The following is a 70,776-nucleotide window of genomic DNA, read 5'->3' on the forward strand; positions in this document are numbered from 1 at the left end:
ATATGATGAAAATCAGGCTATCTCTGTATGAAAACACTGACATGTAAGACACCAAGAAGCTATTAATTAGCTCATTACTTAGTAAGTTCAAAAAATACAAATTTTGTATCACACTATATGCAGAACCTTGAGTAACAAGAAAATGAGCTGTTTATTAACAGAGTTCAATAACACTGTTAGTTGTTAAACAGAGCTAATAACAGAGACGTTAAGATATTTTGTATAAGATCTTTAGCTGTAGTATATAAGCAATTGTACAGCCTAACATTCAGATTAATGAGAAAGTTATTCTTTTGAGTAAACTCTAATATGGTATCAGAGCATTAAATTTCTCTCTCATTCAAAAGTTTGTTACAAGCACAACTTTTCCCGGAAAACGAAATTTTCCGGGAAAATTTTTCTGGATTCTCTTGAAGATTTCACTTCGGCTTGTCGTGTCCATCTTTCTCATCGTCGATCATCGTATCAATGGCGAAGAAAGGGACCAAGCAGCTCAGGAATCGTTCGGTTAGTCAGGATTCAGATGTCGATACTCCGATCGTTCAACGATCAGCTCCAGCTCACACCTCCGTGACTCGTTTTCCATCAGATTCTGATTCGATCGATAGCCATCACAATCCGTTCTACTTACACTCCAGTGATCATCGTGGTATGTCGATTGTAACCGAGAAACTTACTGGTGAGAATTACAACTCGTGGATCATTACTATGAAAACTAGTCTAGAAGCTAAGAACAAGATCAGTTTCGTCGATGGATCTCTTCCACGACCTCTTGAATCTGATCCGATTTACAAGATCTGGATTCGTTGCAATAGTATGGTGAAGGCTTGGATTTTAAATGTTGTTTCAAAACAGATCTATGATAGCATTCTTTATTTTCATGATGCTGCTGGAATTTGGGATGATTTACACAGGCGATTTCATAAAAGTAATCTTCCTCAGATCTATAATCTAGAACAAGAGATCAATTCATTGCGTCAAGGCGATTTAACTCTCTCTGAATACTATACTAAGAAGATTACTCTCTGGGAACGTCTAGCATGTACTAAGAATCTTATGGAAAATGGTGGATGTCGTTGTTCTCAGGTCTTAAAACTCTTGGATGATCATGAGACTACACGGATTACTCAGTTTCTCATGGGATTGAATGATGATTTTGCTAATATCAGAGGACAGATTCTCAACATCAAACCTCGACCTAGTCTCTCTGATATGTATAACATGCTGGAATCTGATGAATCTCAGAGAAAAAGAAATGTCAGTGGTTCTAATCCTTCTGCGTTCCAAGTGAAAGCTCAGGTGAATGTTTTTCAGCCTAAAGGATCTTTGAAATCTGGAGTTCGCTGTTCACATTGTGGTTTGAATTGTCACTTTGTGGATGTTTGCTATAAGATTCACGGTTATCCTCTTGGATGGAAACCTAAGAATCAACGTCAAAACCCCACTCAGAAGTTCTATACTCCTAATGCTTCAGCAAATCTTGCTCTCACTAAATCAGTGTCAGAAATTGAACAGACTCTCAGTCCAGGACAGCTTCAGCACTTGGTATCTTATCTCAATTCAAAGTTGCAGCCTCAGAACACCAGTAACATGGCTAGTAGTTCTACCGCAACACTTACTGAGATACCTTCTACTCCAACTGTCTCAGGAATCAACCCTATGGCATGTCAAATCACTGGTACTATTTTCCCTTCCATTTATTATTCTTTGTCACCAGAGAATCAATCATACTTTTACTCTGTGTCTGACAAGATAGTGAATATGAATACTTGGGTTATAGATACTGGTGCGACACACCATGTGACTTATGATAAAAATTTGTTTGATATTATGACTCCTATTCAAGAAACTACAGTGAAGCTTGCTAATGGTGTTGGTGTAAGAATTCAGGGATTGGGGACTATTAAACTTAATGACAAGCTCATCTTGAATGATGTCTTGTTTATTCCTCAGTTTAAATTTCATTTGTTAAGTTTGAGTTCTCTGACTGCTGTTATCAAATGTGGTTTGTGGTTTGATTCTGCTGGTTGTGAAATTCAGGATCTTACAAAGGGATTGATGATTGGAAGAGGTAATCTCCATAACAAGCTCTACTTCTTGGATTTACAGTTTCAGCCTACAGAACAACCTACTCCAACAGTTTGTGTTACAGTCAAGAATGAATCTCATATCTGGCATCAAAGATTAGGTCATCCTTCTTCTCAGAAACTTAAATCTCTCTCAAGTTCATTATCTGTTATGTTCCCTAAAGATATTTCAGACCAGATTCATTGCAAAGTTTGTCATTTATCTAAGCAGAAGCATTTACCGTTTGTAGCTCGGAATAATAAGATGAATAAAGCTTTTGATTTGATTCATATTGACACATGGGGTCCTTTTGCAGTCACTTCACATGATGGTTTTAAGTATTTTTTGACTATTGTGGATGATCATTCTAGGGCTACATGGGTTTATTTGCTCAGAAATAAGTTAGAGGCAACCTCAGTGTTCCCTGTTTTTGTTGCAATGATTGAAACTCAGTTTGATACAAAGATCAAGGCAGTGCGTTCAGATAATGCTCATGAATTCAACTTCACAAAGTTTTTTTAAAGAGAAGGGAATCATGTCATACCATTCTTGTCTATAGACTCCTCAGCAAAACTCTGTTGTGGAGAGAAAGCACCAGCATCTCCTTAATGTTGCCAGAGCTCTTATGTTTCAGTCTCATATTCCCATTGAGTACTGGAGTGAATGCATCATGACTGCAGTGTTTCTGATAAATAGACTACCTACAGAAACTCTGGCTAATAAGTCTCCTTTTGAAATCTTAATGCAGAAACCACCAGAATATGATGGATTGAAGACTTTTGGATGCTTGGCTTATGCTTCTACTTCAACACAACAGAGAAATAAGTTTGCTCCCAGAGCAAGAGCCTGCATCTTTTTGGGATATCCCACAGGTGTTAAAGGATATAAATTGCTAGATATTGAGACACATGATGTTCTTATATCTAGACATGTTATTTTCATGAGGACTTGTTTCCTCTAGCGATTGGAGATATGAAACAACAAATTCAGGATTTTTTTCCTACTGTGTCTGATATTGATGATGTTTTAGCAGTGGATAAAGATTCTGCTAGCACTTCACAGACACAGGAAGATTCAGTGCCAGATGGTTTTCTCTGTGATGATTCTGCAGTAGGAGATTCTGCGTCCATTACAGAGACATTTGTGCCAAATCCAGAGAATGCAGTAGCTGTAGATGGAGATTCAGCTGCTGTCAATGTTGATATATCTCGGGGTAAAATTGATGTCTCACATTCAGTACTTGATACTACTCGGAAATCAAAGACTCCTGCTTATCTTCAGGATTACCACTGTTACTACCTAAGTAGTGAAATTAAGTATCCTTTGTGCAACTACCTCTCATATGACAAGTTATCAGGTCCTTATCATTTATTTCTGACTGCTATTACAAGAGAGTTTGAACCTTCTACTTACTCTGAAGCCAAGAAGCACCTTGTTTGGACAAATGCAATGGGTGAAGAGATAACAGCATTGGAAGACACTAATACATGGTCTATTTGCTCTCTTCCTGCAGATAAACATATCATTGGTTGCAAGTGGGTTTATAAAGTTAAATACAACTCTGATGGCTCTCTGGAGAGATATAAGGCTCGTTTGGTGGCAAAAGGGTACACACAAAAGTCGGGTTTAGATTATGTTGACACCTACTCACCCGTGGCTAAGTTGACTTCAGTGAAAACATTATTGGCTCTTGCTGCAAAACTCGGTTGGTCTTTGTCTCAGTTAGATGTTTCTAACGCATTTCTCAATGGAGATCTTGCAGAGGAGATTTATATGCAGTTGCCTCCTGGATACACTTCAAAGAATGGAGCATTGCCTGCTAATGCAGTTTGCAAACTCAACAAATCCTTGTATGGGTTGAAACAGGCGTCACGCCAGTGGTATCTCAAGTTTACAGAGACGTTAAAGGGTCTTGGTTTCCAGACGAATCACTCAGACTACACACTGTTTACTAAGTTCAGAGAATCAGTTTTACTGTTTGTTCTGGTATATGTAGACAATATCATTATCTCTAGTAACAGTGATGAAGCTGCAGAGGAACTTAAATCACAATTGAAGGGTCATTTCAAAATGAGGGACTTAGGTCCAGTCAAATACTTCCTTGGCTTGGAAATTGCTAGGTCTGCTGAAGGTATTAATATTTGTCAGAGGAAATATGCTCTTGACTTGCTTGATTCAGCAGGTCTACTTGGTTGCAAACCCTCTTCTATACCTATGGAACCTAATCAAAAACTTTCTGAAGCTGATGGAGAATTGTTAGAAAGTCCAGAAGGATACAGAAGTCTTATTGGGAAACTGATCTACTTGACAATTACGAGACCAGACATTTGTTTTGCAGTTCATAAGTTGGCACAATATACTAATGCTCCTCGTGAAGATCACTACAAAGCAGTTGTCAAATTACTACATTACATCAAAGGTACCGTTGGTCAAGGTCTTTTCTACAGTTCTGATCCTGATATGGAATTACAAGTTTTTGTTGATGCGGATCTTAGTGGATATCCTGATTCAAGAAGGTCTGTCTCCGGATATTGTGTGTTTCTTGGTAAAAGTCTCATCTCATGGAAGTCAAGCAAACAAGACATTGTATATCGCTCTTCTGCAGAATCTGAGTACAGAGCTATGGCTTTAGCTGTTTGTGAGATTGTTTGGGTAAGAAGCTTACTGGAGGACCTACACATTACACCAAAGACACCCACAGTTTTATATTGTGACAATCAGGCAGCCATTCATATTGGGAACAATCCGGTTTTTCATGAAAGAACCAAACATATTGAAAGAGATATGCATACGGTAAGAGACAGAGTTACAGAAGGAACTGTTAAGCTTATTCATGTGAGATCCGAATGCCAAGTTGCAGATATACTGACTAAGGCGTTATATCCTGGCATGTTCAGAGCTAATTTGAGTAAGCTGGGCATTTCAAATATTTTCGTGCCAGCTTAAGGGGGGATATCACACTATATGCAGAACCTTGAGTAACAAGAAAATGAGCTGTTTATTAACAGAGTTCAATAACACTGTTAGTTGTTAAACAAAGCTAATAACAGAGACGTTAAGATATTTTGTATAAGATCTTTAGCTGTAGTATATAAGCAATTGTACAGCCTAACATTCAGATTAATGAGAAAGTTATTCTTTTGAGCAAACTCTAATATTAAACACTTAAACTAAGAGCAAACCACTCCTCAAAAGATATTAAGATCTAAGCAGGAAACACAAAAGATCACAAAGATGAGATTTGACTATTTGAGTCACTACAGGAAATGTGGGTATTAATAGCGTAAGAGCATAGCGTTTTGAATGTTTATGCTATAATAGAGTTTTGAAAAATTTTAGATAGCGTTTGGAGAAAGGCAAACGCTATGGTAGGTTGAGCGCGAAAAATATTTCAGAGTGGCGCTTAGTATTTGGTCTATGATAGCATAGATGTAAATTAAAACGTTATTATAGGTATAACCGGGAAACTAAAATTTTATTGGCTCCAAAAATTTTACTAAGTAACAAAATAATTAAAAAAAACAAAGAAACAATAAGTTAAAAAAAAAAAAAAAATTAGGGCTATCGATCCTTCTCACATCTTTCTTCTTTCTTTCCTCTTCTCACATCTTTCTTCTCTGTCTCGAGACTGATCCGTTCTTTCTCCCTGAAAGACCAAATATGAACACCAAATGAAACCCAATTAGTTTCTCTTCCACTATCGATCCCTAATTTTGTCTAATCCCTCTCAGATCTAAATCCCTCTCAGTCGAAATCTCTCTAGATCTCGATCGTATGTTTCTTAATCGTCACAGACATCAATCGAAATCAAATTGGTTAGTATATGTATGGGTGTTCGATATTCTCAATGATTTAGTTTTTATTCATGTTAGGGTTTCATCTGTTTTTGTTGTTTTTGAAGTAATTGGGTTTTGGATTGTTGTTTGTGTGATTTGAATCGTGTTTCTTTCTTCTTATGTGAGTTTGGGTGTTCGACTTTCAATTTGTGTTTTCGATTGATTTATGTCTGAGTTTAGATTCATTACAAGATAGTCTATTTACTAGATTCTTTACTAGATAATGCATGTATCGATTGATTTCTGTCCTGAGTTTGGATAGTGTAGAAAAGTTTCTTGCTCTCATATAAAGATGCTAATTTGGTTTCCTAGCTCTTGTCTCTAGTTCTTACCGGTCGCTGCCACTGCTCTCATGATTATTGATGTCTCATGTATCTTTTTCTGATGTGTAATTGGATTTGCGGATCTGTATGGATTTGAAGTACAAGAGGAATCCATATGCTTCAGACATTGAGTAACTTTAAGGACGGTGAAGTCGTGCTTCTCCAGGATATCTGCAGTAAGGCAAGTGATTGAAGAATAATACGAACAAAGCCTTGAGAGAATGTCATGATTATTTATTCTTTGTTTGGTTGTTCTGTTTCAGGTTGCGATTCATCTTATGGTTAACCAACTTCTTGGATCTTTTTATTTGTTGTTCAGGCACGAAAGGAAATCATAAGCAAGATAAACAAGACGATAGAGAAGCGGTTGCAGAACAAAGCATAAACAAGACGATAGAGAAGCGGTTGCAGAACAAAGCAGCATCAGATACTGCTGGCGCTGGGAATGGTGTACTTGGAAGATTGCTTGAAGAAGAAAGCTTACCTCAGATGAAACCACCGCGAAAACATCGTGCAAATGAGCAGGAAGAACATGATAGGCTCGCAGGTGGAATGCTAACATGGCAAGATTACAAGACAATGGACTTCACTCAATGCGTAAGTAAATCAAGATGCCCAAGAATGTTCTCTGCTTCTTATCACAGATGGTAAAAACCTTCACTAAACACTTTTCTTGATTTCTCAACAGGTAATAGATGAGACACTCAGGCTTGGGGGAATTGCAATCTGGCTAATGAGAGAGGCGAAAGAAGATGTCTCATACCAAGGTTCGTGATAGCGTCTTTGACTTTTGACATAAGAATCTGTTCTGTCCATGCGTCGATTGTTGGAATTTTTGCCATCAGCTGATAGATACTGTATTTGAGCCTCTTGTGATTAGAGGTATGGATTTGAAGTACAAGAGGAATCCATGTTAGTTTAAGCATGGGGACAGGAGGGATAGTACATCTGCAGATGTTCCAAATTCAGAGGAAGAGGCTTATTACTTGATGAGGACAGCTTTTTTTGAATCTGAAGTTGGTGATGAACTTCCATCTGAGTGTACTGCAGAAGAATCAGATTTTAGAGAAAAGTTAGAGGATGCTGAAACTGCACTATGTATACTCAACGTGTCACAAGTACAACAAGGTCTCTGAAATTTATGTCGCACCATTTGTTTTAAGTGTCGAAGACTGGTGTTCAAAAAAAAAAAAAAGAGAGAAAGTGTCGAAAACTTTGTTTTATTTTGGTATGCACTTCTCTAGACTTTGTTTTATTTTTATGTCGAACAATATATGTATGCACTTCTCTAGACTTTGTTTTCTCATGTTAATAAATTTTAATTCATAATTATTCGTATACGTTTGATAGTTTGTTAATAATATACTATCAAATAATTTTAAACTACAAACAAAATCATGGAACAGAAATTTTCTTCTAAAAAAATATATATATATATACAATCAACAATGGAATATAAAATTAACTAATGTATCATATAATAATAATAAAATTATACTAATGAAAAAAATTCTTGTAAAAGAAATAAAAAAATTTAAATAAATTTTAATTGAAAAGTTTTTAATGATTTTTTTTGTTTTATTTTGTTAATTGAAAAATAGTGAAAAATGTTTAAAGATGGAACCCTATACCCTAAACCCTAAACCCTAAACCATTTAGGGTATAGGGTTTAGGGTTGAAAGTTCAATCTTGAAACATGATTCACTTTTTATAAATTAACAAAATAAAATTATTTTAAAATAATTATTTTAAATTTTAAAGTTAAAATCTTATATTAAATCTCTAAACCCTAAACCCTAAACCCTAAACCCTAAATTAAAGTTAAAATCCTAATTAAATTAAATCTTTAAACTCTAAATTAAAGTTAAAATCCTAAATTGAAATTCGAAATCATAAACTATAAAACATAAATACTTGAGTAAAAAAATCTAAATCCCAAAGTTTAAACCCTAAACCCTAAACTATGCCTTAGTGTATATGAACATATAAGTTAGATAGTTGGAATACTAACCTATATTAATTGTTCTTAATTTTAAAATTTTATACTTACAAGAAAAAATATTCTAAAAATTGAAATACGTATATTGAATTTTTAAAGAAATAATTTATTTTTTTTTCATTAATAAACAATTTTATATGATAATTTTCTGATTTTTTCATTATTAGCCAATGAGAACTCACCTCCCACATGGTGGGACGAATCCTACACCGTTAGATCGCGCCGACTTTGATCTGAGCCGTCCTTTCTTATTGTTGACGTGATTAATATACACCGTTGATCTGTATCGCTGATTTGATCTGAGCCGTTCATGTTCTTAGCCAATAAGGAGTAACTACTGAGATTGCACTCTGGGCTTATTCTCCACCGTTGATGAATTTAATCCGACGGCTAAACGTTTCTCCCTCTTTTCTTTTTTTTTGGGTTAAAACTTCTTTTCCTTTTGGCTTTCTCTTCCTTAGTACGATCTGTTCTTAGATCTTACATCTTATGGGATAGGTTAAAACTTTCAGTCTTCTTCTTCTTCGTTGAGATAGGTGAGCTCATCGACCAACAATGGATTCCTCTGCAACAGCCCCAAATTCTCTATCTTTCTTCTCCTCTTCTCTCTTTTTATCTTCCTCTCACCAAATCCCTAAAACCTACATTTCCGTTTCAAAATTCGGCTCCGGCAAAGCATCGAAACCGCTCTCTGTTGCATCTCAGCTAGCGACTCTTCCAATCATCTCATTCGAGGGAGAGAAGGTCGGGGAGACTTATCTGGACCTCAAAACGGCGCCGGAAGATACCACGCGTGCCGTTGTTCAAGGCAGATTTCAATCGTGTATTTGGGTTTACGGGTCCAGTCATCTCTGTGACGGATATCACAAGGAGGAGATTAGATAAAAAGTCAGATTTATGTATCTGAATTTGTAGACGAAGGCGAAGAAGATCTTGGCAATTTTAAGGAACCTACGACTGATTTTAATGACAAAGTAGGGAAGAAGAGACAGAGGAAGAAAGATGAGTCTGGTCTTGAGAAGACGAAGAGGAAGAAGAAGAGAAGAAGCAAGATTCTGTTGAAAATTCCAGCAGAGGTTCAGGAGAAGTGGGATTCAATTACAAACAACGAGAACTCCAAGGTTTGTTTCTTTGTTTGTTGTCTGAATCTCTGGTTCCTTGTTCTGTTGTCATGATATCATAAGTTTGATTTCTCTCTTTATTGTTAACAAGATAGTTTTTTTGGACGACGCTTACATGATGAGCAGAGAGCTATCGGAAGAGACTGGAAAGGAGTCAAGTGGACTTCCTTCACAACGTTGATCGCATCTTGGTACAGTTCGTTGGAACAAAAAGCTAAAACTTGTTGAGTTTTTATAGGAATTTGCTAATGAGTAAATCTGTTTTACAGGTTATGCGAGATGGAATGATTGTGCAGTCAGGAAGATACGACGAATTAGTGAGCTCCGGGTTAGATTTTGGAGAACTGGTAGCAGCGCACGAGACATCAATGGAGCAAGTTGAAGCTGGGTCGGCATCAGCCACTGCAGCAAATGTGCCAATGGCATCACCAAGAACACAGAGAACTATTTCAATAGAGTCTCCGCGTCTACCACCAACACCAAAATCTCCCAAAATACATAGAACTACTTCAATGGAGTCTCCAAGAATACTTAGAACTACTTCAATGGATTCTCCTCGTTTAGGTGAGCTAAATGATGAAAGCATCAAATCGTTTCTCGGCTCCAACATCCCAGAAGATGGATCAAGACTGATCAAAGAAGTCGATGATTTGGATGATGAAGCTTTTGATGATGATATTGTTTATGTTAGGGATGATTGTGAAGGTTTGTTAGTGGTAGATTGATAGGTATGTTTGTGGTTTTTGTAAACAATGAAATTTGAAATGGGTTACTAAACATTTTAATATTTATATATTTTGTATTAATTTTAATGGTATTTTTTTTTACAAATATTCGAAATTAATTTTTTTTTACAAATATTATATTTAAATTAAAAAATAATTCGTAATTATTTATTATTTTGAATAATTTAAAAACAAACTAATAACACAAAACATTTGCTATCTTTGCTATAGGTAAAATCTAATTAACGAGTTTTAATAACATCTTTATCACGCTATTATAAACATTAACAATTGCACAGAAGACAACGCTATCGTTGTATACTTAACTATTGCACAACGCAAAACCGCTATCAAAAGTGTCCGACTTTCTATAACGGGCGATGTCAGAGCGCTTAAGGAAACGCTATGGTAGATGAATAATTGCGTTTTTCGGCCGCTATTAATACCCACATTTCCTGTAGTGAGTTATCACTTCTTTATCAGTCCAAAACAACATAACTCAAAGGAGGTGCTGCTATTTTTCTCTGTTTCATGGCTCTCCTTTCGTTCAACCATTCCACAGTTCTTTCTGCCTTGATAATACGTTCCTCTAATGACAATGCCAGCACCTACAGCTTTTGAAATCTCTTTTCAGTGGTGTCATTATCACCCTCACCCAAATCATTGTTTCTCTTTTCAAAAACCTTTAACTGCTCATTGGATTTCATAGTTTCTTCACTTCCGATGCCATCTCCATGACGCAAACAAGCCTGTCCCTGATCACCATCAGATGGCTTTAGAACCTTACGCTGATATGCTTTGCTTGTTTTATCTCCATTAGCGCATCCAGAAGCAAGCTTTTGATGAGGTTTGGATATTTTGTTGTCTGCCTTTAATGCTAGCACCTTCTCATTGATCCTTCCATCAGCATCTTCCTTCTCAGCTTCACTGCAACACTTCTTATCTGATCTCACCATTTCTCTAGTTATGGTACCATCTTCATGGGGCAAACACTTTGGTTCCTCGTTGTCATCATCGATCATAGTCTTCTTCTCTGCATTGCTTCCATATACATTAAGCTCAACATCACAGAGACTTGTCTCTGGTGCTGATACAACATTCTTCCTTAACATGCTTCCAGTTTCATCAGTCTCTTTATTCCTTTGTTCTATTTCTGGTGATTGTACAGTTTCATCTCTTATCAAATCAAGCTTTTGACAAGGCCCCGAATCAATACTATCCGCCTCAAGTCTACTTCTTTTACCAATCCGTTCAGAAGTATCTCCTCCAATATTCTTTACAGCACTACTTCTTCTTAAGTCTCAACAGTTGGGTAATGGTGAGGATGTCATCTTCTTCATCATCGTCTGACAGAACCTGTGTCTGAAAACGACGCATAGTACTCTCATCGTTCCCACGAGCTCCCTTGCTTGAGTCCTCAGCTATCTTCATTCCACCCTTGCTTGTTCTGTTCACCTTAGAGCCTGAAAGAACAAAACTAGTATCATCACCTATGATGTTTCTTGATTTAAAAATTTCAGCCGATTCATTGTTACCGTTTTCTCCTTCTTCCTTGTCCTCGTCCTCTTCCTCTTCTATTATCTCCCTTGTACGTTTCTTCTTCTTACTAGGGGTAACACTATCTATATGTGTGTCCTCCTCCACAACCTGATTTAAAATAAACATGTCAGAGTTTGTCTAATAAGATGATCCTTATCTTTTGTATGACAATGCTATTTATAAAACCTTATTTAATCGTTTGAAATTTTTTACTTACCTCTTTTTCTTGTGTCTGTTTTCCTTGTTCTCCATTCTCTTTAACTCCCAAAACTATCTCTAAGCTTTTTATCTTTTTGTCCTGAAGGGTGACAAGTCTGGTCAACTTGTCCAACTTCTCATTACACTCATCAAGAGAACAAAGCCTGGTCAAATTGTCTTCTGTCTGTTTTCCTTGTTCTCCATTCTCTTTGATTCCCAAAACTATCTCTCTTGAAGAAACAAGATCAACATATCCATTTATCCAATCACTTGCCTTTATCCTATATCCTTTCTCAACCAGATCAATCACTTTTCCAAATTCCACGTCAACAACTTTCTTCACCAAGTTGTTGTACAGTTTGTGATCTCCAATGATGCATTTTACCTCAACCTAATATTTTAAAATTGCATCACAGATTTAAAACCATTTAAAACAAACTTACATAGATATTAAAAGAACCGTATGTAGGTAGAAACCAAGCTTTTTTACCTTATCAAGTTCTGCGATTCTTGCGACTTCTCTTAACTGTGGTGTCGAAGTGTGTGTCCACTCTAGGCATAATGGACCATTTGTTGTTGAAACCACTCTTTTCGCAAATCTTGTCCCTAGTTGATGCACCGAAGACAATGCCCAAAATTGCATAGCTAAAGGAAATCCATGAAACCAATATTGTTTCCTTGACAAATGATTACTAGTGAGCTTCACAACACTTTTCACCAATGTGTCATATGCACATTTCCCCCAAGGGTAACTGCAATATTCCTCAAAATCCTTAGCTCGCAGCAAACGAACTACCGGAATTTTCAGATCTGCATGTTGAGCTAGCAGTATACCCTCAACAAGTATTAGAGCACCAATGCGAACTTTCTCATCGGGTTTCATAGTGCCTTTACGGTTGGTCAGAATACGAATCAGCTCTTTCAGTTTTATTCCATCTTTCATCCATGAATATGTTTTCTTCTTCCTATCTCCCTTCTTGTTACTTGTCCCTCCTACAACACTACATGGTAATCCGGTTGTAAGGAAAAATTCCCTTAGCGAAAACCGCATTGGTTGTTCACCAAATGTAAACCACAACTCTTCTTCTTTTGTGATTATCCTTCTTTGAAGTAGGTAATGAACCAATTTTCCGGAGAATGTAACAGTTTTGTCTTGTCCCAGCTTTATTATAGTACTCAAAAAGGACTTTTCTAACTTTTCGAAATCACTACCCAATAGATCCTTCACCAAGCCCACCAACTTTAAACTTGAACACATGTTGATCCTTTCTAATCCCACTGGTTCAGTGCCGTGCTTGAAAATTCTGTTGGGCAAAGCAAGTTTCACAGTAGACTCTCTAGTATTCATCTCTCTACACCTGCAAAAAATAAAACAGAGCAACTCAACCTTCACTGGACGTTACCAAATCTAGCAGTTCAAAAATAAAACTCAAAATGTTTCAGAGGTTAAGTTAGCTCTGTGTTGTGTGTGAAACAACATTATTCAAGACGTTGTAAATCTCGTTTATTCACCCAAACAACAACAGTTGGAACTACTGTAAACAAAAACTAATCTTTGTAGAGACAAATGATGACACTTTGAGACCTAACGCTGTCCAAATGAAACTTTCCAGTCTACACACAAAACAACCGAAGAAATAACTCCTAAATCAAGATATAGTGAGAGAGAAGAATGCGTTAAAGAAGAGAGAAGAAGCGACTCAATACCAGAAGGAAGAGGAGAGAGGGGGTGGCTGATCAGAGGCGGAGCTAGTTTTGCTGGAGGCCGAAGTCGGTGAAACACAAACCCTAATCTTTAAACCAGTGACAGAAACACTGAAAGACAGAGCCTTTAATGGAGGTGGAGAAACAGAGTTTTGAAAATGGGTTCTTTTTGGTGCTAGGTCGACTGTTTTCAGAGAGAAGCATTTGCTGGAGAAGAAGAAGATGAAGTTGAAAGAGAAAGTATCACTCGTTTTCTCATTTTTGATGTTATGCTTTGAAATTTGAATCGTTTGTAAGAAAAATCAAGGCAAAAGATTACGTTGCAGAGGTGATGGAACTGGAATGTGACATTTGCTTTTTAAACTCATCAATCAACATTAAATAATTTAACTCTTTTTTTAATCAACAATAGTAGCATTTACAATTTCTTGTGGTGAATTACCATAAAATAAAGCTTTGGCCTTTGTGTTTTGTAAGTTCTATAGGTATGCAAAAGAGATCGCATCAATAGATTGAAGATATGTGAGACAATAACATTGTAAAAGTTTCAGATTGAATGGTTTAGACACAACTAGCTAAGCAGAAACTCCATTTTTGGTCTTCTTCTCAACGATTTTAGTTCCTAATGTAACCATTAATCTCTTTAATACATTTCTCTGTGTGCATTGCAGTGCTCTCATGACCTGTTTCTACGTGTACAAAATCGTGACTGGCGGCAACCACATACCACTGAAAATCTGAATGATGGTTATGTACTCTGGTTTTTAATGGAGCATATGATCTCCTCCATTGTTGAATAATGTTGAATGGTGGCAACCAATACACATATGAATTTGTCCATATAGTAATCTGTTTTGAGTAGAAATCTATTTTTTTTTTTTTGTTTATACATGATTTATATTATATGATGGAATCAGGCTATCCTCTGTAAGAAAACTCTGATATGCAACACACCAAGAAGCTATTAAGTTGCTCATAACTGAGTAGGTTCAAAAGATACAAATGAAACACTTGAACCAAACCAGTCTTTAAAAGATAATTGGAAGAAAAATCAAAAGACACTAAACCAAAAAGATCATAAAGATATGAGACTGAACTTTGATATATTACTTGCATTTGACTTCTCCTTTCTTTATCTGTCCAAAACAAGACCTAACTCAAACCAGCTGCTGCTATTTTTCTCTGTTTTATGGCTCTCTTTACGTTCAACAATGCCACAGCTCTTTCTGCCTTAATAATACGTTCCTCTATCGACAATGCCAGCACCTTCAGCTTTTGAAATCTCTTTTCAGTGGTGTCATTATCAACATCACCCTCACCCAAATCATTGTTTCTCTTTTCGAAAACCTTTAACGGCTCATTGGATTTCATAGTTTCTTCTTCACTTCCGATGCCATCACCATGCAGCAAGCAATCCTGTCCCTCATTTCCATGCCCTACAGCGATGTGAATGTTTGACTCATCAGATGGCTTCAGAACCTTAGGCTTATACACTTTGCTTGTTTCATCTCCATTAGTGCATCCAGAATCAAGCTCTTGATGAGGGCTTGATATGTTGTTGTCTGCCTTTAATGCTAGCACCTTCTCATTGATCCTTCCATCAGCATCTTCCTTCTCAGCTTCACTGCAACACTTCTTATCTGATCTCACCATTTCTCTAGTTATGGTACCATCTTCATGGAGTAAGCACTTTGGTTCCTCGCTGTCATCATCGATCATAGTCTTCTTCTCTGCATTGCTTCCATATACATCAAGCTCATCATCACAGAATTGACTTGTCTCTGGTGCAGATACAACAATGTCAATTGCTCGACCAAAATCAACAGGAGGTTTTGAAGAGTTTTTTTCATCGAATGGGCTCAGAATCATACGCAGCCCTGCTTTGCTTCCTGTTTCATGAGGTTCTTCATTCTTTTGCTCTATTTCCGGTGGTGGTACAGTTTCATCTCCATCATCTCTTATTGAAGAAAGCTTTTGGCAAGGCCCTAAATCATTGTTATCCGCCTCAAGTTTTATTTTCTTACCAAGCGGCTCAGAAGCATTTCCTCCACTGTTCTCACTACACTTCTTCTTATAAAGTGTCGTTATTTGAGCAACGGTGAGGCTATCATCGTCATCATCACTGTCTGATGGAACCTGTTTCTGACAACGACCCATTGTACTCCCATCGTTCTTACGAGCTCCCTTCATGTACTTAAGTTTCTTTTTTGTTGAATCCTCAGCTATCTTCCTTCCATCCTCGCTTCTTCTGTTCATCTTAGAGCCTGAAAGAACACAACTTGAGTCATCACCTATGCTGGTTCTCAATGTTTTAGCTGATCCAACAACCCCCTTTCTCCACTGGTCACAGAACATTCGCGTATCAGAAGATATTGCAGAACGGGAAGGAATGTAAAATGCCAAATCATCAATAGGCTTATAGTAATCATTCCAAGCTGCCTCTCGTGAGTGGTTGTTCCTGTTAACAGGACAATGCGCATCCTGAAGCATCCCAAACTGTGAAGCCACCCGATTAGGAAAGTAATGCTCCACATTTTGAATTCCAACAAGCTCAGACACCTTAATGCATCGAGCAAAGGAGATGAATTCATCATCAAGGTTGTGAACAAGAGTCACCCACATCGCTTTCTCAGGATAAAACTGAGGAAAATCCCAGTTTCTCACATTTTTTGTGTAGGGACGCCACTCAAAACTGTTCGAGTTTCCCAGAGTCCACCTTGCATTGCTGGTTTTCTGTTTCAGGTCATGCCAACGAACCAATCTTGGCTCACCTTTTACCAACAGATTGGGTTTTGGTTGCAGTGCCCTGAATCTCTCCCATATCCAAACATTGACCAGCTTAAACAAGGAACTCAGATCAATTTCGACCTTAATAGGCGATTCACTGAAAGCTGTAATGTGGTTTTTCAAGAGAGTCAGGTCAGCATATAAGTGTGCAAGAACAGCAGGTGCAAGAGCCATCTTAGTACCACTTGAAAGATGAATAGCAATTGGCAAAATAGCTTCATAGATATGATAATAGCGTGTTGGGAAAACAAAGTAGCTAAGCCACAAGACGAGGAAAGCCACATGCTCAAGCTCATCACCACTGTCCATGAATCTCTCCATCCATGCTACTTGGGTTACAAAACTGACTTTATCTTTCTTAATCTTCAGCCATTCTTTCTCCAGCTTCTCCTTGATAATCTCTCCTGAGCTATCCAGAGTAGCAAAAACCGGTGAACCCAAAACAGAGAAACCTAAAAGCACCATAACGTCTTCAAGTGTTATGGTTGCTTCACCCCAAGAGAAAACGAAAGTGTTGGTGTCAGGACACCATTTCTCAGCAATACCCAGAACAAGATCTGTGTTCTTAAGGATTTTGTAAGTGGATGATAAAATTGCTTCAAAAATCCCAGCTTTTCTCCAAATGGGTTTGTGTAAAGCAGCCATTTTGCTAGCCCAAGAGTTGAACTTTTTGTGTGGATACCTCCAACCCCAGAAGTTAACACTCGTAGAAAGAGCTTCCAAGTCAGGAGAAGGAGCTGAGCGTTTATGACAAAGATGAGCTTGAGATCCATTAATGGAGGTGAGACAAGGTTTCAAAAGATGGGTTTTTTTGCTATTAGGTCGATTGCTGTTCTCGGTGGGAGACGCCATGAGCTCTTCTCTCTCTTTGTAATGAAGATCTTCAATTGAAGAAGAAGAAGAAGAAGACGACGAAAGCAATAAAAATTAAACGCCTTTTTTTTTTTTTTCTTGCAGCTTGTTAATGTTTGAAAGTCAAGGCACGCAGAAACTATGTTGCAGAGGTGAGTGATAAAATGAAACAATTCATAAAAAAAGATCTCACTAATATTATTATTTATCTTGTCAAAATCCTTTTTAAAAAATATATTTATAATAGATAATTAGAGACAAAAACAAAATTCAGAAATTAATTTATTTTTTCTACTTTCAGAAATTAATTTGCATTTTGGAAAAGATGCAAAAACTGGTAGGTCATTGCATTTACAATTTTTTTTTTTTTCTAGTATTTTATAGCATGATTAATAGACATTTACCATAATGGAATTAAGTGACCAAACATAAACTAATTGGTTTTATATAAACCGAGCGGTCTATATCAAATTCAAGACTTAACCGAAACTTACTCAAATCAAACCAAACGAAATAACTATCAAAGACAAAAGTTTCTTTGCGCCTAATTCAAACGCATACTTCTTCTTCCATTTGATATGTCTTTCTGATTTACTAACTAACACCATAACTATGAGTGCCTGGTAAGTTCTCTAATTATGCAAAAAAAAAAAAAAAAGAGACTCACACCAAAGATTGACATGTGTGACATTGTTGTTTTGTTTCCATGAGATCATCCTAAACAGAAGAAACTCCATTTCCAGTCATGTTTCCTCTGGTTTTCCATTTTCTAATCATGGCCAAAGTCTTCTCCATCTCAATAATACGTGCCTCGAGCTTCAATTCCATCTCCTTTATTGCAAGCTTTCTCTGTTTCAATCTTTCATCAATTTCTTCTTCTTTCTTAACTTCACTGCACAATTTTTCATTGCATTTATGCTTTTCTCCATCCTCATGGACCAAACATTCTGCTTTCTTGGCCCCATTGCTTCCAATGCTTTGCATAATCGATCCGTTGCGTGGCTTATCATCCATCATACTCTTCTTCTCTGCAGTATTTCCATTTACATCAACCTCAAAATCATCACAACCTTGTCTTCTGTTCTTTGCTTGCAGTTTCATCATCCTCTTCACTCATTTGCTCTATTTTTATCGAAGCATGCTTTTGACAAGGCTCTAAATCGTCATCACTATCCACCGCCATATATCTTCTAGCTCTTTTTCCCTGTCTTTCAGAAGTATCTCCTCCAGTTCTCTCTGCATCACTGCTATACTTCTTCCAAGATCTGATTCTTTGAGCAAAAGTCAATTTATCAACTTCTTTATCCATATAACTCTCATCATCATCCTCATGAGCTCGCTTCAACTGCACTGGCTTGTAAATGCTTCTCTTTTTTTTAAAAATCCTTACTTGCCTTGTTCATCTTCCAACCTGAAGATACACTACTGTTCACCAACCCACCAATCTTATCTTGCTTTACTGATCTATGCATCACAGATCTTCTGTGTTTTGCAGAAAAGCCTTCTTTCAATCTCTGAACCACATGACTCAAAGGCAGTACCTTGGGAGATGTATCAATATCATCAACATCTTCGTCATAATGTTCAACTTTCTTCCTTGCATTAAAAGTTTCAGTTGATTCTTTATGCATCTCTGCAGAACCAAGAAACTTTGAAACTGATTTCCGCCACCAGACTCGGTATCTCGAAGTGACAGAACCTCGATCAAGGCGAGAAGGCATGTAGAGCTTTAAACCATCAAAAGACTTACTGTACTCGCCCCAAGCCTCCTTTTCTGTGAAGATTCTATGACGAGTAACCAAACCAGGAAGATCTTGAGCCAAACCAAACTGCATCGCCACTCTATTCGGGAAGTAATCCTTTACAAAACCATTTCCAGCAAGCTGAGAAACTCTCACACATCTTGCAAAATAAGCAAACTCATCATCAATACTCTCATCAACAGTCACCCACATAGCTTCTTCAACATAAAACCGAAGAGGTTTCCAATTCTTCAAATCTTTAGTGTAAGGACGCCACTCAAAATCATCAAAACTCAATCTCACATTCTGATTTCTTTATTGCAGAGAGTCCCACTGAGCTATCCTAGGTTCACCTTTGGGTATCTCTCTAGCTTTTGGTCTTATGTTTCTGAATCTCTCCCATGTCCAAACTTGTACTAACTTCAACAAAGACTTCAAATTAACTTTGTCTGCACATTTCTCTCTACCAAAATCACAGATTCGACCCAAATCTCTGTACAGGATTGAGAGAACAACAGGAGCAAGAGCACGACGAGATGTAGCAGGAAAAACAAAAAGCGAAAGCCACAATACCAGAAACGCTTCGTGCTCCATCTGACCACCTCTACCCAAAAAGCTCGAGATCCATGGTGTTTCCTTCAAAGTACCGTCGCTGCATCTATTCTCAAATCTTTCTTTCTCCAATTTCTCCACGGCATCTCTCATCTCTGAGCTTTTTAAAGGGGTAAAAACAGGAGAACCCAAAACAGAAAACCCAAGAAGAACCATTACATCCTCAAGCGTTATGGTGCTTCACCCCAAGGAAAGACAAAAGATTTTGTTTCAGGACACCATTTCTCAGTAACAGAGAGAATCAAAGACACGTTTTTAGAGATATTGTAAGTAGAAGCCTTGATTGCATCAAAAATCCCAGCTTTTTTCCAAGTGGGTGCGTGTAAAGCTTCCATTTTTACAACCCAAGACAAAAAACGACGCTCTGCAAACCAAAACCCAGAGAAAGAAACCTGTGAAGAGAAGCGCTTTAGTTCCAAAGAGAAATCAGAGGGACGTTATGATAGTCACGACGAGGAAGCTCAGATACAGAGCCACCATTGATGGAGGTAGCAAAAGGTTTTAGAAAATGGGTTTTCTTCAAGCAACGACCTTTTTTAGAAACCATGACTTCTTCTCTCTCTTCAATGAGAAGATTCTCAGAGGAAGATGCGTTATTCATCTCTCTAGATGGTGAAGAAGAAGAAGCAAAAGGTAGGGATTTTGAAAGTAGAAAAAAAAACAGAGACTTTAGGAATCAGTAGTTTGTTATGAATGGAAAAAGAAAGATAGCATTTTTTCGTTGAAGCAGTCTGTGCAGAGTAAAAATGTTAGACACTGAACCCAACAGTTTGCTTTTATGGCAAACAAAAAGCAAAAGTCTCTTTCTTTGATTCGTACTCGTAAAATTAAATTTAAAATACTAACTGTACAATGTTAATATCCTAAAGTATTATCACTTTAGGCAATTATGCAAATTCTCTATACATTACTAAAATGTTTATTATGAATGTTTTGAACCAAAGAAAGCAACCATAAGCCACCGTAAGCCCTCCTTAACACGATAAAACCACCGATTCAAAATGCCTACGTAACGAGAAATGAATGATGATATTGTTTGGCCATCAAAAACCGTTTATTGGGCTTAGGACCATGTTTAATCATAATCTTGTAATATGGTCTTGTCTACCAAAATCTCAAATTTAATGGCGAATTTTAGTATGTTACAAATCATTTACGTGTTGTGCTGTATTGAACTATTTTAATAGTGAGAATAATTGCCAAAAAATGATCTAGCTTTGTGAACAAGTTCAAAATTAGATATTCAAAACTAAAATTTAAACCGGTTCAAAACTAAAATTTATAAATATAATTTTGAGACACATGATTTAGTTAATATTTATTTGAGAAACCCGTTTTGTTTAATCAAGGGAAACCAGACTATCAAAGACTTTAATTTGATTTGTGTGTGTGACGACCTCTCATATTTTCTCACTTTCTCTGCACCTAATTCAAAAGCATACGTACTGATTCATCCATTTAATGTATTTCTAATACTAACACTATAAATATTTGTCTCTGGTGAGTTCTCTACATATACAAAAGAGTAAAGAGTAAAAGAGAATCTCATCAATATTGATATTTGTGACACTGTTGTTTTATTTCCATGAGATCCTAAGCAGAAACTCCACTTTTAATCTGGTTTCCTCTGATTTTCCACATTCTAATCATGGCCAAAGTCTTCTCCATCTCAATTATACGTGTCTCGAGCTTCACTTCCATCTCCTTTATTGCAAGCTTTCTCTCTTTCAGTCTTTCATCAATTTCTTCTTGCTTTTTAACTTCACTACACAACTTCTCATTGTATTTCTGCTTTTCGCCATCTTCGTGGCGCAAACGCTCTGCTTTATTGGTCCCATTGCATTGCCTGTTACGTTGCTCATCATCGATAATACTCTTCTTTCCTACAGTATTTCCAATCACGTCAACCTCAAAATCATTAAAAGTCTCCCTTGTCTTCTGTGCTTTGCTTGCAGTTTCCTCATCCACTTCACTCCTTTGCTCTATTTTTATCGAAGCAAGCTTTTGACAAGGCTCTGATTCGTCATCGCTATCCACCGTCATATATCTTCTAGTCCTTTTTCCAAGTGTTTCAGAAGCATCTCCTACAGTATTCTCTACATTACTACTATACTTCTTCTTAGATCTGATCCTTTGAGCAATACTCTTGTTATCATCTTCTTCACCCATAGAACTTTCATCATCATCCTCATGAGCTCGCTTCAGCTGCACTGGCTTGTAAATGCTTCTCTTGTTTGAAAGATCCTCACTTGTCTTGTTCATCTTCGAACCTGAAGATACACAACTGTTCACCCACCCACCTATCTTATCTTGCTTTACTGATCTATGCATCACAGATCTTCTGCGTTTTGCAGAAAAGTCTTCTTCCAATTTCTGAACCACCTGACTCAAAGGCAATACCTTGGGAGATGCATCAATATCATCATCATCATCTTCGTCATAATGATCAAATGTCTTCCTTGCATTAAAAGTTTCAGTTGATTCTTCCTTCATCTCTTCAAGACTCAGAAACTTTGAAACTGATTTCAGCCACCAGACTCGGTATCTTGCAGTGACAGAACCATGATCGAGGCGAGAAGGCATGTAGAGCTTTAAACCATCAAGGGACTTACTGTAATCATTCCAAGCCTCCTTTTCTGTGGTGTTTCTATGACAAGTAGCCAAACCAGGAAGATCTTGAGCCAAACCGAACTGTCTGGCCACTCTATTTGGGAAGTAATCCTCTACAAAACCATCTCCAACAATCTGAGAAACTGTCACACACCGAGCAAAAGAAGCAAACTCATCATCAATACTCTCATCAACAGTCACCCAAATAGCTTCCTCAAGGTAAAACCGAAGTGGGTTCCAGTTCTTTAGTGGTTTAGAGTAAGGACGCCAGTCAAAATCATCAAAACAGAATCGCACATCCTTAGATCTTTGATGCAAACCATCCCACTGAGCTATTCTAGGTTCACCTTTGGGAATGTCTCTGGCTTTTGGTCTTATGTTCCTGAATCTTTCCCATGTCCAAACTTGGACTAACTTAAACAAAGATTTCAGATTGAGTTTACCACCACAATCTTCTCTAGCTACCTCATGGATTCGATCCAAATCTCTGTATATGTTTGCGAGAACAGCAGGGGCAAGAGCAATCTTTTCCCCTCTAGCTAAACGAACAGCTATTGGGAAAACATGCTTCAAAATACCACGACGACATCTAACTGGAAAAACGAAAAACGAAAGCCACAATACCAGAAAAGCTTCATGCTCCATCTCACTACCACTACCCAAGAAGATCGATATCCATGATGCTTGGCCCATGCTAGAATCTCCACCGCTATGCATATGCTGGATTCTTACTTTATCCAGTTTCTTTACCGAATCTCTCATCTCCGAGCTTTCTAAAGGGGCAAAGACGGGAGAGCCCAAAACGGAAAACCCTAGAAGCACCATTACATCCTCTAAAGTTATAGTTGCTTCACCCCAAGGGAAGACAAATGATTTGGTTTGAGGACACCATTTCTCAGAAACAGAGTGAATCAGAGACGGGTTTTTAGTGATACTGTAAGTAGATGCCTTGATTGCTTCAAAAATCCCAGCTTTTCTCCATGTTTGTGCGTGTAAAGCTTCCATTTTTGCAAGCCAAGATACGAAATGAGCCTCTGCAGCCCAAAACCCAGAGAAAGTATTCCGCAAAGAGAAGAGCTTTAGTAACTGCGAAGAAGAAACATAGAGAGGTTCTTCACGGCGAGGAAGCTCAGCCACAGAGCCTCCATTGATGGAGGTAACAAAGGGTTTTAAGAAATGGGTTTTTCTCAAGCAACGGCCTTTCTCACACACCATTACTTCTTCTCTCTCTTCAATGAGAAGATTCGACGATGGCGATGCGTCCTCCATCTCTCAAGATGATGAAGAAGCAAGGGATTCAGGAAAAACTAGGGATTTTGAAAGTCAAAATCAGAGACTTGACGAAGAATCAGTTTTTGCTAAGAAAGGTGCAATTTTTGTTGAAGATGGGCAGAGCAAAATGTACCGAACCTTTTGCTTTTTATGGTAAACAAAACAAAGTTCCAAATGCTGACTGTACAATAATGCTAAAGTTTGGATCAACTAACTATGTACACAATTGACGAAAAATCATTTACATAATTTGAATTTTTAGGGAAAAATCAATTCGGTAGCTCTGGTTTTAGATTCAGCTAGGTCTAGTTAGAAACTTATGTATCATTCATATATATAAGCAGGTTGGTCAAAGTAGAAATTAGCGTCAAATTAATTTAGCTCAAGTCGAATACATATTGATAAATTAACCTATACATGCAGTTAACAGACAAATTTTTTTTTTTCTAAATCAATTATTGACGCTATGTTTAGAAATGATATACTCTGCTTCAATACTCTGGTCTTTAATGGAAAAGCATATATTTTAGGGATACTTATTACTTGGCTTGCCTTGTACGAGTAATAAAAATTAGTACTTGTGCTTGGCTTGTTGAAAACGAGTACTTGTAATTTCGAGTACTTGCTAAAAAAATGAGTGACTTGCGAGTTACTTGCCTTGCCTTATTATTTGCTATTTGCGAGTTACTTGCAAGTATTTACGAATTACTTGCAAGTAACACTTTCAAAATTTTTACATATTTAAATTTTACTTTACTTTTGATGTAACTTTTAAATATGTTCTTAAAACTAATATTATATGAAATATATGTATATAAAATGGTAAAATAATAACGAGTAACGGGTCAAACAAGCCGAATATTAATTTTTTTTCCACTACTTGTTGTTTGGCTTGTACTTACAAGTATCTAAATTATACTACTTGATACTTGCCTTGACAACAACGGGTACTTGTTTTTTCAAGGCGAGTACGAGGCAAATAACGGGTACGGGACGAGTAACGAGTACTTGTGCCCAGCCCTGGCTCCACTGTTGGGCTAAGGTGTTGAATTTGTCCATTTAGAAATCGCTCTAAAAGGGTTTAGTTAATCTTGGTCCCCTAAGCGAACATGGTTTCTGTGTCTCTGTGATTTTAGTTCCTGTTGTGACCACGAATCTCTTCAATACATCCAATTTTCTTGGTTTGTGTATGATTTATTTCACATGTTAGACAATACACAGGTTAGATTGATCTTAGATTATTCTACTTGCGTTTGACTACCCAAAACAACATCTAACATGCCTAGAGGTCAGATCCAACGAGCTGCTGCTGCTAAATTTCCCTGTTTTATGGCTCTGCTTTCTTTCAACCATGCCACAGTTTTCTGTGCCTCGATAATACGCTGCTTGAGCAATAATGCCTGAACCTTGAGCTCTTGAAATTTCTTTGTATAGGAGTCATTACCAGCATCACCTTCACCAACTGAAGAGTCGTTTTCATCAACTGTGTGTAGAACCGTATTCTTCCCTGATTTGCTTCCAGCTTCTTCTTCACCATTCTCTTCACTCCTTTGCTCTGTTTCTTGTGGTGCTACAGGTTGATAATCTCCAGAAGCAAGCTTTTGACAAATCCTTGAATCATTGTTATCCTCCTCAAGTCTAATTCTTTTTCCAAGTGGTTCAGCAGAACTTCTTTCAATTTTCTCTCTAGATTTGATCCTCTGAGCAACGGTAATGTCATCATCACAATTCTCATCATCCTCAGGAGCTAGCTTGATTCTCAGATTCTCACTTGTCTCATTCACTAATTCCTTCTGAAACAAACGACTACGTGGCAGTTCTGTTGAAGTTGATCCATCACCATCACCATTCTTGTCTTTCTCCATCTCACACCTCAGATTTCTACCTATTCTAAGTGACCTACATCTTTTGAGATTTTCAGGAAACCCCCGTCCTAATCTCCGAAGAACTTGACTCAAGGGAAGTACCTTAGGAGATACAGTATCATCATCATCAACAGTATTACTTAAATTAAAAGTTTCAGTTGACTTCGAGGAATCCAGAAACTCTGAAACTGATTTCAGCCACCAGTCTTGGTATCTTGCAGTAACAGAAGTTGCAGCGAGACGAGAAGGAATGTACAGCTTCAAACCATCAAGAGACTTGTTGTAATCATCCCAAGCTTCTTTTTCTGTGAAGTTTCTGTGATTAGTAACAAAACCAGGAAGATCTTGAGCAAGCCCGAATTGCATTGCAACACGATTAGGATAGTAATCTTCTACAAAACCAATACCAACAAGTTTAGAACTCCTCACACACCGAGCAAACGAAACAAACTCATCTTCAAGTTTGTCATCAACATTCACCCACATAGCTTCTTCAACATAAAACTTAAGAGGGTTCCAGTTCTTCAAAGCTTTAGTGTATGGACGCCACTCGAAATCATCGAAAATCAATCTCACATTCGCAGTTTTCTGTTGCAGACCGTCCCACCGAGAAATTCTAGGCTCACCATTAGGTATCTCTTTAGCTTCTGGTCTCAAGTTCTCAAATCTCTCCCATATCCAAAGTTGAACTAACTTGAACAGAGACTGTAGATTAAGATATTTAGTAGTGGACTTACCTCTCGAAATTTCACCCAAATCTTTGTATATGTTTGCGAGAACAGGAGTGGCAAGAGCAATCCTTTCTCCTCTAGCTAAACGAACAGCAATTGGGAGATTCTTCATAGTTATAGAACGATGATTCTTATTAGGGAAAACAAAATGTGAAAGCCACAAAGCAAGAAAGGCTTCATGCTCTAACGAATCATCTCTGTTTCTGAAACTCAAAATCCACTGTAATTCAGTCACGCGCCCGTCCTTGCACCTGTTCTCTAGTCTAGCTTTTTGCAGTTTCTTCACGGAATCTCTTATCTCCGAGCTTTCTAAAGAGGAAAAGACCGGAGAACCCAAAACGGAAAACCCTAGAAGCACCATTACATCCTCTAAGGTTACCGTTGCTTCACCCCAAGGAAAGACGAAAGATTTGGTTTCATGACACCATTTCTCAGCAATGGAGAGAATCAAAGGCTGGTTTTTAGTGATACTGTAAGTAGATACCTTGATTGCTTCAAAGATCCCAGATTTTTTCCAAGTGTGTGCGTGTAAAGCTTCCATTTTTCTAAGCCATGATAAGAAAAGACACTCTGCAACCCAAAACCCAGAGAAGGAAATCCGAGAAGATAAGCGTTCTAGTTCCAGAGAAGAAGCAAGGAGACGTTGACCATGACGAGGAAGCTCAGCTACAGAGTCATCAATGGAGGTAACAAAGGGTTTTAAGAAATGGGTTTTGCTCAAGGTGTGACCTTTCTCAGTGACCATGACTTCTTCTCTCTCTTCAATGAGAAGATTCTCAGTGAGTGATGAAGAAGATGCTTTCTCCATCTCTGAAGACGACGGAGAAGAAGCAAAATTAGGGATTTTGACGACGGATCAGTTGCTTTGAATGGAAAAGAAAGATGCAATTTTTTTAAGAATAGACAGAGCAACAAGATGGTGGAGACTGGAGGGTGGAGACTATACCAAAAACAAGCAAGTTATTTCTCATGTCCTGCTTCACTCTAAAATGCTGACTTTGCATTAATGTTATTTAACTGAAATGTGTAAAACTTAAAATAAAAATATTTACTTAGGCTTTATATATGCTGATCAAAATAAAATTAAATAAATATATATACATTTTTGAAACACTTTTAGCAAATAAATCATGGGGTTCGGCAGTATTTACAAAGAATGCCATTGGCATTTATTATTACTTTTACAAAATTTAAATAAAAGATATTAACCAAACAATATCTCGCCTAATTTGTTTCTAAAAATCTCTACACAATCTTTCCATATATCTTCAAAAATTTTTATAGCAAATATTTATATTAAATACATCAAATAATATTATTAATGTGTCACAAAGAGTGTCATTTTAGAGTTTTGCACACAAATTAAGAAAACATTAAATTTTTTGTTTTTTCTAAACAAAAACATCATTAACTATATACCTAAACATAATCTGCCCAATAGTAAAACAATCTGCAGAATACTAATAGTCATAAAACATAAAAAATCATTAAATTTTGCATTGAAAACCTAAAACGACACTCTTTGTGAAACAAAAATAAAACCTTAAAACGACACTTTTTATGAAACGGAGGGAGTATGATATTATGCATGTAAGTTTTTAAACCATCATTAACCAAAAAAAAAAATTAAGAACATTATTTGATCAAAAGAGATTGGTATTTTGATTTTGATGATAGATACTTTACATGCTCATCTACTTTGACAATTATAATTTTTATCACATTATTTTTGTTTATTGAGTGAGTAATAATAATATTTTTTGTAAAACATACATATTAATCTTCTATTACATAGTTAGCTAATAAATGATGCAATGATGATACTTTTGAGAGGTGGCTAACTCGCTATCAATCATCATGTCAATATAAAGTAACAAGACATAAAATAATGAAAATGTGTGCAAATAATATAGTTTATTGGATCAAGTAGAATAAGATGTTAAAAAAATAAAAAAAAAATTAAAGTAAAGTAATTAATTTTTAATTTTTAATAGACGAAAAAAAAGCTCTAATTTTTTAATAGAAATGGGCAAAAAGAAAGGGCTGTATTTGATAGTCCTTAATAATTCGAAACTTCTTTTATCATCTTAGGTTAATACATTATACAATATCTATACTAGTATTTTTGCAATACTTTGGTGACGGGTGGATAAAAATGTTTTCGGATATATCGGATACCCGATCCATTTTTAAAATCCTTCACAAAAAATTTGTTGGGTCGGGTTATATTTAACCCAACTCATACACCGGATATTTCATATTTAATAATTTAGATATTTAGAGATTGATTAAGATTTATAATTATGATTCTCCTATCATCTTTGTTTGATTTGTTTTTAACTGTTTTGAATCATCATATAATACATAAAGTAAAAAAAAAAATTTTGAAAACGGACATATATTATCCAATTGACGAAAATGTGTGTTCAACGTTCTACATCGATTAAAATATTTAGACAATGATTCAGAATCATATCATAAATAAGAACATTAATAAAATAAATGAGTTTTTTTGCCGGACGGGTTTGGCGGGACGGGTTTTTGAATCAACAATAATAAAAAGATTAAAATATCATTAATCCGTCGCTTCAATACGGATTAAATCTTTTTTTTTAATACCACTAATTTTAGACATATTAAATCAGTCTCATTTAGAAAATATTGTATAAAACCAAAAATTGTCATGTGGTATAATGTCCCGTGGTCTTAGAGGATGATATGATTTGTAAATTTTTATATATAATAAATAATCATTAAATTTTAAAATAAAAATAAATTACGGGACGGATTAAGAAATTACTGAACAGGTTATATTTCGGAAAAGATTTATATGGCGGACGAATTTGAATGATCAATATTTATATACCGCTTTAATACGGGTTAAATCCTCCGTTTATTAATAATTGTCTCGTGGACTCGTGGTATACCATTACTTAATAACAATTATAAACTACAATATAAATAAATATGTTATAAGGAGATACAATTTACAAAATATTTTTATACTAACTTTAAAATTAAATCATCATGCGGTGTACCGCGGGTTAAAATCTAGTTTATACTAGTATTTTTGCAGTCACTTTTGAGTTGGATGGATAAAATTGTTTTCGGATACTTTAGATATCCGATCCGTTTACAAATTTTGGTCATAAAAAATTTGCTGGATGGGATTATATTTAACCCAACTCATACACCAGATATTTTATATTTAATAATTTAGATATTTAGAAGATTTGATTAAGATTTAGAATTATGATTCTTCTATCATCTTTGTTTGATTTATTTTTAACTGTTTTGAATCATCATATAATACATAAAATAGAAAAAAATCAATTTTTTCTGCATATATTGTGATTCGAAATTTTAAAAACGGACATATATTATCCAATTGAAGAAAATGTGTGTTCAACGTTCTACATGGATTAAAATATTTAGACAATGATTCAGAATCATATCATAAATAAGATCAACATTAATAAAATAAATGAGTTTTTTGGCCAGACGAGTTTGACGAGACGGGTTTTTGAATTAACAATAATAAAAAGATTAAAATATCATTAATCCGCCGCTTCAATACGGATTAAATTCTTATTTTTTTAATACCACCAATATTAGACATATTAAATGAATCTCATTTAGAAAAGATCGTATAAAACCAAAAATTGTCTCGTGGTATAATGTTACTTAATAACAATTGTAAACTATAAAATATAAATATCTTAGAAAATTATACAATTTGCAAAATTTTATATATAATAAATAATCGTTAAATTTTAAAAATCAGTACTTTTAGAAAACAAATCACGGGAGGGTTTAAGAAGTTACAAGACATGTTATATTTCGGAACGTATATGGTGAAAGAGTTTGAATCAAAATTTATTAAATTTTAAAATATCATTAACATGCCGCTTTAATACTGATTAAATCTTCAGTTTATTAAAATATAAATGATTTAGAGAATGATATGATTTGTAAACTTTTATATATAATAAATAATTATTAAATTTTATAATAAAAACAAATCACGGAACGGGTTAAAAAATTACGGAACGGGTTATATTTTGGAATTGGTTTATATGACGGACGAATTTGAATCAAGATTTATAAGGGAAATTATAAGGGAAATACCCCTTTTGGTGTGCCGCGTTTCAAAAATGTCCCTTTTAGATGTCTATTTTCGAAAATGCCCCTTTTTAAATCTGAAATTTTTATAAAGTTTTATTAGGTTTATAAGGTACTTATGGATTGTAACTACTACTTGAAGACTCGATCCAAGTATTTATAAGGTTTTATAAGGTGTTTTTAAAGGTTTTACAAGTTATTTTAAAGGATTTTTAAGGTTTTTCAAAGGTTTTACAAGATATTTTAAAGGTTTTTAAAGGTATTTAAAATGTATTTATAAAGTATTTATAAAGTATTTATAAGATTTTAGATACATAAAAATGTAGTTTGTGTATGTTTTAATAATATTACATACATATTTGGGTAAATCTTATAATTTTAAGAGCATTTTTTGTAAAGTTTTTTAAAAAGGGTATTTTTGAAAAGTGGCATTGAAAAAGTGGCATTTTTGCAAAAGCCCCTATTTATAAATATCATTAACATGCAACTTTAGTACGGATTAAATCTTCAGTTTATTAACAATTGTCTTGTGATATACCGTTACTTAATAATAATTGTAAACTATAATATAAAGAAATATTTTATAAGGAGATACAATTTACAAAAGGGAAAATTCCCAAAAAAAACCCCAAGTAATTTTTATTTGGAAGTTTAATGCCCAATTCTTTTGCGTTGGTCTAAAAATACCTTAGTTAATTAATTGTTGTCAATTAAATCGTAAACTTATTACTGATGGTCGTTTAAGTTATTCGACTTAACAGACGTTTAATCGGCTGACGGAATCCCTAAACCGGGTTTACTGGTTAAGAAAACGTGGTTTATTGGCGTAATTAAAAGACTACAGTGCCCTCGTTACTTTCCCCCAAATCGAAATCGATGAACCCTAAAAATCAGAAACCCTAATTCTCTAACTCTCTCGATTCTCTCCTTCGTTTCATCTCCTAAGAAATTCAGTGAGGCGATGATTGGAAGCGTTTGATCGGTTGCATATGTGTTGAGTCAGTGGATTGTATATCGAAGAGATGAGGTATGTCGATTCGCGTTTTTTCTCTGTCGATTAGAATTTCTAGGGTTATCCGATTTCAAAAACTTTCTGGGTTTGGGTTGGATCGATATTGTTTTACTTTGTTTACAACGATTAACAACTGAATTTCTTATTTTGTAGTGATTTCGAGTGTTTGAAACTCAACATTCACTACCGAGGAGATGTATCAATCAAGGAGCAGTCGTTCGATTACATTGGAGGGTTCGAGGATAAAGACATGTTGATGGATCCTGATCTGATGACATGGTCAATCTTCGAGGATTTTTTTAAAGAAAAGGGAGTGAGTGGTGAAGTCGAAGCGATTTGGTACAAGCTTCCGCATGAGGACATAAGTTCAGCAAGGGTTATCAAGACATATAAAGATGGTGGAATTAGGGAGTTGTGTCGTGAGGCTGTGGTTGGTGGTGAAGTCGACATATACATTGACTCCGGCGTCTGTGAACCTACATTTCATCTTGATGTAGAAGATGAGGAAGAAGTAGCAGGTGATGATGGTGCAGATTCTGTAGACGGGAATGAAGAATGTGTTGACGAGGCTGCACAAGAAACAAATGCAGAGCCACAAGGTGTACCAGATGAAGGGGAAGATCCAGTAGAAGAACGTGTGCACGATGATCCTAGGTTTGAAGCTTTCTTTGCAGAAGTTCACAATGGTACAGAAGCAGCTGCTGAAGCTGGTGGTGAAGAGACTCACAGAGATCAAGAAGAAACAGTGGGTGAACAGTTAGAGGATGAAGAAGAATTTGAGAGACAGTGTTTTGATGCAGACCGTCCGGACCCTGCCATGGACACATATGAAGAATGGGATGCGTATGACCAAGCAGAAAGAAGATCATCAAGAAAGAACTACTCCAAGGATAAACCTCCTTACCTCTGGATAGCTCAGAAATTCAACAGTGGGGAAGAGTTCAAGGATCAGCTCTTGAGATATGTATTGAAGACTAATTATGATGTGAAGCTTTGTAGATGGGGTGCAACAAAACTGGCAGCTATATGTAGTCGTGAGAATTGCAATTGGAAGATCTATTGCTCTGCACATAAGCGTCCAGCAAAATGGGTAGTCATGACTTATGTTGATGAACACCACCATTCTATTAGCGGGAAAGCAAGGATGTTGAAGCAGGGAGTCATTGCTAGAATGTTCAGAGATGAAGCAAGAAGAAGGCCTGGATTGAGGTGGACTGACATCAAAGATGAGATAATGATGAGGTATACACTCTCTGTTTCTAAGTGGATATGCCAGAAAGCAAGACGAATGGCATTTGATTTGGTGATAGAAACACAAAGGCAACAATTTGCAAAGCTATGGGATTATGAGGCTGAACTTAGAGGATACTGGAACCAGGTGAATCAGCAACTAATCCTACAAAGTCTACAAGAGAAGGAAGCACTGTGAGTTGTTCAAACTGTAAGCAGTCAGGGCATAATAAAGGAACATGCAAAAATGCTAGTGTACAAGCAGCAGCTCCACACAAAAGAGGCAGACCAAGGAAATGTCTTGTAAGAGTAATCTGACATTTTGAGTATTGCCTCTTTTGAGTTATGTCTTATTCAGATTTGATCAAGGTATGTCTTATTCATAGGATAATGATGATCCATGGAGCATTAACAATGCTCCAAAGAGGTGGCAGCAAGCTCAAAGCCAGTCCACACCATCTGGTTCTCAAAGTCAGTCCACACAAGTACCTCAACATTCAAGTGCTCCAGCAGCTAATCCAAGTGGTAGGGGACGTGCTCGTGGACGCCCTCCAGGAACTAAGAATGGTGAAGGCAAGGGTCGTGGCAAAGGTGCTGGCAAGGGTCGTGGCAAAGGTGCTGGCAAAGATGAAGCTCCTAGACCGCCTGTTTTCTTTATGTCCCCATGGACTGACAAAGTGTTTGATGTTTGGCAGCCTAGCAAGAAATAGGCTGATCTTATTGATGTCTTTTAGGATCTTTCTGATGTAGGATTAGGATTATGTAGGATGATATGATATGTAGGATGCTGCTTAAGTTGGATGATGATTGTTTTGGTGGGATCCTTGTATGTTTTTGGTGGGATCCTTATGACTAAACGGCTCTTTTTGGCTCTTATGTTGGATACACTTTTTATGAAACTCCCATTAGTTCAAACAAGACTTACAAACTTGTCATGCCACAACAACAACAAAACAAAAAACAACAACAACAACAACACAGAAAACAACAACAATAACACAGAAAACAACAACAACAACAAACAAAACGAAAACTACTTCCCCATTGCAAGTATCATGGCAATTACAACAATGAAGCATCCCCAAGACAACACAATGAACTGCCGAAGCATTTTCTCCCTCTCATTAGCACCCATAACTTCACTTTCAAGCTTTGCCTTCTCTTGTTCGTATCTAATCCCTAAACCACTTTCCAAATTTGTCGAAGCACTGATACCTTGATCATTCTTCGTCTTCACAGATTCTTTAAGCATCTTTATTTCCTCTTTAAGCTGACGAATCTCATCTCTTGCTTCTAATAAGCTCACCTTCTGCCAACCATATGGCTTCTCTTGATCAGCCCAATCGAAGAACCCATGAACACCACATCTGAAGAATCTTCTTCCCGGATTCTCGTTTGTCCATGCTTTAACAATCGTTGTCGCCCTACCACAGTTGCAAAGAGGACCCCAGCTTCTGCTCACCGAATTGGCATCAGACCCAGAACATTGACTCAACATCTCTCTAATTGTTGTGAAAATGGAAGTTTTGATTTAGGGTTCTTGGTCTCATACTCAAATATCGATTTGGGGGAAAGTAACGAGGGCATTATAGTCTTTTAATTAGGCTAATAAACCACGTTTTCTTAACCAGTAAACCCGGTTTAGGGATTCCGTCAGCCGATTAAACGTCTGTTAAGTCGAATGACTTAAACGACCATCAGTAATAAGTTTACGATTTAATTGACAACAATTAATTAACTAAGGTATTTTTAGACCAACGCAAAAGAATTGGGCATTAAACTTCCAAATAAAAATTACTTGGGGTTTTATGGTGAAAGAGTTTGAATCAAAATTTACAGGACATTAAAAGTTACAGGACATCTTATATTTCGGAACGAAGTTATATGGTGAAAGAGTTTGAATCAAAATTTATTAAATTTTAAAATATCATTAACATGCCGCTTTAATACTGATTAAATCTTCAGTTTATTAAAATATAAATGATTTAGAGAATGATATGATTTGTAAACTTTTATACTCCATCTGTTTCACAAAGAGTGTCATTTTAGAGTTTTGCACACAGATTAAGAAAACATTAAATTTTTTGTTTTTTCTAAACAAAAACATCATTAACTATATACCTAAACATAATCTGCCCAATAGTAAAACAATTTGCAGAATACTAATAGTCATAAAACATAAAAAATCATTAAATTTTGCATTGAAAACCTAAAACGACACTCTTTGTGAAACAAAAATAAAACCTTAAAACGACACTCTTTATGAAACGGAGGGAGTAATTATTAAATTTTATAATAAAAAAAATCACGGAACGGGTTAAAAAATTACGGAACGGGTTATATTTTGGAATTGGTTTATATGGCGGACGAATTTGAATCAATATTTATAAGGGAAATACCCCTTTTGGTGTGCCGCGTTTCAAAAATATCCCTTTTAGATGTCTATTTTCGAAAATGCCCCTTTTTAAATCTGAAATTTTTATAAAGTTTTATTAGGTTTATAAGGTACTTATGGATTGTAACTACTACTTGAAGACTCGATCCAAGTATTTATAAGGTTTTATAAGGTGTTTTTAAAGGTTTTAGAAGTTATTTTAAAGGATTTTTAAGGTTTTACAAGATATTTTAAAGGTTTTAAAAGGTATTTTAAATGCATTTATAAGGTATTTATAAAGTATTTATAAGATTTTAGATACATAGAAATGTAGTTTGTGTATGTTTTAATAATATTATATACATATTTGGGTAAATCTTATATTTTTAAGAGCATTTTTTGTAAAGTTTTTTAAAAAGGGTATTTTTGAAAAGTGGCATTGAAAAAGTGGCATTTTTGCAAAAGCCCCTATTTATAAATATCATTAACATGCAACTTTAGTACAAATTAAATCTTCAGTTTATTAACAACTAGATATGGACCCGTGCGTTGCACGGGTTACCGATCAAAATTATCACTTTTAACTTTTATTTTATTTTTGTAAGCATAACTAAAATTATATAAACATATATATATTTTAGATAATGCAGTTTTTAATTATTTTTTAAATATATATTTATAATAAATATTGCGCACTATAAAACTCTATTTGTAGTTATGTTATACTAATTATTAAATCATCTAATATAAATATTGGCCTATTTATAAAATTATATAATTTTTTTGCTTATTATAAGTTATGAATTCATAACTGTTCATAGGTTGTATTATTGAATTTTAATAAGTTATTTATATCCATCGGAAGAGTATATTACACTTTATAATTTCAATGTGGACAAAATGAAAATAAACTATGACAATAAGAAAAGATAAAATTATATAGTTACGTGACATTGTCAATTTTTTGCTGATATTACTCATTTCTTTGTTTTCTCTTTATTTTTTCCTCTCGCCGGCGAGAAATGCTCAAATCTCTCGATTTCTCTTATTAGATTTCTCTTATTTTTGCTTGAACTCCTCTTTCTTTCCCCTTCTCTCCCTCTTTTTTCCTCTATCTACAGTTCTTCCCTTCGTCGAACATCACCACCAAGTCTCACTACTATGACCCACCACCACAAATGAATCACCACCACTATCAATACCGAATCTCGCTAATTTCGATCCACCATCTTCATCAACATTTATCGCCGCCACCACCACCAAGCTTCAACCACCGTCATCAACACTAACACCACTTTTATCGCTTCTTCTCTCTTTCCCCAACTTCTCTTATCACTCCACTTTCTTTATTTTCTCCGACATCAGGCTAAGCTTCTCCGACAACAACTCTATGTCCATCGCCGTTCATAATTCTTAATTTGCCTCCTTTGCCATATATTACTTGGGTATGATTATCACATGCTATTTTTAAAAACCATCGTGATTCACAGTGTTTGTTTTTATAATTGACATTATATATTTAAAACAAATGATAAATGCATATAATTTTTAAATTTTTAAAATCACCCAATCACCACCTCCGTAACCATCATCCACCACCTTCATCACCTCCACAACAATCACATGCTACTCCTATTTCTTTCAGTATGACATGCTATTTTATTTAATAAAATTGTTGGATGTCTCTATTTCGTCGTCAGAATTCTAATATTATTATTTTTTTCTTCAGATTTTTCGTGTTATTAGTATTTATTTTATGTTTTTTTCTCCAAATTAGAATATGCAGTTGTATGTTTGTCTTTTGTTTGAGAGGTATTTTGAATTTTCACATATCTGAAAAACGTTAGTTTCCAAAACTTTTTTAACTCATGGCTATTTTCTTAATTATTTTTGAGTCAAATGTTAGTTACTTATATTAAAGTTAAAACAACAGTGGTGTGTGAAGAAATTAGTTTGCTTGGTGAAAAATATTAGACAACTTATTGTTTATATAAAAGTGATTTTTTACAATCATTTTTCTTATAGGAATGATAACTGATTGTATAATTTCATTAATCATTTTTCTATTTTTTTTGTACAATTAGTAACTTATAAATAAAATGTTTAGCACAATTTTATGATTTCGATTTTTATGGAAAATATACATATAATTTCTTTATATATACGTATAGTTTTCTTACTATGATCTAACTATTTAAATTTATAATTTTGTTATAATTATCTTTTAACAATTTTTAAGTTGTTAAAAACAAAATATTTAGGTTGCTAGATGGCAAAATCTTTTATGGATATATATGTACAATTTTCTTATAATTAGCTTTTTACATTTTTAAACTGTTTACATTGATAATTATCTTTTTACCTTTTTATTAAAAAGGAAAATCTATTTGACACATGGCAAAATCTGAGATCGAAATATTTGACACGTGTTACGATCTCGTGAGTTATTAAGTTTGAAAACCATACTTTATATAATAAGATTGTTTTGTGGTATACCGTTATTTAATAATAATTGTATAATATAAAGAAATATTTTATAAGGAGATGTAAATTAAATGGATGATAAGTAATTAACACTAAGATTTAATAATAGAAGAAAGGGTTTAAGGCTAATAACACAAGACTGCGTCTTCAAGCGATCGATGGCCACAATCTTCTTCTGCTTAAGCTTTCCTTCTCAGGCAGACCCACTTGCTTGAAACTAGCTCGGTGCGATAACGACAAAATTCGCCACCATAAACCCTATTTTTAATCTCCGACTCTGTGGACACTTCTCCTTCAAGCTGGGTAGATTAAGTTCGCTTATGGCCATGGGGGTTTCTCTTACTTCCCACAATAACCCTCTTCTTCGCCACTTATCTCCTTCCTCTTCTTGGGTTTCTCGTTCCTCCTCTCGCTTCTCTTCTTCTCCACTCCCTTCCTTCCTCTTTCCTTGCCGTAGAACCCTTCTTCAAAGGTTTGCACTTTTTTCATCTTTCATTGTTTTTAGTTAATGGGTTCGTTGAGACTACACTATGTTCAACTTTACTTGACTTTCACTTAATTTGCTCTGTTGTGTACTCAATTTTACTTGTTTATTGACTAATTTGCTCTGCTCCAGCGTCAATTTTACTTGATTATCGATTAAGCTGCTCTGTTCTAGGCTCAGTTTTACTTTATTGTGGATTAATTTGCTCTGTTCTAAGCAGCTCATTTTGTTCTCGAGTATCGGATTAAGCTGCTTTGTTTTAGGCTCAGTTTGTTTGTTTTTGCAAGCTCTGATTGTGACTGCTTATGGATTTCTTCAGGAAATTATCTTCCACAGAGGGAAATGTCGGTTATTCGACTACTACAGTTTGTCAGGGATTTCAGCATCCGGGTCATCAACGGTCATCTTCTGTTGTGCTTAACGGAGAGTGGGAACTTCGATCCGAATCCAACAAGGTAAGGATGGTTCCTAAGATAATCAAGGTGGGAAATCAGACGGAAGTTGCTGAAACTCATCAAGTTCCTGGAACTGTAAGTGCTTGGAGGGAAGAAGCAAATAAGCTTAGAGAAAGAAATGGTCAGATTGCTAGAAACCTCGATGACAGTGGTTATTTCAATGGCTCTGTCCCAATTATATCTAGTGCTCCGTCTTATGAAACCTCTCAGAAGATTGATTATGAGTTCAAACCCAGAGGTAACACTACTGCTACACTCAATAAGGAATTGATTGGCGTTACCCAATCTGAACCTGTTGTGTCATTGCCAAGCAAGAGTTTAGATGTTGGGGATAATATGGATGTAAATCCTAGTGGAGAGGGAAAACGGAGACCTCTTATAAGCGGGAAGTCTTCTGGCACCGCAAACAGCAACAGGAATACAGTTGCCATTTCCAAAGTGGAGAAAAGCACTGAACCTTCCAATGTCCGTGAAAACCTTAGGAAAATATATGACAAGGTTCTCGTTGTTGATAATGTGCAAGCTGCGAAAGATACCGTGGCTAAGCTCGTGAATCAGTATAGGAATCATGTCCATTCTTGTGATACAGAGGTGTGCTACATTTTTCTATTTAAGTTGTCATCCCTAAAGCTCAGAAATATTTATACAATTGGCAAACTGATTATTCAATGCTTATAGGTGTCCGGGATTGAGGTGAAGGAAGAAACGCCTGTCGACCACGGTGAATTAATATGTTTCAGTATTTACTGTGGGCCAGAAGCAGATTTTGGGTATGGAAAATCGTGCATCTGGGTTGATGTTCTTGGTGAAAATGGCAGGGAGGTGTTGGCCGAGTTTAAACCGTATTTTGAAGACTCGTTCATCAGAAAAGTAAGTTTTAAATCTTTCCCTTTCTTAATGTAAACTACACCTTGATTGTTTCTACATATTCCGTGACATTTTCATTTTCTGAGTCCTTCTAAATCTTATTCCACTTTCTTGTTGTCTGTTTTACTGTGAACACTTTTAGCTATCCATAAACCCTTATAGGTTGGCTTTCTTCGTTTCAGGTCTGGCACAACTACAGTTTCGATAGCCACATCATTAGGAACCATGGAATTGAGATTTCTGGTTTTCATGCCGACACTATGCACATGGCACGATTATGGGATTCTGCACGACGGATAGAGGGTGGTTATTCGCTTGAAGCGCTTACAAGTGACCCAAAAGTTCTTGGGGGCACACAGACGAAGGAGGAAGCTGATTTCCTTGGTAAAATTTCGATGAAGACTATTTTTGGCAAACGGAAACTGAAAAAAGATGGATCTGAAGGGAAAATGGTTGTCATTCCCCCTGTCGAAGAGCTTCAGCGAGAAGATCGAGAGGCTTGGATTTCATATTCTGCCTTGGATGCGATAAGCACACTAAAGCTTTACGAGAGCATGACAAAGAAACTGCAAATGATGGATTGGCGTCTTGATGGAAAGCCAGTTTTAGAAAGGACAATGTTGGATTTTTACCATGAGTTCTGGCGACCCTTTGGTGAACTTCTTGTAAAAATGGAAGCAGAAGGGATACTTGTAGATAGAGAGTATCTTGCTGAGATAGAGAAAGTAGCCAAAGCCGAACAACAAGTTGCTGGTAGTAGGTTTCGTAATTGGGCATCTAAGTATTGCCCCGATGCAAAGTATATGAATATTGGCAGTGACACACAATTGCGTCAGCTCTTTTTTGGTGGCATTTCCAACAGGTAGCTTTCTTCTACGTCATCCTTAAATTTCTGCTTAGTATAGGTTTAAATTAAGTTTATCGTAGGGAAAATAGTCACACCTTGGTATCTTAGAGGTTCTTTCATAGTTACAGAGATTTGAGCTTATAATCCTCTTATATCAAAAGTTGTTGAAGACTGTCTTTTTTTCTCTTGGTTTAACCAGAACTGCATACATATCTCCCGGAATAACTTTGAGAAGAAATGTCTTTCCCATCAAGTCATTAACAAGAATTACATGATTTATCTGTCAGTGCTTAGCTTTATGGATTAACTTCTGTTTGCTTCTTCCTCAGTGTGAATGGCGAGGTGCTTCCAGTTGAAAAGCTCTTCAAAATTCCCAATATTGATAAGGTTATTGAAGTAGGCAAAAAAACAGCGACGAAGTTTCGAAACATCAAACTGCATAGGATAAGTGACAGCCCACTGTCAACTGAAAATTTAACTGCCAGTGGTTGGCCCTCTATAAGTGGGGATGTTTTGAAAGAGTTAGCTGGGAAAGTTTCCGCTGAATACGACTTTATGGAAGATGTTTCAGATATTTCTCTGGAAGAAGTTGCTGAGGATAATGATGCAGATCAAACTTCAAAAACACAAAAGTCCAAGACAGATGTTCAAACCGACACATCCGCTTATGGAATAGCATATGTTGCCTTCGGAGGGGGTGAAAGGGGAAAGGAGGCATGTCATGCTATTGCGTCATTATGTGAAGTTTGCTCAATAGATGCTTTAATCTCAAATTTCATTCTTCCCTTACAGGTAATGTTTTATCTTGACACCTTCTTCCTGAATTCTAAGCTGCTTTATTTCTTCCCCTTAAGGTTGATGTTTATGGAAATTTTTTTTCTGACAGGGAAGTAATGTATCAGGCAAAGATGGTCGCGTCCATTGCTCCCTGAATATCAATACAGAAACTGGGCGCTTATCAGCTAGAAGGCCAAATTTGCAGGTATATATCGAAAAGATTTGTGATATTGTTCAAATCAAAGTCGTTTCAACATTTGAGTGGTGAGGCCATTATGTAGACAAGTTCCTCTTGTTATCTACTGGTATTGTTAAAGTGACACAGTTTGATTTGAATTGTGATGTGTTACCAAGAGCTAGTACATAATATCATTTTAAATGGTCAAGTTATTTTTGTCAACTATGAATATACTACTTATGCTCTTGTAATTGCATCTACGATTTGTTACTAAAGTTCTCCTTATCTGTCTAGAACCAACCTGCTTTGGAGAAGGATCGGTACAAGATTCGTAAGGCCTTTGTAGCATCACCTGGAAATACACTCGTTGTGGCTGATTATGGGCAGGTGAAAATATAAAACTCTGGTAGTTGTAGAAACTTTCAAAATGGTATTAAGCTGGTTCACTTGTTTACTGCGATTCTTTTCTATCTTCAGTTGGAACTTAGAATTCTGGCACATCTTACTGGTTGTAAAAGCATGATGGAAGCTTTTAAAGCAGGCGGAGATTTCCACTCAAGGACAGCCATGAATATGTATCCACATATTCGTGAAGCTGTAGAAAATGGGCAAGTGATCCTTGAATGGCATCCACAACCTGGGGAAGACAAGCCACCCGTGCCGTTGTTAAAGGTGCGCTCTTGTTTAAAATGGTACCACAATTCTTGGATTTTGATTCTTATATGACAATGAGGAAATAATTTGAATAGCTGAAAAAACAATTGACATCTCTACTCGATGATTAAAGCACATCGTTGACACAAAGAACCTAAATCTGTGCCCAAATACTTCTAACAGTTTGCGAATATGTTTAATACTCAGGATGCCTTTGGCTCAGAGAGAAGAAAAGCCAAGATGCTTAACTTTTCAATTGCGTATGGGAAAACCGCGATCGGGCTTTCTAGAGATTGGAAGGTAGTGGAAAAATACTATTGAAACTGTTAGGTTGATATAAACATGCTTTAATGTGATGAGTCTAAAACATTGTTCAATTTTTTATCATCTAAAGGTCTCAGTTGAAGAGGCTCAGGACACAGTCAAACTCTGGTACAATGACAGGCAAGAAGTAAGGAAATGGCAAGAAAGGCGTAAGAAAGAAGCTATAGAAGATGGGTATGTACGCACTTTACTAGGAAGGTCTCGTAGATTTCCGAGGTATAAGTCACGTGCGCAGAAGAATCATATCCAAAGAGCAGCAATCAACACTCCAGTCCAGGTTTTCATTTTGTTTGTTTACTTTATCATAACACTAATATTTCCTTTCTATTCTCCAATCTCAACTCTGAGCATCGATGATCCACACTACAGGGAAGTGCAGCTGATGTTGCCATGTGTGCAATGTTGGAAATATCGACAAATCAACAGTTGAAGAAGCTTGGTTGGAGATTGCTTCTACAGGTAAACAACAACACCCGTCCAAAACTGGACGCAGTCTATGACAAATATAAGCTTTTAATTTTGTAACATTTTGGTCTCTATTGGATTAACAAAAAGAACTTGCCTTGGAAACAGATTCATGATGAAGTAATCTTGGAAGGGCCAATTGAATCAGCGGAGATCGCCAAGGACATAGTTGTGGACTGTATGTCTAAACCCTTTAACGGAAGGAATATTCTCTCTGTCGATTTATCTGTTGATGCAAAATGTGCTCAGAACTGGTATGCTGCCAAATAGAAGCCTAGAGACCAGTCGTAGAAGAACAGTTGAAGGAAGAGATTTTTTGGGTGTATTAATGTTTGGTTTTGTCGGCTCTTATTTTTGTAAATTTTAGAAAGGCTTGAGAACATTGAGCTGTGTAAATTGTTTTATCAACTCTAATCCTCTAACTTGACGATGTTTGAATGCAAATGTGGTTTAAGTAACTTAAGAACAATCATGATATTAATGTTGTGGATGGCTTTGTGTAAAATGAAAAGAATTTGAATAGATTTCTTATGCAGCAAGTAAAATAGATTTACACAAAATTAATGAAAAATTAGGTGTTCTTTTCTTTCTTATGTATTGATTCTTTTTCAGTGAGCGTATATATGCATATGATTTTAACTTAATTTCCTATGTTCACGTCATCTTTTCCCGATCTTTTAATACCCATGAGTCCATGACAAGCTCATTATATGCGACCATCGGATAATCTCTGTGGCATTTAAATCTAGCCAAACTGTTTTCAACTACGTACGTTTATACTAGGAGTCTAGGCCATAGGATCATTGATTCGGAGAGAAATACATTATCGTTGTATACATGTATGACCCGTGAGCAGAGCCGGACCAAAGAAATTTAGGACCCATACGGATTAAGGAAAAAAATAGCATCGTAATTTTTTTTGGTTCAAAAGCATCATAAAAAAAAAAACTAGAATAAAAACAATCACTTTAAGCAAAAATCTTTGATTGTTTTAGAAAATTTTAAAGTAAAAACTTACTTTTTTTAATCATTCAATTATATATAATAATTATAAAAAAAATTTAGATACATATAATATATATATATAAATTTATATATATATATATATATATATATATATATATATAAATATAGGTTCTACATCAGATTTCGTATCATCCAACTATTTATACATAATTTTCAAATCATTCTAAACCTTATATATTTTTATAGAATCGAGCCTACGAATATATGTTTTGTTTTTGATGTAAATTTTCACGACTTTTTTTCAAATCGAATTGCCAATAGAAAAATAAAAAGCATATAGCGAAACATAAATTAACTTAAAATATCAAGTGCAAATAAATATGAAAAGCGAAACATAAATGTTGAAAAAAACATAATAATAAAATTTTTGACTACTACTACATAGTAGCAAACTCATCCTTGTTATTTAGGCTTCTTAAGAACACATACACCACCTTTGCATGAACCTTTCTTTGAAGATGGCTTTGTGAAACAACTAAAAAGCTTGGAGAAGAAACCCATCTTTCTTGAAATCTGAAAACAATATTGAGGCTAATGGACTTTTTAAGGATCTTTGCGTGGTATGTACTTCTATTAGACTACTTGCATACCCACATATATATAACAACAATGTCATAAATTACTTGGTAATAAAGTTTCATTTTATCTTAAATGTATTGAGAGATCGATGAGATCGAACGGTCTAGATGACTAACCGAGATTATGAATATCATGAAGATATGGTTATATAGAAGAATCAAGAAGGATCCTAAAGAATGTCAATATATATGTTAACTTAGCAAATTTTCTACTATTGCCTAAATGTATAATTTACACTAGGTCAGAGCCCGCGGTGCCACCGCGGGAGAACGTATTCGTTAACAATTATTTTTGATTTGAACATCATTCAAAAAGTGTACCATATGTTTGAATGCTTCGACCTCTGGTATGGGAGGATTTATCCGAACTTGTGAAAATTCCGAAGCATTGGTGATGATTATAGAATCTAAAATTTACATAGTAATGAACAATTAATCTTGTATTTTCGCTTTACAAAATTGAAAAACAGTTCTTTAACATGGAAAGGCAATTATAAAATACCTTCGTGTTTTATGAATTTTGCAAACCTAATCACGCAGACAATAGGAACATGGACATACTCTTTAGAGGATTTGAGAACGTGCTCCGCAAATGAATTCCACAAAACACATTCCAAAATCTGACCACTATAAAAATAGAATGATTAGAATACCAAAAGCTGGGATAAATGAATATTTTTGTACTCACAATATTAGCAAGATAATATAACTAATTTAATAGATCATGCAGGAGGGTACCTAACATCACGTAGTAAAAAAAATTCTTTTGTAGATTGTTGGAATCTTCTATTTGTTCCAATTCACCAATGTTTACAATTTGTCCCATAATATCTAAAAGTTGATTGCTAAAGCTTTGTGTTTAGACGTATGGTGTGATCATATATTTATAGTCGAATACAATTGTAGGGTTTAAACCAAGAATATTCGTCAAAGGATATTCAACGGCGACATTGTAGGGTTGTTTTGATTGACGAAATAATTAAAAAAGGAAGTAACATGTCAAGAAAATATATGATTAACTAAACAATATAATTCGTTTCTGTATTGTGAAGATTTTTTTAAGATTGTACTTGCGATATTAATAAGATAAGATCGCAAGGATTAATTTTGCATAATCTTATTTCCAAAAATTAGTTGAACGCAATTCTCGTTATTGTTAGGTAACTAATTAGTGCTTTTAGCATAATTAATGTTTTAGTGTCGACGAATATATATGGAAATCTTGAAGATCCGATTACTATATATTTTAAAATTTTGTATTTCGTTCTAATCTTATTGTTAGGTAATTAGTTAGTGCTTTTAGCGACAATAATGACGAAATATATATGGAAATCCGATTAATGTTTTATAATTATGCTTGCAAAGATCCGTTTAGGATGTTTCCGGGTCAATTTTAATTTTTTTTTCAATTGTAACCCGACCCAAGTACAAATGTACTTCTCTTTTAATAGTATAGAGATTTTTATTTTAAATTACAAAACTTAGGTCGATCATATTTAATAAGATGACGTAAGCAGCACAAAACAGTGGGTTGCTATTGGTATGACTTCTAGTTTTCCTAATAAGTAATAACAATATAAAATATTTATGAATAAAAAATGTAGAGCCAGGAATCGAATAAAGTCAATGTGGTTTTTGTATATATTTCTTTGTTACTAAATAAGAAATTTAACTATTTAGTAAAAAGAAAATATACACAAATATTAACTTTTTTTTTTTTGGTGAGCGAGAGGGAGGCAATGTCTCCCCCGATTTATTAATTTAAATAAAAGACTTACAACCGAACATAACGTGGAAGTTCCGTCCCATGAACATCCTCCAACAAAATATCGTGGATAACATCAGGACATGAATCAAGAAAAAGAAAGCCTAACTCTAACGTGAACGCATAGTTGCTAATCCGTCAACAAGACGATTAGCCTCCCTATACACATGAGTAAAAAACCATGACACAAACGCACCATGAAAGATAGCGGATGAGCATCGCTGACTCCCATCTTGATAAAACCTACCACCAACTCTGAGTCCACCTCCAACTCCACCCGTCTAAAACCCCGCTCCCAGGCAATAACCAGGCCATAATACACTCCCCACAACTTTGCCAACGGTGCTGAACATACCCCGATATTCAATGCGAAGCCACCTAGCCATTCCCCCGCCATACCTCGGATCACTCCCCCGGCCGTTGACGGGCCTGGATTACCGTGAGAAGCGCCGTCTGTTGATAGCTTCACCCATCCCTCCGGTGGTTTCTTCCACCCTACCATCCGTTCAACCCGAGTCCCCGATCTTGTGTTTCCTCGAGCCAACACATGAGACCTTGTTACTTCGTCCGCCAACTCCCTTAAAAAGCGAACACGATCTCTACACTTCCCGGTCTCACCAAACACATTCCCACACCGCCACTTCCATCCCCACCAAACCGCCGTACTAAACAAAGTAGACCACTCCACTTCACCTACCTTCCTGCCACTGCCCAAGTTCTCCTTTAACCACTCCAATAAAGTCAAAGTAAAGAAAGCTTGCCTCCTGGTTGGTGGAACTAGCCGTACCCAAACTCCTGACATCGCGGGACAATCCCGCAAAACATGTAAACTCGACTCAACCGCCCCTTTACACACCTGACAAACCTCCGAGTCTCCCAAATGACGGCGTACTCTCTCCACATTCGTCATAATCACTTGATTTGCCACCAACCATAAAAACACCCGCACCCTCTCCGGTGCCACCACTGTCCAAATCTCCTTGTAAAACCTCTCCATACATGGTCCTGGTGCCTCCTCCTTAGTGATGATAGCATAGGCTGAACTTACACTAAAAGCCCCGTTTGAGTTTCCTAGCCAAGACACCCGATCTTTAATACCAATCTCTCCATTCACCACCACCGCCATCAACCTATGTATAACAATTACAGGTAGGTATAACCCCAACCTCGCTATATCCCACCCGACTCCCACGCACCAATAATCACTCACCTTTCTTCCCCGCTCTTCCTCCGGTAAAGGAACCACAACCCTCTCTACCAACATATCCGGTAGCAGCCATTTATCCAACCAAAACCGTATTGTCCGTCCATCCCCTAGTACCCAAGCCAACCCTCTCGCCACAACTTCCCTTAGACCAACTCCCACACTCCTCTAGGTTGACGACCAATGACTCTTCGGGACAACCCATGTATGGTCCTGAGCAGCACCCACTTTATACTTACTCCGCAATACCCTGGCCCATAGGCTTGTCTCATCATTCAGTAACCTCCAGCCCACCTTTGCAATAAGCGCTTTATTCATAAGCCTAGCTCCTCTAATCCCCAACCCTCATTCAGCTTTTAGGTCGACACACCTTTTTCGAAGAGAGCAAATGCATCTTCTTCTTTTCCGGCTTACCACCCCATAAAAACGTTCTTGACATCTTATCCAACCGGTCCAACATTGCCGCCGGTAAGATAATAGAGCTCATAGTATGAATCGGGATCGAGGATAATACCGCTTTCGTAAGAGTAATCCTCCCTGCAAAGCTCAGCGTCTGACTTTTCCACCCTGCCAAACGAGATGCTACTCTCTCCAAAACCTCCCCATACGTCTCCTTATTAATCCGCTTCTGTAAAATTGGCATACCCAAATACTTGCCCAGCTCCCTCGTCGACTCAATGCCACTCTCCGCACTGATCAGTCTCTCCAACTCTCGACTAACGTTATTGGAGAAAAAAATCTTTGACTTCTCCAGACTTACTTTCTGCCCCGATGCTAAACAGAACTTCTCTAGAACTTTCCGGATCACTCTAACCTGTGCCACAGATGCTTCCGCAAATAAAATGAGATCATCTGCAAAACAAATATGAGACAGTTTCGGTCCTCCTTGTGACAAACTGATCGGCTTCCAGAGCTTCCGACCCACAGAATCCTCAATTAAGTGACATAACCGCTCGAGACAAAGTACGAACAGGTATGGTGACAGTGGATCTCCTTGCCGCAACCCCCGAGCTGGGCTAAATGAATCCGTCTTCTCTCCGTTCCAGAGGAGACTCATCGACGGATTAGACACACATTCCATAATTCTCTCTGTCCACTCCTCTGATAAACCCGCAGCCCCGAGTGTCTCCTTTAAAAAATCCCACCTTATTCGATCATAAGCCTTCTCAAGATCCAACTTCAACAACATCCAACCCTTACGACCCTTCTTCCGCCTCATAGAATGCACTGCCTCCTGAACCACCACAATGTTATCTATACTCAACCTCCCTGGGATAAAACCGGCCTGGGCCGGCCCTATAAGCTTTGAGATAACATTCTTCAATCGAATCACCATCATCTTGGTTATAACTTTGAACAACACATTGCACAAACTAACCGGGCGGAACTAGGTAATTCGTTCCGGTTTTTGCACCTTTGGTAATAATACCAACAAAGCATCATTAGTCGATTGTGGCAGCACTCCCATCTCAAAAAACTTCAATACAAACCGTGATACCGAGCTGCCTACCACCTCCCAGCACTCCTGATAAAACACAGGTTGATAACCATCCGGTCCCGGTGCTTTATACCGCCCCATACTCTTCACTGTTGTTAACACTTCCTCCACCGTAAATCTCCTCTCCAAATCAGCCCTCTCCGTACTGGTCAGCCCGACAAACCCCTCTATTGGAAGAAACACACTCGTCTCCCCGACATCCTCCAACGAGTATAGTCTCCTATAATAATCAAGTGCCAACTTCTCCAACTCTGTCTTATCAGAAATCCATACATCCTCGGCATTTTTCAACATCTCAATCCGGTTCCGCCTCCTACGTATAACCGTTGATGTGTGGAAAAAAGTGGTATTCCTATCTCCCAAGGCAATAAACTTTTCTCTCGACTTCTGAAACCAAATAGTCTCCTCTTGCTCCAGAAGATTCTCAAAACTGCGCAACAGCTCCTCCTCCTTCGCTAGTAACGCATCAGATTGATGAACCTCCAGGATCTCCTGTACCTCTTTGATCTCCTTCACCAACTCCTCTTTCCTCTTTTTAACATCTCCAAAAACATCTCTATTCCACTTCTTCAGTTTCCATTTCAAACTCTCTAAAGCCATGGGCGTTGACATACCTGAGTCCCATGACGCCAACAATAACTCCTTAAAGCTATCATGGCTTAACCAGGCTGCTTCAAAACGAAACGGTCTCCGCTTCGGATCCATGTCTTGTTTTGGGCACAGCTGCACATATAACGGAGCATGATCCGAAGCTAATAACGGAAGATGCGTCACCACTGCCTCTTGCCATTTCAATCTAGCCTGAGCATTAACTAGCACTCGATCCAACCGCTTGGCTACAAACGTCCTCTCCACCTGCCCTCTACGTCAGGTGAACTTATTCCCTCTGAAGCCCAAATCGATTAGTGCTAACTCATTAATCCACTGCCCGAAAGCTAGAGAATCTGCTGAGAGCCTACCATTACCGCCAGTCCTCTCATCCAACCTCAGAATAGTATTAAAATCGCCGCCAATGACCAATGGCCCCTCAATTCCTCCAATAACATCCCGCAGCTCCCCCCCATAAACCACTCCGACGGGTTGCAGTTGGTGCTGCATAAACCACTATATTTTAGTCAAACGGAATAATTGGCAGATAAGCATATATAATTAATGTTTTCTAAAGCCCAAAAAAAAAAAAACTAAGGGTCTTCTATTTATTATGACTATTTTGTCTTCTTTAGTACTAGACTACTAATGGATAGATCTGGTCCTCACATGCCAGAGATTAAGGTTGCGACTGTATTGTCTTGTTGTTAGCATAAACTAAAATGGATGAAAATAATTTTCTACCAAATTCATATTTTCTTTAGCTATTTAGAGTAAAATTGAAATATACATTTCAGCTATATTACGCAAAAAAGAGTAAAAGTAAGACAATTCTTCTATCTTTTATTAGCTGGAAAATTTCAACCACTTTTCTATTTTTTTTGCTCTAATATTTTTTGTATCTCATTTTCTATTTTTTTATCCTCACTTCCCACCAATCATACCCTAAAAGTGATTCAATATTGATTTAACTCCTAAAATTTGGATTCTTATTGAACAATTCAAAAATTACAAAAACGATTTTTCTTGGATTTAATGAGTTTATTTCTAACAATTGAAAAAGATAATTAGTTTTCAAAAGGATAGTTTTAAAAAATTCAAAGTACACTACTTACTAGTGCAAATTTTCATTTGCAAGGATCAAATAATTTTTTTCTTTTTAATTATTTTGATCTTTATTGTATTGGAAAAATTCAAATAATATTTTTTTGTTGTCAAAATCTACTTCTCTCTCTCCACCCCTATGGATCTAGTTAGACCATATTTTAAATATAACTTTGGTCTTTATACTATTTTCATAAAAGTGCAAACAAAAGCTATCTATAAACAAGAAAAGATATAAAAAAAGATACATATATTATTATTATTATGATAAATTAGGTACAGAGCTACATTCATCTACCAGTTTGTTTTAGTTAATATATTTATTTCGCTTGCACATACATAATTGTTTCTTTGAACTATTAAGAAATTTTCATTAATTTATGTGAAAAGATGACCATAACAAACTTTCAAATGTAATGTTCTTGAAACAAATACAACCCAATTAAGAATTTTTCTTTGTGAATAATTAAAACTAACTTCACGGAATCATAGCTTCACTTCACATTGCATTGAACTGTTTAGATTGATCTCAAAATTAAGTTTTTTCAACTATTGTTGTTTATCGATTACATGTATTAGTATAAGTGAAGGTTAATTAGTTTGTGTATTATAAGTTTAGAACAATGGATTTGTGATGATCAATGAGGAAAAGACAACTAATGCTAGTGATTGGGACCACATTATAATTACAAACAAACCAAACAAAATCAATTAATATTGTGCTGTGAAAATGACCTTAATTCTATATACCAAATAAATTTTAATTGAAAGTAAATAAATAAATAAGGGAAAGAGAAAAAGAAGATCAAGTTTTATCAGAATTGAGAAGGGTTACATACTTACATACGTACGTTGTTGGTATACTAGAAAGCTTGATACATCAATAGTCATAGAAAATTATTTGAATACCATATATATTTTTTTAATTCATGCATGCATGCAGGTTATAGAAGTGTTGTGGTATAATATTGTTTCGCCTAATTAAATAATTATTCATTTGTTAATTATACTTATATATATGAACATTATGTTCACATGTTTGTCTTTTTATTAATTTTTAAAGTTTGGATAAATAGTACCTAAAGTGAAATCATAACAAAGATTTATTGGTTTACCTACAAAACAAATTGGGATGAACTCAAACTAACACTAAAAGACAATTGGTGAGAGCATTGGTTGATGAACATATTAATGTATTTGCGTCAATCAGTAAATGACATAAAATCATTAAAATTAATAAAGGTTATCATTTATTTGATATACTCTAAAACTACAAATACAATCATTTAAATTAATTAAGTTGTTTTTTTTGTTTAAAAGGACCATCATAGCTCCTCTATCCTTAGTTGCCATGATCTAAAACTAATATAAACACCTAAAACTAATGTCTTCCGCAGTCAATTTAATTTTATGTACGTATTATTTACGAGCTAAAGCAAAGCCTTAAATACTATTCAAAGGGCCAGGTGGCCCAATTATTTGTATATTTTTGATTTTACAAATCCCTATGGAAAATGAATCTTCTATAAATGATTGGCTTGACTTCTCTAGATGGAATCAATTTTCTATATTTTAGTCAACCGGAATAATTGGCATATAAGCATATAGAATTAATGTTCTAAAGCCAAAAAAAAAAACTAGGGGTCTTCTATTTATTATGACTATTTTGTCTTCTTTAGTACTAGAATAATAATACAATAATTAGTTAGGTCTAGTCCTCACATGCCAGAGATTGGTTACGACTGTATTGTCTTGTTGTTAGCATAAACTAAAATGGATGAAAATAATATTCTACCAAATTCATATTTACTTTAGCTATTTAGAGTAAAATAGAAATATACATTTGAGCTATATTACCCTAAAAAAGGTTAAAGTAAGAAAATCCTTCTATCTATCTTTTATTAGTTGGAAAATTTCAACAACTTTTATATTGTTTTCTAACTTTTTTAGTATCTCTTTTCTATTTTTTTTATTCTCGCTTCCCACCAATCATACCCTAAAAGCTATCTATTTTTTATTTTAGATATAACTTTGGTCTTTATACTATTTTGATAAAGGTACAAACAAAAGCTATCTATAAACAAGAAAAGATATAAAAAAAAGATACATATATTATTATTATGATATAATTAGATACACTGTTACATTCATCTACCGGTTTGTTTTAGTTAATAATTTATTTCACTTGCACATACATAATTGTTTCTTTGAACTTTTAAGAAATTTTCATTAATTTATTGGAAAAGATGACCATAACAACCATTCAAATGTAATGCTCTTGAAATGAATACAATCCAATTAAGAATTCTTTGTGGATAATTAAACCTAACTTCACGGAATCATAGCTTCAATTCACATTGCATTGAACTGTTTAGATTGATCTCAAAATTAAGTTTTTTCTAACTATTGTTTGTTTATCGATTACATGTATTAGTATAAGTGAAGGTTAATTAGTTTGTGTACTATAAGTTTAGAACAATGGATTTGTGATGATCAATGAGGAAAAGATAACTAATGCTAGTGATTGGGACCACATTATAATTACAAACGACCAAAGAAAATCAATTAATGTTCTGCTGTGAAAATGACCTTAATTCTATATACCAAATAAATTTTAATTGAAAGTAAATAAATAAATAAGGGAAAGAGAAAAAGAAGATCAAGCTTTATCAAAATTGAGAAGGGTTACAAACGTACGTTGTTGGTATACTAGAAAGCTTGGTACATCAATAGTTATTGAAAATTTCAGTACCATATATTTATATATTAATTCATGCATGCATGCAGGTTATAAAAGTGTTGTGGTATAATATTGTTTCGTCTAATTTAATAATTATTCATTTGTCAATTATACTTATATATATGAACATTTAGTTTAGTTTATGTCCACATGTTTGTCTTTTTCTGAATTTTTTAAATTTGGATAAATAGTAACTAAAGTGAAATCATACTAAAACTAAAGAACAATTGGTGAGAGCATTAGTTGATGAAGATATTACCGTATTTGCAACAATCAGTAAATGGCATAAAATCATTTAAATTAATAAAGGTTATCATTTATTTTATAACTTAAAAATTACAAATACAATTATTTAAATTAATTAAGTTGTTTTGTTTGTTTAAAAGGACCACCATAACTCTTCTTTTCTTAGTTGCCATGATCTAAATTCACTAAAGAGTGAAGGAAAAAAAAAACCCCTTCAAAAATGTTGGTTCATACGAAGCTTTCCGCTGTTTTTGTTGTGATGATAATGTTCTCACAAGCCCACTCCGATCTAGTCCGCCTTGAAGATGACAACATCAACGGGTTCATAACAACGGTGATCGGAGTTTGCAAAGGATATGACGACAAACAGTCATGTCAAAATCTTTTGTTGGAGCTCAAGAGGGTATCCTCGTCACTCTCGGAGATGAGATGTTGTGACTTATTGATCATCATTTTGAAGAATTCCGTGTGGAGGATCGACATGGCTATGATTGGTGTGATGGAAGACACAAAACTACTTGAGGAAATGGAGAATGATATGCTTGGTGTGAAGGAGGACACAAATCTATTTGAAGAGATGATGGAGTCAGCAAAAGATAGGATGATCCGTTCAGTGGAAGAACTCTTAGGAGGAGAAAGCCTTAATCTTGGATCTTACGAAAACATCCACACTTGGCTTAGTGGCGTTCTTACTAGCTACATCACATGTATCGACGGAATTGGTGAAGGTGCCTATAAACGTCGGGTCGAGCCAGAGCTTGAAGACCTTTATTCTAAGGCAAGAGTAGCTTTGGCAATTTTTATCTCCACTTCTCCGAGAGACGACACCGAACTTAAGTCGGTGGTTCCCAATGGCCCGTCTTGGTTATCCAACGTTGACAAGAAATATCTATATCTTAATCCTGAGGTAATAAAAAGGAACCCTAATATTTTTAAGTTATAGTTTAAAAACCGTATATTTATATATATATATATATATACACATTTTATAATAGATATTAATAGCCTAAGTAAACTAATTTGATTATGAAAAAAGTTAATTATTTTCATTTTAGTTTTGGATGTTTGTTCTTATAAAGCTGGTTTATTTTCAGTAAAAAAAAGTAGTATTATTTTTGGTTGTTTTAAAAAAAAAATTCAGATAAAAACTTTACATTAAACTTTTTGATATAAACGTTCATACTTGGACATCATGATCACAAAATGCCCACTATAGTTATGTAAAACCTTAACCAAAAGAACTCCAAAGACCAATATGAGCCCATTAAATAACATCCTAGAAATCTAAAGCCCAATGTTTTATTTTTATTTTACATGTTTGTTCTTATAAAGCTGGCTCATTTTTCACTTAAAAATTTTAAGAAAAAAATTCTTGTAAATATATTGCATTAAATTTTCTTATAGAAATATTCTTACTTGGGTATCATAATCACAAAAGGCCTATATAACTATGTAAAAACTTAACAAAAACCCCAAAAACCAAGACGGGCCCATAAAATAATAGCCCATAAATCTAAAGCCCAATGTTTCTGATAAAAACGTTTATATGTGGGCATTGTTATAAACCACATGTTGGATGGACTCCATAACCGTGGACCTTATGCATATTCTAGAAGGCCCATGTCCATGTCCTAGAAGGCCCATGCCCATGTTCTTGAAGATTCTCCTTATGACGGCCTATATTGTACTTAGTGGGCTTTTGGGCTTTAGGGTTTACTAGCCCAATGGGGATTTGTCTCCTCTCATCATGTATATATATGTATCGAAATTTCATTCATTAATCAATAGAACAACACAGTTTACAACACGTTATCAGCACGACTTGCTCTTAACGAAAACCCTAAAACCCTAACCCTAAAAATCGCGGCACTGTTCATCACCGACACTGTTCATCTCGGTACTGTTCATCGCCGTACTGTTCATCGTCGACACTGTTCATCGCCGACACTGTTCATCGCGGCACTGTTCATCGCGGTACTGTTCATCGCGGTACTGTTCATCGCGGTACTGTTCATCGTGGTACTGTTTGCGGTTCGTTGCAGCAGCGTGAGTTACCGAGGTCTTTAGCTCCCGGTTCTAGTCCATACAACCCCATAAGGTGAAAGGTAACATCAAAACCCTAAAGCTAAAGAACCAACAATTGAACTTGAAAGTTAAGCAAAGAGAAACCCTAAAACGAATGATGATTGATTAAGTGATTGCTTTGCTTGTATGATTTGATTGCTTGTTTGATCCGATTGCTTGTTTGCTCGATTGTTTGACTCGTTTAGGTTGCTAGAAAAAGTTGATTATCGCTTAAGCTAAACTCGCCTAAGTTGCTAGAGAAGTTTTAATTGTCTAAACCTAAAATCGCAAAACGAAAATACATAAGCTAATAACCGAAACTTTAAAGGTCTAAAAACCTAAAACCTAAAACGAATCTAATCCAAAAAATTCCATAAGTTTAAATCGGCTTGATTGAGATTGTTTAGGTTGTTAGATTGTTTGCTCCTTTGATTGATTACATGCTTAACACCCTAAAACTAAAATTGCATGAACCCTAGAAAACTTAGAAAAGATAATCCTAAAAGAAATCTCAAAACCCTAAAACCTAAAATCCTAAATAAAATAGGAAACCCTAAAATCTAGGAAACCTTAAAATCCTAAATAAAATAGGAAACCCTAGATAATAGGAAATCTTAACAACCCTAAATCCTAAATAGGGAATCTTAAAATCCTCAATAAAATAGGAAACTTTAAAATCCTAATAGAAAGCATGAAAACCTAAATAAAATCCTAAATCCTATTGTACTCTAAATCCTAATTAAATTAGGAAATTCATAAATCCTATTCAAGATAGGAAAACTTTAAGAAATAGAAAATTTCCAAATCCTAATTAAAATAGGAAATCTTAAAATCTAAAATCATAAGTGAAATAGGAAAATTAATCCTAAAGTAAAGAGGAAAGTAAATCCTAAAAGGAAAAGGAAAAGTTAATCCTAATCAAAAGAGGAAATCTAATCATAAGCAAAAGAGGAAAGTCAAATCCCTAAGTAAATCGATTCATGGTTCGGTCTCAAATACCGCATGACACTAACGATTACATGATTTTGACTCAAAACTTTTCCTTGTAGATGTTGAATTACAACTTGTACTTTACTGCCCTAAATCTCTTAGGAGATAATTATTTTAAAATGGGCAATGGATACTAAGATTATCCTAAAGTCAAAAGGACTTGGTGAATGTATCTAATAAGGTAAGAATGCCAAGAGAGAAAGATAGATACAAGGCAATATTAGCCACCATCTTATTGAGAGTCTCATAATCCAGGACTATAAGTCCGTGGATGAGTCTATTGCTAGATGAAAAAAAAAATAAAAATAATGACTTACAGATAAAAACAGTGAGTTACGACCTCATAGATTAACCCCATTACCTAATGCCAATAAGGCCGCAGAGGATAAGAAAGAATCCAAAGAATCTAACCACGTCTAAAGTGATAGACCACACGGCCGTGACCGTGGTGGATGGAAAGGACGTGGTTGTGGCCACTATAACTCATCCGGCCGTGGGAACCACTATAACCGTGGATGTAGACCCAATTCCGGCCGTGGTCGAGGGCGAGGACGATGTGGTATTTCCAAACCACAACACTCGACCAAATGAGTATGCCATAGATGTGGTATTGAAAGGACGTGGTTGTGGCCACTATAACTCATCCGGCCATGGGAACCACTATAACCGTGGATGTAGACCCAATTCCGGCCGTGGTCGAGGGCGAGGACGATGTGGTATTTCCAAACCACAACACTCGACCAAATGAGTATACCATAGATATGGAATGGGAAACCATTGGGCTAAGATATGTAGGACTTCCAAACACCGTTGTGACCTCTATCAAGAGAGTGTAAAAGGGAAGAATTCTAAAGCCCATTTGGTATATAAAGATGGTGAACATGATCAAGATGATCTAATAGAGTATGAAACTTCTGATTGCATAAAAGAATCAAGTTGATAAATCTTACTTCGACATCAAAACCTCTATGTTTTTCTTTGCATTTTATGTGTTCATTGATTGTTATTTGCTTGAATTTATTTTATATTATTTTATGTTTAGAACATGATTCTTGTCCATATAAGAAATGGCCGAGGACAAGAACATAATTGTGGTGGATAGTGGAGCCACACAAAAGATAAGAGATATTTTCCTAAATCTCATAATGAAAAATGCCAATATTAGCACCATAGCGGGTATAGCTAGTCTTATTGAGGGCCATGGTCATGCCCATATACTTTTATCAAAGGGCACGCATCTTGAAATAAGCGATGCCCTATATTCACCCAGCTCGAAGAGGAGCTTGTCAAGTTTCAAAAATATAAGATTGAATGGTTTCCATATTGAAACAAAGGGTGAAGGGAACAAAGAATTCCTAAATATAATTGAGATCATCCAAGGACATAAGAAAGTCCTAAGAGACTATACCCGCATTATCCACTGGTCTCTACTATGCTAAAATCGATATGATCGAAGCTAATATGGCAATGAACAAAGAGTTCATCGAGAAATTCACTTTATGGCATGACCGGCTTGGCCATCCGGGTCATAGTATGATGCGTAAACTAATAACTAATTCAAAGGGGCACACCCTAAGAGAGAAAAGAGTTATCCCTAAGAATCTCACGTGTGAAGCATGTTCACAAGGGAAACTCATTATAAGGCCATCACCGGCTAAGGTAAATAAAGAGACCTTAAAATTTCTGGAAAGGATACAAGGAGATATATGTATGGTCCTCATTGATGCATCGACAAGATGGTCGCATGTTTGTCTCCTATCTACTAGAAACCAAGTGTTTGCTAGGTTATTGGCCCAGATAATAAGACTGCGAGCCCACTTTCCAGATTTTCCGCTTAAGACTATACGTCTAGACAATGCCGGTGAATTCACGTCCCAAGCGTTTAATGACTACTGTATGTCCATGGGGGTAAGTGTGGAACATCCCGTAGCACATGTACATACACAGAATGGATTAGCGGAATCCTTCATTAAACGAATTCAATTGATAGCTCGACCATTACTCATGAGGTCGAAGCTCCCAGTAGCCGCTTGGGGACACGCTGTTTTACATGCATCAGAACTTATACGCATAAGGCCATCTAGTGAACATAGATATTCACCATCCCAATTACTTATGGGTCATGAGCCAGACATATCCCATCTAAAGACTTTCGGGTGTGCCATATATGTACCGATTGCTCCACCACATAGAAACAAAGATGGGACCTCAAAGGAGGATGGGAATATATGTTGGATTTGATTCTCCCACCATTATTAAGTATCTAGAGCCAACTACGGGTGATCTATTTAAGGCTAGATACGCGGATTGTCATTTGAATGAATCCGAATTTCCTACTATAGGTGGAGAGACGAACAAGCTGGGTAAAGCAATAAAAGAAATATAATGGAATCAAACATCCTTAAATTGGCAAGATCCTCGGACTCTGGCATGAGAATCAGAGGTCCATAAGATTATACATTTGAAAAGCTAGCTAATCAATTGCCAGATTCCTTTGCTGACCCAAAGAAAATTACAAAAACGTACATACCAGCTTGTAATGCACCAGTACGTATTGATATCCAAAAGGGAATCAATGAAATTGCTACCGAGTCTAACACACGAAAGAAACGTGGTAGACCAATAAGTTCCAATGATAAAAACCCTCGGAAATTAAAGAAAGGTGCAATAGGAATCCGAGGTTACTAAGGAAACCATCCCAGACATGGAGATAAGGCCGGCCGGCTCTAAGGTACAGGTACCATATAATGTAGCTTGGGACGCCAAGCTGCAAAGTATTAAAGGTCCTGACCATAATAAATCTCAAATCGATTATATCATGTCTGGAACATAATGGAACATATAAGAAATGTCGACATAAGATGATTTTGCATGCAAGGTAGCACTTGAATTTATGAATATAAATGAGGATCAGGAGCCCACGTCTATACTAGAGTGCACTCAAAGACTTGATTGATTAAATGGTACAAGACCATAAAACGTGGAGCTAAGAATCATTAAGAAAAGGAATGAGTTTGGTCCGACCTTAAGGACACCATTCGATGTAAAAACCAGTAGGACACAAATGGGTCTTTGTGAAGAAGAGAAATGAGAATAATGAAATCGTGAGATATAAGGCACGGCTTGTAGCACAAGGATTCTCACAAAGACCGGGGATAGATTATGAAGAAACATACTCCCCTGTGGTGGATGCTAAGACATTTAAATTTTGCTAAGTCTGGCTATATAAAGAAAAAGACTTGATTTGCGGCTAATGGATGTAATGCCTGCATATTTATATAAGTCCACTGGATGATATATATGAGATTACCAGAGGGTATTGAGCTCAAAGATAAAGATAAGAAAGGGTCTCGAGACCAATACTGCATAAGGCTGAACAAATCACTTTATGGACTGAAACAAAGTGGACGCATGTGGTACAATAGATTAAGCGAGTACCTAGTCAGAGAAGGTTATAAGAATGATCCCATCAGTCCATGTATCTTCATAAAGAAATTTGCAAACGAAGGGTTTGTGATAATAGCAGTATATGTGGATGATTTGAACATCCTTGGAACCTCTGGGGAAATCGCCCAAACAGTCAAATATCTAAAGAAAGAATTCGAGATGAAAGACCTAGGCAAGACAAAATTCTGTTTGGGATTGCAACTTGAGTACGTGAATAATGGAATCCTTGTGCATCAAAAGGCATATACTGAAAAAGTACTCAAGAGATTCAATATGGACCAGGCCCACCCATTGAGCAGCCCAATGGTGGTGAGAAGCCTCGGATTGGATAGTGATCCATTCGGTCCAAAAAAGGATGAGGAAGAAGTTCTCGATCCAGAAGTGCCATACCTTAGTGCCATAGGAGCGTTAATGTACTTGGCTAGCCACACTAGACCAGACATATGTTTTGCCGTGAACCTCCTTTGCCTAAATTTAGTTCATGATCAACCCAAAGGCACTAGAAAGGTTTGAAGGAAGGTTTGGTTAAATTTTAAATTCTATTCTTCCTATGTTTGTTTATTTGGGTTTTATTCTATACTGATTTAACCAAAGAAGGTCTAGTTTGCTTTGGTTTAGTTTGTTTTGCTGATGCAGGTAAAATCAGATTATGGCATGGTCAATAGATAGGAACTACGTGTGGCTTGATCCCTTCCAAGGGTACGTAGGCAGCCTTCTTCAAGGCGCAGCTACTACAACATCAAAGACCATCATATGAGGAGACAACACGCCTGTATCGCTCAGCTCAAGGACGGCTACATCAAGGGAGATCGGACGAAGCACATTCTAACAAAGTTCTTCTTCACGCATGACTTGCAAAGGGATGGAGAAGTTCGAGTGGTACAAGTTCGATCCAGCGACAACTCAGCCGATCTCTTTACCAAGGCATTACCAACATCGACATTGAGGAAGCTCACGCATCAAATTGGAATGCGGAGACTTAAGGACTTGCAGGGATGACCAAAACAGGGGGAGTAATACGTGCTGTACTCTTTTTCCTTAACCATGGTTTTGTCCCAATGGGTTTTCCTGGTAAGGTTTTAATAAGGCAGCATCCCCAAGCGTATTACTGAGATCCTTTGGCATCTACACGGTTATGTCATCCAAGGGGGAGTGTTATAAACCACATGTTGGATGGACTCCATAACCGTGGACCTTATGCATATTCTAGAAGGCCCATGTCCATGTTCTTGAAGATTCTCCTTATGACGGAAGATTCTCCTTATGACGGCCTATATTGTACTTAGTGGGCTTTTGGGCTTTAGGGTTTACTAGCCCAATGGGGATTTGTCTCCTCTCATCATGTATATATATGTATCGAAATCTCATTCATTAATCAATAGAACAACACAGTTTACAACAGGCATCATTATTACAAAAGGCTCACTATAATTAAGAAAAACAAAAAAAAACTCAAAAACCAACATAGACCCATGAAATAACAGCCCGTAAATCTAAGGCCTAAAACCCAATGTTTCTTTTCTTTCTTCCTCGGGAAGGAGAGTAATCGAGCAATAATGGAGAAACAATTCTCTTTTTCCGATGTCAACAATCGTGAAAAACATTTATCCTTTTTTTTTTATCTATTGCTAATATAATTTCTTCCGTTTCTTAAAAATCAGGTTCTAAAGAAGATTGCCGATTTTGTGGTCGCAAAAGATGGGAGCGGAAATTACAACACAGTGAATGCGGCCATTGCAGCGGCACCTGAACACGGTAGAAAGAGATTCGTCATTTATATAAAGACAGGCGTCTATGATGAAATCGTCCGCATTGGGAGTATGAAAACCAATTTAACTCTCATCGGTGATGGTCAAGATTCAACCATCATCACGGGCAATTTAAGCTGTAACGATGGTAAATCAACGTTCCAAACCGCAACTGTTGGTAAGAATTTGTGTTCTCTTCTTGAATAGTTTATAGTTTTCTATTCTTTATACCAAACTATTACATTCTTAACAACCATAATTATACCAAACATACAATTGCAGCTTCTAATGGTGATGGCTTCATCGGAATAGACATGTGCTTCCGGAACACGGCCGGACCGGCAAAGGGACAAGCTGTTGCCCTCCGTGTGAGTGGTGATATATCCGTTATTTACCGATGCCGTATCGAGGGGTATCAGGATACGTTGTATCCTCACAGACACCGCCAATTTTATAGGGAGTTCTTTATTACCGGCACTGTAGATTTTATCTGTGGAAACGCCGCGGCCGTCTTCCAATTCTGCCAAATTGTAGCAAGACAACCGAGGAAGGGGCAGAGCAATGTGATAACCGCTCAGTCACGCGAAAGTGAGGACGACAACTCGGGCTTCTCCATTCAAAAATGCAATATCACTACAAGTCCTGATCTAGATCTGGTTAAAGCAACTGTGAAGACGTTTTTTGGTCGTCCATGGAAGAAGTATTCAACAGTTGTGATTCTACAATCTTTTATCGGTGATTTAGTTGATCCCGCAGGCTGGACTCCTTGGGAAGGAACAACTGGTCTATCAACTCTCTACTACGGCGAATATCAAAACATGGGTCCAGGAGCTGTGACTAGCAAAAGGGTAAAGTGGAGAGGGTTTAGAGTTCTTACGGATCCTAACGAGGCCGCAAAATTAACTGTTAGCAAGCTATTAGATGGAAAATCGTGGCTGAAAGCAAGTGGAGCCCCGTACAAAAAAGGACTATGATAATATCGTTCCTCTTATGCTAATTCACAATGTATGAGTCAACGTACTTAATAAAAGATATTATCTATCAATTACTCTATTTTTTATTATCTATTATTCCTTAATATCTAAACTACCAAAAGGAAATTTCTTCTACGATATAGAAAACTAGGGAGAGGCCCGCTAGTTGGGTGGTTAAATTTTATTTTTAATGTTTCGAATACTATATTTTATAATTCCTAATTTTTCTATTATGTTTCTACTAAACATGAGGTATAAAAAAGGAAAACATATACCTAGGAGGAAAGATAAAAGGAAAATTGGAGTAAATAACCACAAAAAACAACAAATTAAGTAAGTAACCATAAAAAAAAGAGGCAACGATATTCTGTATATATTATGTAATATACACATTTATACCCCCCCCTTACACGGTCCTCATCAGTTTCTAATCCCGGCTATGTAATCTCCTCACACCACCCTCGTCTCTTCCTTTCTCCACCGTCGAATCCAGATCTCGACGTCGTATTCTTCAGGAATCCTCTCCGACTTCATTCTTCCGTCTTAGGGTATTCAATCAAAATTTTTGATTTCGTTCTCTTTAGATCTAATCCAGGCTCATTCGACCACGAATCGAAACTTCTATACGCAAACATGCTCAACGCTCAGATATTTTGTCGGTTTCTCTGCAACGTTGCCGCCGGTAATGGCAAAAGACTGTAGCTCCGATGACAAAAAAGCTGTGTTTTAGAGTTGTGGCAATTGAAAAAATAGAGAAATAATGCAGGGCTAAACTTGTAGTTATTTAGGGTTTTTAGTTACTTACTGAATTACTTAAATCAGATGGCTAAATTCTTTATTTTTGGTCTAAATATGGCCACTGAGCTAATTCACCCAAGATAAAAATCCAAAAAAAAAGCAAATGTTTTTTTTATTGTAAGTTAAATGTAAAAACAAAAGCAATCTATATCAGGTGAGGAAATTGTCTAATTATATAACAAGAGGAGATCTTCTTTATGTGCTTCTATTAGATCATATGTCTACATGACAAGATTACAATGCAGATCATTTATGTTTAGCAATTTAACAAATAGTAAACTAAAACTTTCCACAAAAAATTATGCATCTACTCCATCTTTGAAAATGATCTTGAAATTGTTCATAAAAAAACCTTAAAGCCGTTCATTGTCCTTTATTTTGAGCAAATAAGAAGAAAGTTCTATAACAAAGTTTTAAGAGCTTAAAAAGAATTAAAAAGTTGCATGTGACAAATAGTTGTTAAAACATGACGAATTGAAGAGAACGAAAAAATCAAGAGGAATGAGTGTAGAAGAGGCATAGATAAAATATAAACAAAGACTATAATACATGATGGCTACTCTATAGCATTCAACCTCTGAAATTTAGACAACTCCATAAAATGATTTAATTTATGGGAAAATTGGAAATAAAGGATATCTACTTAAAAATTTGTCCATATACACCTTTTTTGTGAGATTGTCAGTTTGGACGATTTTACCCCTACACCCTAATTTAATTGTTTTTTAAAAAAAATAACCATAAAAACAGGTAGATATACAAGAGTAGAGGTGATTTGAAGTATAATTTTTTAGAATTGGTTTAAAAAAAGTTGATTTTTTGATAGATAAAGTTTCATCTAATTTTGGTAGAATACGTTTTCTAGCGTTCTGCGAAACTCAGAATGTGTATTCTGCATTTTTGTACATGTTCTACATATTTCAGATTAGATTTCTGTTCTGAGAATTTTAGAAATCCGAAAATCAATAATCTAAAATATTTAGAACATGCATTCTACGTTTTTCTCTATATTCTAAATGTTTTAGAATAGACGTTCTAATAATTTCTACATCTTCTGCCATCGTTAGAAATTGTAATCTACGTTTAGAATGTAAATTCTACGGTATTGTAGATTTCGATTTCTGTAATTTTTAGAATGCTCTAAATATAGAAAGTAAATATTCAGAAAAGGAAACAAAATATTTTTTTAGATTACGATTTAAATGATTATTTATTGTTTAGATTACGATCTACAAGATGTAGAAGTTGTTGTCTACGGTTTTTAGACTAAGATTAAAACCTAAAACGTTTTTTAAACCCTAAAAAGCTATACGTCTTAATCCTACACGTCTTAGTCCACCACTTTCGTTTCTAAAAAGCTAAGAACACGTTTTCCTTCAAATTTTCCCGTTTTTGATCAACGATTTCTCGATGCACATCTACGTAAGGAGTGGTGTGTGGAGATTGTATAACAAGAAAGAGTGGAGATTTATTATTGATGAAAAAAATCGTGGGAGATTGTTGAGTTTGGAAACGACTACAACTTTTGAAGAGTTACAAGCGATTGTTGCAGAAGACTATGGAATAGAACAGAGTACAGTTGATGTGGAGTTAAGTTACTTACCCACGGATCTTAGCTTGGATTGTCCTCCTGTTGTAATGATGAATAACAGACAGGTTAGTAATTTCCTTTCGTACTGTAAAAGGAAAAATACGATCAAGTTATGTGTGACGTTCAATGGTGGAGATAAAGAATAAGGAACCCGACGCTGCAAGTAATGGAGATGATGATGTTAGTGTCGACGATGGAGATGATGATGTTAATGTCGACGATGGAGATGATGATGTTAATGTCGACAATATTTTGTCATCATGGGGTGTGAAAGAAACTAGAAAGAATGCCGATAGTTTCAAAACTCCAAAAAATGCTATTGTTGGCCATGGAATCGGATCGTCGTCACAGTATTCTTGTGTGAGCCAGGGTCAGTATTTCAGAAGCAAAGAATTGTTACAGTCAACCATGGAATTGTATGCGATGAAGTATAACTGTGACTACAGGATTACAAAGTCTGATACAAAACTGTGGTGTATACGATGCATAGATGTTGGCTGCAAGTGGCGACTTCGAGCTGAGTGTTTAGAGCGGTCTTCGTATTTAAAAATCAACAAGTACGTGGGTAACCATACATGTGCTCCTTCCAAGAAAAGTAAATTCTGTCGAACACCTTCAGCAAAAACGATTGGACATATCATTATGCATAATTATGAAGGTGTGTTGGAAGGACCTAAACCGAATGATATCATCAATCTTATTCGGTCACAGTATGGACACGAGCTTAATTATTCGCAGGCGTGGGAGTCTCGTGAGTATGCAGTTAATGAAGTCAGAGGAATTCCTGAGAAAAGTTATGGTAAGATACCAAAATACTTGTACATGCTACAAGCAGCTAATCCCGGTACGTATACAAATTATGAAGTTGATTGTGATGGTAGATTCCAATATCTATTCATATCTTTTGGTCAGTCAATTAGAGGGTTTTACAAGTCAATTCGGAAAGTGATTGTTGTTGACGGTACATTTTTGAAGAGTAAATACAAAGGAGTTCTTCTGGTTGCTACAGCCGTAGATGGTAACTCTAATTTGTATCCAATCGCATTTGGCGTTGCTCGTTCTGAGAATGATGCATCATGGGAGTGGTTTTTCTTGCAACTTAAGACACTCATAGCGGATGATCAAGGTTTAGCTTTTGTGTCAGATAGGCATTTGTCGATCAGTAAATCGCTTGAAAAAATCTATCCGTTAGCTTCCCATGGTATTTGCATCCACCACTTGATCGGTAATGTTATTACATATCACAGTGGAAGGGGTGTGGCTGGTATGGTTGCAAAAGCGTCTAAATCCTATAGAGTTACTCAGTTTGAGAAGTTGTTCGAGGATATTTGCAACATCAGTCCAGCGATTGGTGCATACTTAGACGATGCTAATGTTGAAAAATGGGCTCGCTGCCACTTTCCGGGATTTAGATACGACATTAACACCAACAACCCTGCAGAATCAATCAATTCTGCTTTGAGATCACCTAGAGAGTATCCGATAATTCCTTTGTTAGACAGCATTAGGGAGATGTTGACACGTTGGTTTTATGAGCGAAGAGTATTAAGTGCAAAGCAAAAAGATCCGTTGACTATTGAGGTGGAGAAAAAGATTTCTAGAAGAATAGAGAAAGGTAAATTTTTTAAAGTTTATCCGATTACTAGTAACAGATTACATGTTAAAGCAAACGGATTCGACTTCGTCGTTGACTTGGAAAGAAGAACATGTTCATGTGGGAAGTTTGAGATAGGGAAACTTCCTTGTAGACACGCTATAAAAGGAGCTTATGCGATAGGCAAGTGTATATACCCATATGCTGATGATGTGTATACCACTGCCACTTGGAGATCGTTATATGAGGAAACTATTAATCCAATTGGTGTTCCCGAAGAAGAATGGCGTGTCCCAGAGGAGGTTGCAGCTGCAATTGTGTTACCACCTGAAACAAGAAGACAACCTGGTCGACGAAGAAAACGAAGATATGAAACGGCTGAAGACAAGATAAAAGCGTCACAACAATCACAATTGTCAAAGAGACATAGGTGTAGTCGTTGTGGAAAAGAAGGCCATAATCGAACAACATGTGACATAGCTATATGATTAAGGTTTGTCTAACTACTGGTTGTAATCTTAAATAGAGACTTTAAAAATTGTCTTTTGCTAACGGTTTTGTTTTTAATTTACAGGATTAGAAAGCAACTTCAAATTATGAGCAGCTTCATGTTTTTCCGATTCACTACCATGGGAGGTTGCGGGGTTCAGTTCTTAGTTTTTGATTTTATTCTAATAATTTTCGTTTTGCTTTTTTGAGTATTACATTCACTTATACTTATATTTTTGTTTTTGTGTTTTGATTTATGGATTCAGTATTAGTTAAGTTTGTGGTTTAGTTTTGAACAATAGATTCACTTCTACTTATGATCATTTTTTGTTCCTGCGTTTGTCTCTAATGTTTGTGTTCATAATCAAGTTTGTAATGGATCAAATTATACATGAGCTAATAGGAGATATTAGAGACGAAATCAAGGAACTTACTTTCATAAAACGCCTAAATAATTAGGAAAAAAAAAACAAAGGTCATACAAAATACATGTCGCAAGAGTAGGACAAAAAAAAACACCATAATGCTAATTAATCTCAATCAATTTCAAGGATATCCGACGATTGATGTGGAGGTTTATAGTTCTTCATTCGCTCAATTAAGATAGGATCATGAGCAGCCTCCCAAAGGTCTACAGCAATCTTCATGCGCGCCTCTTTGATGTTCCCATCGTTTATCAAATCCATGCTTAGATTAAGCATATGACACTCAATGTGTTTCAATGCATACACTCCGCAATCACACATAGTAGTGTTCAGATTTTTAGGCACCTTGACGTTTATTATCTCATATTGTGTCAATAGAGGGACTTTTCCATATACCTTCCCGTGCACGTCTTTCACAATCCTTGGGATGATGTATGCAAACATTTCCACGTTTCTTCTGTTGTTGTTGCCGAAACAATCGAAGACTTCAACAGTTCTTAAAACAAAGTTGACGCAAATAGAAATCCAGTGACTATTATTGACGTTTACCGGAGCATAAATTCTGTCGAAATCCAAAGCCCAACTTTTACCCGTCTTTCCATGAGATGGGGACTCACCGGTGACGAAATCAATAAGCCGACTATCCCATTTGTGGGTCTTTTTATTTTTCATGAACTTTGGGTATTCGTTTTTGATTCGCGCGCTAAACTCGCAACTCATAAACCCAACACGAGCTGAATTCAGTCGGCGTAAAGATGTGGATTCCCGATGTAAGTACAGTACTGCATCTATTTCCTGCGTTGCAATTATTTTTAAAAACAAGTTAGTATTTATCGAAATGAATACGTAATCAGTCATGAAAAAAAAAAATAGTAAAACTTACATCGTTGCCTAGCCATTCTTTTTGATCAATCAGACGCTTAAATAGTGCATCAGTTAGATGAGATGGACCGAGTTTTGGAACATCACGACTGTAATGAAGGTAAAACAAAAAGAATAAACAATTATACAATCAGGTATATTTAAAAGATATAAAATTAGAATCATAGGACTTACTTTACGTTCCTAAACCATGCTTCAAAAGCAGTCCATCTAGCTTCAGGTAAGTATACCAACACCGCGTCAGCGTCATATTTACCCGAATCACCCTTATCATTCCAATCCATAAACTCTGCAGTGTCGTCTTTGCGCTGTTGTTTCTCGAGGTTTTGTGAAAATATACCCTGTGATGGATCAAAACCCGGTGCTTGTGATTTTTGAGAAAGATGCCCCATTTCTTTTTGCAGAAAATCTGGATCTTGCGAATCCATATTAAGGTCTATTTCACCCGGACGGGTGAATAATTCATGAAACAGACAATTATCGTCCTGCAAAGACAGTCAATGTAAATATCAAAACAAAAACAAACAAAATAACTAAGTCTGAAATTACAATACATGCCTTTAAATATTATAATGCATAAGTTACTAAATAGCCTAATTACAAGGTTTTACATAAGTTTTTACTTCTTACGAAAGCTACAAACACAAAACATATAACAGAATTACAATGTCATACAATGCTAAAATACAACAACAGAAGCTTTGGTTTTTATTTTTAACGTACCACTGGTTGACCATTACCGAATGGTGGTGCCTTGTCTTTTTTCGAATTCTCATCCATAGTGATCACTGCTTTCTTGAGTGTTGCTACATCTAGCTCTATCTTTCCTAATTTGTTGCTTACTTCTTGCCCAAAATGCTTGAAAGAAGTTTCAAACATTTCTCTGATGAATGTTTTCATCTCTTCATCAAAACCATGTGGTGCGGCTGGAGCTCTTTGACATAACAGTTTCATCTTCCTTGTCTGTGCACCGTGGTCACCGTCCTTACTCCTTCTCTTCTTTGAACTTGTCGCCATTTCATGCTCATTACTCTGCAAACCAGAGAGTAGGCTACCTTCAACAGTGACATTCGCCTCTTCCTTGTCATTTGTATGTATCTCACCTTGACCTTCCACATAGCCATCTTCTACTAAATCCTCATCTATCGTTTCTTCCTCGACATCAGGACTCTCAACAGCATCCCACTCAAAGTCAGAAAAATCATAACCAGTTCTTATCAAAGCGTTTAAGTTCTTCAAAGCAACATCACTGTTCTCACCTTGCCTCAGGAAATCCACTGACTCATATACATCATAATTTCCTGTGATGGAAATGTATGGATATACAATATCCTGCAGAATAATTTTTACTTATCAGAAATGCAGCAAACCCATATGAATTGTTGAGTATATATGTATGAAAATTAAGCTACTAACCTCTGCTGTCATTCCTGTCTCTAATTCGATAATTTCTTGATAAGAAACTTTTGCTGCCCCTTTCCAGTTAGAACATCTAAGAGAAGCTCCCAAGTTCTTGTTAAGCTTCACTCCTAATATTCCTCCTATTTTAGGAACTGCTTCCATAGCCCATATCTGTAGTGCAATTGAGAAACCATCAAGGGCGTAGCTTTTAGTCTTCTTCAAGTCCTTTTTTGCGTTTGTGATCGACTCGACAAGATAGTCAAACGAATGTAAACCCCAAGGATACGCCCTTAACTTCTCAAGATCCATCACCAATTTGATGTAATGTACTGGAATAGCTTTCTTCTCATCTTTCGCAATTACCAAACCAGCAATCACACACAAATAGACAAATCTAATCCTATCTACTTTACACCACTTGTGAACTGCTCCTAGATGCGTAGACATCATCGTCTTAATGCATATCTTCTCCTCTCTTTTCAGCAACTTGCTCCAAAACCCCTTATCATCTTTCCAAGTATCTAAATCATACTTGAAATCATCATTGTATTTCAGCCCAGTCACTGCGTAGAACTCTTGCAAAGAAAATCGGAGAGGCTTGTTTCCAAACACAAACCAGAGCTCATGTTGTTTTCTTGTTACCAATTGTCTACACATTAGGCTGTGCACCAGACGACCCGAATAATGTAAACCATTTTCGTATATGGCGAAGACTTGTGCAAACAGAGGATCAGACTTCACTTTCTCATACTCTATTGGCAAAGCATCCTTGATTTTCCTAAGTATCGATAATCTGCAGCTGTTGTTAATTTTCTCAACTTCAGGCTCTTTACCATGTCCGAAAAGGAGCTTGGGAAACTCCTTAGTAGTGGCTGCACATAAAAAACAAACATATGTAAATAAAACCATTCACAGTGATGACTAATTATAGTGCATAGTTGCAGTTAGCAAACAAAAATTAGTATGTTAAAGTACTTGATGTCTTACTCGTGCTTCCTAGATTGTTTTCCATTGATAACCTTTGATGTAATGTAGATCCAAAACCTGAAAATAGAGAACAAACTAACTTTATCAAATATTTAAAGTTATTAAGAGACAAAACACTTGATATAAAAATAAGACCCTAAACAACGTGAATCTTTCCTCAATCTAAATTTTTACATATTCCATTATCACAGTTTGAGGCATGTATATCTCACTAAATGGAGACATCTACAAGATTATACACAAAGATGATTCAAAGAGCTAGAGGACTTAATAAATCAATTAGCAATTAAAATTTGGAGTTTTACAACACAAAAACTGAAATCTCTAAACGAGTGACACAAATTCAAAGAACATAACCAAATATATAGAGCAACTAATACA

At 36.1% G+C, this 70,776-nt stretch overlaps 10 protein-coding genes, 1 long non-coding RNA gene and 1 pseudogene across 11 annotated transcripts; 5 read left to right on the top strand and 7 right to left on the bottom strand.

The window, feature by feature from the left end:
• Nucleotides 1-6,619: 6,619 nt before the first annotated feature.
• On the top strand, nucleotides 6,620-7,558 carry LOC110224842. Its single transcript, XR_002329326.1, has 2 exons — nucleotides 6,620-6,823; nucleotides 6,915-7,558. It is a non-coding gene; the product is annotated as an uncharacterized LOC110224842 (long non-coding RNA).
• Nucleotides 7,559-9,437: 1,879 nt separating this feature from the next.
• On the top strand, nucleotides 9,438-10,158 carry LOC110224841 (ABC transporter C family member 14-like). The gene is made up of 2 exons (XM_021012292.1): nucleotides 9,438-9,537; nucleotides 9,616-10,158. Exon 2 carries the CDS (start codon nucleotides 9,619-9,621, stop codon nucleotides 10,069-10,071), a length of 453 nt encoding a protein of 150 aa, XP_020867951.1. The 5' UTR covers nucleotides 9,438-9,537; nucleotides 9,616-9,618; the 3' UTR covers nucleotides 10,072-10,158.
• Nucleotides 10,159-10,538: 380 nt separating this feature from the next.
• On the bottom strand, nucleotides 10,539-11,806 carry LOC9330336. The gene has a single exon (XM_021012291.1). It carries the CDS (start codon nucleotides 11,181-11,183, stop codon nucleotides 10,680-10,682), a length of 504 nt encoding a protein of 167 aa, XP_020867950.1. The 5' UTR covers nucleotides 11,184-11,806; the 3' UTR covers nucleotides 10,539-10,679.
• Nucleotides 11,807-14,476: 2,670 nt separating this feature from the next.
• On the bottom strand, nucleotides 14,477-17,310 carry LOC110224839. Its single transcript, XM_021012288.1, has one exon. It carries the CDS (start codon nucleotides 17,149-17,151, stop codon nucleotides 14,665-14,667), a length of 2,487 nt encoding a protein of 828 aa, XP_020867947.1. The 5' UTR covers nucleotides 17,152-17,310; the 3' UTR covers nucleotides 14,477-14,664.
• Nucleotides 17,311-17,447: 137 nt separating this feature from the next.
• Nucleotides 17,448-20,265, bottom strand: LOC9327657 (annotated as a pseudogene).
• Nucleotides 20,266-20,810: 545 nt separating this feature from the next.
• LOC110224612 lies at nucleotides 20,811-23,659 on the bottom strand. Its single transcript, XM_021010934.1, has one exon. The coding sequence runs from the start codon at nucleotides 23,382-23,384 to the stop codon at nucleotides 21,099-21,101; it is 2,286 nt and encodes a 761-aa protein (XP_020866593.1). The 5' UTR covers nucleotides 23,385-23,659; the 3' UTR covers nucleotides 20,811-21,098.
• Nucleotides 23,660-24,585: 926 nt separating this feature from the next.
• Nucleotides 24,586-27,031, bottom strand: LOC110224579. Its single transcript, XM_021010852.1, has one exon. The coding sequence runs from the start codon at nucleotides 26,789-26,791 to the stop codon at nucleotides 24,677-24,679; it is 2,115 nt and encodes a 704-aa protein (XP_020866511.1). The 5' UTR covers nucleotides 26,792-27,031; the 3' UTR covers nucleotides 24,586-24,676.
• A 10,273-nt stretch (nucleotides 27,032-37,304) lies between these two features.
• Nucleotides 37,305-42,780, top strand: LOC9330339 (DNA polymerase I A, chloroplastic/mitochondrial). Its single transcript, XM_021012578.1, has 12 exons — nucleotides 37,305-37,677; nucleotides 38,009-38,735; nucleotides 38,823-39,014; nucleotides 39,194-39,873; nucleotides 40,188-40,650; nucleotides 40,745-40,840; nucleotides 41,108-41,200; nucleotides 41,291-41,485; nucleotides 41,675-41,767; nucleotides 41,862-42,068; nucleotides 42,161-42,250; nucleotides 42,365-42,780. The coding sequence occupies exons 1-12, from the start codon at nucleotides 37,526-37,528 to the stop codon at nucleotides 42,524-42,526; spliced, it is 3,150 nt and encodes a 1,049-aa protein (XP_020868237.1). The 5' UTR covers nucleotides 37,305-37,525; the 3' UTR covers nucleotides 42,527-42,780.
• Nucleotides 42,781-53,239: 10,459 nt separating this feature from the next.
• On the top strand, nucleotides 53,240-62,314 carry LOC9327658 (probable pectinesterase/pectinesterase inhibitor 42). Its single transcript, XM_021011173.1, has 3 exons — nucleotides 53,240-53,912; nucleotides 61,168-61,432; nucleotides 61,537-62,314. Exons 1-3 carry the CDS (start codon nucleotides 53,265-53,267, stop codon nucleotides 62,226-62,228), a joined length of 1,605 nt encoding a protein of 534 aa, XP_020866832.1. The 5' UTR covers nucleotides 53,240-53,264; the 3' UTR covers nucleotides 62,229-62,314.
• Nucleotides 62,315-65,257: 2,943 nt separating this feature from the next.
• LOC110224632 lies at nucleotides 65,258-66,940 on the top strand. The gene is made up of 2 exons (XM_021011002.1): nucleotides 65,258-66,704; nucleotides 66,786-66,940. Exon 1 carries the CDS (start codon nucleotides 65,260-65,262, stop codon nucleotides 66,697-66,699), a length of 1,440 nt encoding a protein of 479 aa, XP_020866661.1. The 5' UTR covers nucleotides 65,258-65,259; the 3' UTR covers nucleotides 66,700-66,704; nucleotides 66,786-66,940.
• A 287-nt stretch (nucleotides 66,941-67,227) lies between these two features.
• LOC110224523 lies at nucleotides 67,228-68,003 on the bottom strand. The gene has a single exon (XM_021010649.1). It carries the CDS (start codon nucleotides 67,981-67,983, stop codon nucleotides 67,237-67,239), a length of 747 nt encoding a protein of 248 aa, XP_020866308.1. The 5' UTR covers nucleotides 67,984-68,003; the 3' UTR covers nucleotides 67,228-67,236.
• Nucleotides 68,004-68,177: 174 nt separating this feature from the next.
• Nucleotides 68,178-70,420, bottom strand: LOC9327659. Its single transcript, XM_021010542.1, has 4 exons — nucleotides 70,384-70,420; nucleotides 69,424-70,280; nucleotides 68,731-69,339; nucleotides 68,178-68,492 (listed from the first exon to the last, which is right to left on the bottom strand). The coding sequence occupies exons 1-4, from the start codon at nucleotides 70,418-70,420 to the stop codon at nucleotides 68,178-68,180; spliced, it is 1,818 nt and encodes a 605-aa protein (XP_020866201.1).
• Nucleotides 70,421-70,776: the final 356 nt, after the last annotated feature.

This window comes from Arabidopsis lyrata (assembly GCF_000004255.2).
Source record: "Arabidopsis lyrata subsp. lyrata unplaced genomic scaffold ARALYscaffold_1, whole genome shotgun sequence".
Classification (NCBI taxonomy): domain Eukaryota; kingdom Viridiplantae; phylum Streptophyta; class Magnoliopsida; order Brassicales; family Brassicaceae; genus Arabidopsis; species Arabidopsis lyrata.

Coding starts and splice junctions, on each gene's coding strand:
- LOC110224612 (XM_021010934.1), bottom strand. CDS start 23,384: ATGGAGGACGCATCGCCATCGTCGAATCTTCTCATTGAAGAGAGAGAA.
- LOC110224839 (XM_021012288.1), bottom strand. CDS start 17,151: ATGGCGTCTCCCACCGAGAACAGCAATCGACCTAATAGCAAAAAAACC.
- LOC9330339 (XM_021012578.1), top strand. CDS start 37,526: ATGGCCATGGGGGTTTCTCTTACTTCCCACAATAACCCTCTTCTTCGC. Junction 37,678..38,008: donor CGTAGAACCCTTCTTCAAAG/GTTTGCACTTTT, acceptor GGATTTCTTCAG/GAAATTATCTTCCACAGAGG. Junction 39,874..40,187: donor TTTGGTGGCATTTCCAACAG/GTAGCTTTCTTC, acceptor CTTCTTCCTCAG/TGTGAATGGCGAGGTGCTTC.
- LOC9330336 (XM_021012291.1), bottom strand. CDS start 11,183: ATGTTAAGGAAGAATGTTGTATCAGCACCAGAGACAAGTCTCTGTGAT.
- LOC110224579 (XM_021010852.1), bottom strand. CDS start 26,791: ATGGAGAAAGCATCTTCTTCATCACTCACTGAGAATCTTCTCATTGAA.
- LOC110224523 (XM_021010649.1), bottom strand. CDS start 67,983: ATGACTGATTACGTATTCATTTCGATAAATACTAACTTGTTTTTAAAA.
- LOC110224841 (XM_021012292.1), top strand. CDS start 9,619: ATGCGAGATGGAATGATTGTGCAGTCAGGAAGATACGACGAATTAGTG.
- LOC9327659 (XM_021010542.1), bottom strand. CDS start 70,420: ATGGAAAACAATCTAGGAAGCACGAGTAAGACATCAA. Junction 69,340..69,423: donor AGACAGGAATGACAGCAGAG/GTTAGTAGCTTA, acceptor ATTATTCTGCAG/GATATTGTATATCCATACAT. Junction 68,493..68,730: donor TCGGTAATGGTCAACCAGTG/GTACGTTAAAAA, acceptor CTGTCTTTGCAG/GACGATAATTGTCTGTTTCA.
- LOC9327658 (XM_021011173.1), top strand. CDS start 53,265: ATGATAATGTTCTCACAAGCCCACTCCGATCTAGTCCGCCTTGAAGAT. Junction 53,913..61,167: donor ATCTATATCTTAATCCTGAG/GTAATAAAAAGG, acceptor CTTAAAAATCAG/GTTCTAAAGAAGATTGCCGA. Junction 61,433..61,536: donor GTTCCAAACCGCAACTGTTG/GTAAGAATTTGT, acceptor ATACAATTGCAG/CTTCTAATGGTGATGGCTTC.
- LOC110224632 (XM_021011002.1), top strand. CDS start 65,260: ATGCATAATTATGAAGGTGTGTTGGAAGGACCTAAACCGAATGATATC.